The sequence below is a fragment of the Peromyscus maniculatus genome, chromosome 5 (genome assembly GCF_049852395.1).
Source record: "Peromyscus maniculatus bairdii isolate BWxNUB_F1_BW_parent chromosome 5, HU_Pman_BW_mat_3.1, whole genome shotgun sequence".
NCBI classification, from domain to species: Eukaryota; Metazoa; Chordata; class Mammalia; order Rodentia; family Cricetidae; genus Peromyscus; species Peromyscus maniculatus.
Window position 1 is genome coordinate 20737794 of NC_134856.1, and position 71856 is coordinate 20809649.

Genomic DNA, 71856 nt, shown 5'->3' on the forward strand with positions numbered 1-71856 from the left:
AATGTCCTACACTTCAAGTGCAGTGCATGAGCCTGGCATCCTGTGCTTAATTGTCCACACACCTTCCGGAGTGCAATGGACTAACCAGTCCTGGGGGTGCAAAGGCTGTGTGGATATTAGGTATCTGGGGGGAGGCGCCACACTCCAAAGCAGCCAATGCTTGAGTGATAATGCCCTTGTCCTTTTTGTACGTGCTCGCAAATGGCAGACCAACCACAGACAAAACACACATCCTCCAAGGCAGCATGCCAAAAATATACCCTACCCCCACCCATTCTAAACAGGGAAAAGGTAGAAGCAATCCAGGAGGACAGTCCCTCTGCCATGCTGAGGTCCCCTCGTGTGGAGTTGATGGTCACCACCGCCACTCTGTTTTTCCAAGGTCTCTTCAAATTCTCCGGACCAATTTCCTATAAGATAACTAGACAATTGTTTAGACAAATTTGCTGCTCGGGAACCATTCTGAAACTGCACACTAGTGACACACAAACCAGGCATTCTCCACTCGCAGCCCAATTGGACCAGCTGCCAAAGGATGTCAACTGGTTCTTGTACCAAGCCAATGCACTGGTTAAGCACCATAATGCCGCCTTTCAACTGTGCATTTAGGGAAGTAGAGGTATGAAGGATGGTTTGGAGCCATCAACTCCTTCCACCTGAAGAGGCTGAAATGGCCAAGCCTGCATCTCTGGAGACAGGGACCAGCTGCAGCAGTTTGAACCTCCACTGCAAAGGTGATGCCTAGCACCTGGCCCCCAGCCAGCACAAGGATTCCCCATAACCTCTCTGAGAATGATTAGAATTCTCCCTTGTGCAGCTTGTGTGGTTGCAAGGACTGCTGCCGCTAGGCCAGCATTACTTAGTGGTTCCCCAATTTCTCGGCAGGCTTTTAGCCAAGCTTCTAATCCCTTTCCTTTCCACGGGGTAATAGCTCTACGACATTCTTTAGTGCTTTGCTCATATACTAATTGTTGAACCAGAGGCATAGCTGTTTCTACATCACCAAATATCTTTCCTGCTGCCTCCATCATTCTAGCTACGAAATCTGAAAAAGGTTCATTAGGTCCCTGAATGATCTTAGTCAAATTCCCTGATACTTCTCCTTTATTTGGTAATGATTTCCAAGCTTTAGAATAAATCTCATTTATCTATTGATAAACTTCAATAGGATATGCCGTCTGATTTACGGTCCATTGTCCTTGACCCAGTAGCATGTCAGCCGTCCACTGTGGTCGGTTATTCTGAAGATTAATTCTAGCTTGTACCTGGGCTCTATCTGTAACTATAGATTTGAAGTCCTAATACTGTCCTGTAGTTAAACATGCTCTAGCTATTTCAAACCAATCTGTTGGAGTCACAGCCTGAGTAGTGAGCCTAGTCAATAATGTTAAGGTATAACTGGCCGTTACTCCGTAGGCTCGAGCAGCCTCTACCAGGTCTCTTAATTGTTTATAAGGCACAGGTTCATGATATCTGTTGTTTGTTTGCGGATCTTCAAAGACTGGAAACGCAGACGCTAGCCGCACCCAGGTGTCTCTCCTGATAAAATGACAACCTCCACCTGTTTGCAGATACGAAGGTGTTGCTGAGGGTGGATGTGGTCCCGAAGGCGCCGTTGGTTCCACATTCACCCCAGCAGAAACATTATAAGGAGGAGGCCGCTGCTGCCCATCTGGATCTAATTCATTATCAGATAAATCAACTTTTGCAAATCTCTCTAGTTCTAGATACAAAGGATCCCCTTTCTTTTCTGAATTTTCTTCCTTTTTAGGCCTACTTAAGTTCTCCCCTTTAAAGTCTGATTCTGATAGACTATCCTGGTGCTTAATTAATGCCTTGTGTCCCTTTCTAATGATTTCCACATTGCGTTCTTCCTTGAGACATGCATATACAAAACAGCAAAGAAGAACAACAATTGTCATAGAAATGAACACAAGAGCAAGCACAAACGGATTTATCCCAACAATCAGCATACCTGGAGAACTTACCGACGTCACCGCCGTTCCTGGCGAACTTACCGACGTCACCGTTCCTGGAGAACTCACCAACGTCACCGCCGTTCCTGGCGAACTCACCGACGTCACTGTTCCTGGAGAACTTACCGACGTCACCGCTCCGTGTGCTGAGTTCTGAATCCTCCTCGACCCCTCACCTGGTGTCCAAAGTTTCCTTCCCGTCCCGGGTTTCGGCACCAGTTGGTGTCCAAAGTTTCCGTCCCGGGTTTCGGCACCAGTTGCGGCGCGCTCCTCAGCCAGCGAGGAAGAACGACCACCATGCGAGGATCCTTCTCAGAACACACTTTATTGGAGCGCCTCTTGATCAAGGGAGAGCGGGAGGTGAGGGGCCCCGAGGACTAAACTGCCGCTGCTTATAAAGGGAATCAGGCAAACGTGCCGTACTGTGATTGGGTCCCGCCAGAATGCTAGCACGGGGAGCCACGGGATAGGCTGAGGACATAAGGCCAATTACCATACTCGTGCATCATAGCCAAATATGGAGTTGTTTACAGCTAGGCTACAAGGAAGCCAGCGCCATCTTAGAATGGCAGCTCCCTACACTTTTTAACACAAGTTCCAAATGTGAACATTTCATATTGGCAATTACTTCCAAATAAGCCATGTTTTAGAATGATTCTTCTACTCGGTTCAGAATTATGCAGTGAAACCCCTCCTGAGGGCTCTAAACTTTAACAACTGACTGAAATCTAAGCAAAGGTTTCCTATTCTGTGTTTTTCCAGCCAGTTTCTAATTCCATCCTTAAAGACAACCAGGGAGCCTTTTCAGAAAAAAAGCCTGTCTCAAGTTCTGCTCTGTCCCTCACTAAGGCTTTCCTTTAGATGGAACAAAGTCTCAAAAATGCAGCACGTGTTTCTGAACCGTCCCCAGTCCCTACAACTTCCGGAATCCTCCTCATGATCCACTAAGACCAGCCAAGTTAGGGAAGCCAACAAACCTCCACTATCCTCCTCTGCATTCCTCCCACCACGCCCTTCAGTTACCTTGGTTACAGTCACGCCCTCCTCCGTAGCTGCCCAATCATAAAGGTCTGAGGTCTGACTTCACAGAAAACAGCTAAAGAAGAGAAAGTGTCAAAATCTTGATTTGGTTCATTTTCTTGGCTGTTCAGTGATTTTTCACTGATGAAAATGGCCTGTGCGAGCAACAGGAAAAACTGGAGGTGATGGATCCAACCCCTGGTCATACTCATTTATATAATTAGCATCCTGATCTTGGTTACCTTGTGTATTTTGAAATATCACAATGTGAAGGTAAGAGGGTCCAGCACCTTTACCCTTTCTTAGTCTATTTGGCAGGATCCCTTTGTCAGCCTTTAATGCTTGGGGGGTCAGAAAAACATTTCATCTCTGAACATTAAACAGACCCGTCTGATTTCACTTTGCCGCTACAAGTGCAGGTGGAACCTGGTGGAGAAAAACAGTTAACGTTGCTGCTTAGAATGCTTCGCCGGTACCCATCAGTTCCCAGAAAACTATTCTTGCCGGGCGTTGGTGGCGCACGCCTTTAATCCCAGCACTTGGGAAGCAGAGCCAGGCGGATCTCTGTGAGTTCGAGGCCAGCCTGGGCTACCAAGTGAGCTCCAGGAAAGGCGCAAAGCTACACAGAGAAAAAAAAAAAAACTATTCTTGAAATCACATCTGCTGTGCAGATACTGGGCTTGACCAGATCAGATAAACTACCTTGAAAGCTACGTTCTGGATTTTATAAGCTTTTAGCCTGCTTCCTGGAACGAAAGGATTCCCGTTAGTTGGACTTTGCTAATTGTTTTTATGTTGGAAGTTCCATCTTTTGTTTCTTTCTTTAATGAGATAAAGTCTCATGTAGACCAGGCTGTTTTGGAACTTGCTTTGTAGCCTAGGATGGTTCTCCAACCTCCACATTCTCAGGGCTTCTGTTTATTCAACACTGAGGATGGAACCCAGGGCTTTGAGCACTTGAGGCAAGCAAGCATTCTACCAACTGAGCTACATTCGCCCCTTGAAGTTACTCCTCAGCCCCTTGAAGTTACTCCTCAGTCAAAACAAAAGTTTTACAAAAGTTCCTCGTGTATTTGTTTCTTTTTTTTTTTTTTTTTTTAATGTATTTGGTGTTGGTGTATTCATGGGATGGCCCACTTGTGGAGGTCAGAGCACGGGCCAGTTGGGGGAGTTGTTCTTTCCTTCCATCATGAGTGCTGAGTGAGGACTGAGCTCAAGAGATCAGTGCAGTGTCGGAGGCAAGCCCCTTACCTGAGTCATCTCTCCAGCTGCCTTTTGTTACTTGTTGATGTCACAACATGACGTCGTGTGACATTACTAAAGTATTACAAGCTGGATACCTAACATATCCGTAATATATGTATAAAATGAACTTAGAATTATTAATAATAATAACCGGAAAGCACTTTATTATTTTAGAAGAGTTATGACATACCATGTACATGACCCCCCCTTTTGAGTGTGGAAAATATTTTAGTTAAACAATATGTCCAAACGTGTCTGGAGGGTCATTTTGTTCACTAAACTTTTGTTGGCTTTTCTTATTATAGTCCACATAGTTATTTAAGACTCTTATAATATAACATTAAGTATTTCTCATTTGTTAAGTTTTTTGCCATTTAAAATATATCCACCCAAATTTAGGTATAGCAATCATAATATAAATATAATTTCCTCACTTAGTATATTCCTTGGAGTACTTAATTCACTTAGTATTCTCTTAGTTGTGACCTTCAAGCGTAGTTTGAAAGTGCCATGAACCTTTAAGACCAATTCTAATCTGCAGTGTAAACTGCTAACACCCCAAGTTGAGTCCCTCAAGTTCTGACAGGGATGTTTAATGGAGGATGTGCGGGTGAGCCTGTCAAAAAATGCACTTGGATATGCAAGTCTGGACCTCAGAACAGTTTCAATTGCAGGTACACGTCTTGTTTAATCTACTCTCTGCCATAATAAAGGGCCGTGGAGACAGCTCAGCAGGTGGAGCAATAACCAGGAAACCCGACCACTTGAGTTCCCTCTCTGTGACCCACCTGACTGGCATCTATGGCAAGATGGGAGGTGGACACGGAATTGCCTGGAAGCTCGCCAGCCAGCTGCCTCCACTCTGCAGCACAGCAGCAGAAACAAGAGACGCCCTGGTTCCTAAGCTGGAAGGAGAGCTGACTCCCCAGAGCTGACCTCTGACCTCCACACATGCACACACACACACACACACACACACACACACAGAAGCACATGTGTATACCATGAACTGAGTGCCTTCAACAGGAATTTGTGTTTTCAGTCTTGAAAACTATTTTGGAGTCAGATATCATGGGGACCAGAGGGTTGCTGTCTAGGGAAGGTACTCTCAGGTTGCAGATGGCCATGCCCTTGCTGAATCCTCAGGTGGTTGAATGATCTCATTTTGAGATCGCCAGCCCTATGAGACTATGACCTCATTTCACCTAAGTCACTTCCCATCAGCCTTATCTCCAAATATGGCCGTTTGCAATAGGGGTTAAGTTCCGACCTCTAAAGGGGAGCACACCTAGGTACTAATGGTCGGACTTTAGACAGCGTCCGCAGTTAAAGAATGCTTGAGATCAAGGACACAGAGAAGGAGCAGCAAGGGACCTGGCACCAGCATTTCCCAGGAATTCACAAGGAACCAATGAAGTGAATGCCCGGGTGGAGGGTCTCGAGGGGACATTCTGAATAGTGTGCACTGTTGCCAACCTGCCTATCACTCTTCACAAGGAGAAAGGTCAGTGGGAGCTTAGTGATTACTGGAGCTGGGAGGACCAAACCCAGAACAGAATTGTTGAAGTATGAATGTGTGGTGAAAACTTAGAATCCGGAGAATATATGAGTTTTGAAGATTTTGACTCCGAAGGAGCCGAGAAATGATAGCACAATAGGTAGAGGGGACTGAGAAGATCAAAGAAAGGTTTTGTTTTTGTGTTCAAGGTTAGAGGCTTAACTGGGGCATTTCCTCAAAATTTTAGCTCATAAACAGCAAACAAGAATCGGATACAGAAAGCAAATAACACACTAGGAATGGGCAGAGATACTATGCAAATGTTCTTTTTGTTTGTCTTTGAGGAGAAGGATGAGGAGGAGGGTTCTTTTGTCAGGCTGTCCTGGAGCTCACAGAGACCCTTCTGCCTCTCAAGTTACTGGGACTAAAGTTGTGTGCTACCACACTCTGTAACTCCAGCCCCAAGGAATCTAGCACCCTCTTCTGACCTCAGCAGGTACCCACACTCACACAAGCACATATTCACACACAGACACACACATACATAGAATTTTTTAAAAAGTAAATCTTTTTTTAATTGCTACTAATTATTTGGGAAATACCAAGCAGTATCAGTAATCTAATGAAAATTTAAGACAAAAATATTGATCTTTATAGTTTTAATATCAGAATCTAAACCAATGTGTTCTTTTGTTTTTCAAGGTTGGAATACATGCTAAAGCATGGCTTATTGCTGGTATCTTTATGCTGTTGACGGTACATGTGTCCTTCTGGGGGATTCTGCAACACATGATGCATTACACACAACCTGAACTTCAAAAACCTATTATGAGGTCAAATCTTAATGTATTTGCTATTACTACTATTGACTGACTTAAATCATAAAGATGATATTAAGTATTTTTTATGTTTTACTTTCTGTAGGATTCTTTGGATGGTCCCAATATACAGTTTAGATAGTGTAAGTATATTTTATTGTATTTCGTTAAGAATTCTTGGGCTGGAGAGATGGCTCAGTGGTAAGGAGTACTTTTCTCTTCTAGAGGACCCAGGTTCAATTTCCAGCACCCACATGGCAGCTCACAACTATAACTCCAGTCCCAGGGAATCCAATTTCTGATCTCTGTAGGCACCCGGCATGAACATAGCACATATGCATTAGAGTAGACAAAATACTCATGCACATAAAATAATAAAGTAAATAAATCTTTTTAAAAAATCTTTTATGACACCTTTTTTTTCTGGTTTTTTGAAACAGGGTTTTTCCATGTAGCCCTGGCTGTCCTGGAACTCATACTGTAGACCAGGCTGGCTTCATACTCAGAGACCCACCTACCTCTGTCTCCCCAGTGAGTGCTGGGATTAAAGGCGTGTGCCACCACCACCTTGCTTCTTTTCTGACACAACTATGCTTACTAAAGAATGCTTAATAGCCAGGCAGTGGTGGTGCATGCCTTTAATCCCAGCACTCGGGAGGCAGAGCCAGGTGGATCTCTGTGAGTTCGAGGCCAGCCTGGTCTACAGAGTGAGATGCAGAAAAGGCACCAAAACTACACCCTGTCTCCGGAAAAAAAAAAAAAAGCTTAATAAAGTAATAAACACATAACATTGACTTTTAAAAAGAGATTAATAGTGAAATTTTTCATAGTTTTTTGTGGGTTTTTTTGTTTTGGTTTTGGTTTTTTGGTTTTCGGTTTTTTTTGAGACAGGGTTTCTCTGTGTAGCCCTAGCTGTCCTGGAACTAACCCTGGAGACCAGGCTGGACTCAAACTCAGAGATCCACCTGCCTCTGCCACCTGAGTGCTGGGATCAAAGGTGTGCACCATCACAACCCAGCTTTTTCTTTCTTTCTGTTTTTACTTATTATTTGTCTTTATATTTTTGAGATAGGGTCTCACTACGTAGATCTGGCTATCCTGGAACTCACTATGTAGAGCAGGTTGGGCCCGAACTCACAGAGAGCCCCCTGCCTCTGTCTCCCGAGTGTTGGGATTAAAGACGTGCGCCACTGCAACTGGCCAAGTTCACATGTTGTTAGTGTTGGTGAGGAAGATAATATAATGAAAAATGCAGATGTTTCAGACATTTTTAAATATATATTATATATATTTATTTATTATATATTCAGTGTAATGTCTGCATGTATCCCTGCAGGCCAGAAGAGGGACCAGATCTCATTACAGATGGTTGTGAGCCACCATGTGGTTGCTGGGAATTGAACTCAGGACCTCTGGAAGAGCAGTGTTCTTAACCCCTGAGCCATCTCTCCGGCCCTGTTTCAGACATTTTAATGTGTAGCTGTTTTCTTTGCTCAGTTGCTTAAATTTAAGATTAGTGGCTCTTAGTCTTTTAAATAATGAAATATTGTAATTACCCTCCTCAATAAGTAGCCACAAGAGAATACTTTCCCACCCCAGGCATCAAAATGTGCTGATGCTCTGTTCTCTTATATAGAATGGTTAGCATCAGCATATGGACTAGTGTGTCTCCCCTGTCCTTACGGTCAGCTCTAGATGGCTTATGACACCTGATAGAATATCAGTGTCATACGCAGGTAAGGGGACCTCTGGGAGTTCGAGGCCAGCCTTGTCTGTATAATGAGTTCCAGAATGCAGACCTGGGGTTAGGGGCTGTTACAAATATTTCTGCTCCAGGGTTGGCTGAACCCATAGATGCAGATTCTCATAAGGATGCTGATAGTTCGCTATCATGCTTTTTAGTTATTGTCTTTTATTTGTACACCACCCCACCCCAAAAAAAGAAAATAAAAGGAAAAAACACTTTCCACAGTAGACACAACTAAAGAAAATGCTTTAGCCAGGTGTGGTGTTGCATCCCTTTAATCCCATCACTCAGGTGGAACTCTTAAGTTGGAGGTCAGCCTGGTGGACATAGTAAGTTCCAGGACATCCAGGTTACATAGACCCTATCTGGAAAGAAAAAAGGAAAAAATGCCTTCAGTAGCATTTTCTGAATCAGTAGCATTTCTCTTTAACATCTGTGCTTTTCCATAGTGGTTGGCCTTAAAATTCCCCCAAGTTGGAATCTATGCCGATACCTGGAGAGACTGTTATGAAGCTTACACCATTTATAACTTTATGATCTTCCTGACCAATTATTTAACAATTCGGATCCCAAATGTAATGTTATACCTGGAAGCAAAAGATCAGGAACAGCATCTCATTCCACTCTGCTGCTGTCCGCCGTGGGCGATGGGAGAGTAAGTGTGTTTGGTTTTAACGGGCCTCTGTGTGGGTCTGAAATATCAGTCAGCTCTCTGCAAGGGGCGGGGACAGTAGGCAGAGCTCTTACCCTACGTAGCACATAATACAGTTTGAAAGATAATAAAATACATTATTACAATGTACATGTTGAAAGATAATAAAATACATTATTACAATGTACATGTTGAGAGGGGTTTTGTTGTTTTTTTTTAATTTTTTTACATTGCTTACCACAATAGAAAAGTTCATCAATGTATTAGGAAATATTTAATCAGCATCTTTTTTTCAGTTGGGAACTGGAGCCTAAATGATTGTGCACGTGATCATACAGCTAATTGTCTTGTACTCGTCTCCCTGTTGAGACAAAGTCACTGACAAAAGCAACTTAGGAACACAGTTGAGGGTGCAGTCCCTTATGGTGGGAAAGGCACGTGGCAGGTGCATGATGTCATACTGCATCTGCTGTCAGGAAGCAGAGAGAAAAGCCAGAACTCAGCTCACTGCCTCGTGTTCAGTCCAGGGCCCCAGCCTGTGGATCGCTGCCCACCCTCAGGGTAGTTTGCCTGTCCCAGGAAATCTTTCTGTAAACACATTCACCAGGAAGCTGCATCCTAAATGTCAATGCTTTATACACGTGCGTGTGCACAAGCTCACAGTTCATTTGTGCCTCCGTTTTTCTCCTGTGTTAGTTAGAGCCATCACTATCAGTTCTATCAGCAAAGCTCCTGAGATAATCGGTTTTATTTGACTCACAGACTCAGTTCATTTGGTCCTGTTGATTTGCAGTGTATCATGGCAAGAGTGGGAAACAGGAAAAGACCAAGGTCCCAGAACCTTCTTCTGTTCCTTCTGTTCTGTGTTGCACTATAGTGGAGCTGAAGGGAGGCTTTAGGAGATAAAGTGATTAAATAATTTCAAAGTGGTCTTCAGATTTCCGTGTTGCCACCACATTCTTACCCTACTATCATTTAGGAGAACGAAATTGGCAGAATTCAATATAATTAGTGTCAGCTGTCAACGTGATTTTAATTTGGAGGCTTTGCGATGTTCTGATGCCACTGAATAGTTGAGATGTTATGTTCTCTTTCTTCTGCGGAATGCTGCTCTTTCGATGCAAACTGGGAGTGCTGCAGTACACTGTGATCAGACCAATTATCAGTTTTATAACATTGTAAGTATGGCATTCCTTTAGCTTTTTTTAAATCTTTATGATACATAACTGGAAATATAGCTCAGTTGATAAGAGTGTTTGCCTTGTATGCACAAAGCCCTGGGTTTAATTCTCAACATGACAGAAAACAAGTGTAGTGATTCATGGCAAATAATCCTAGCACTTGAAGGTAGAGGCAGGAGAATTGAGAGTTTAAGGCCAGACTGGGCCCTGTCTTAAAAAAACAGTTGATGTTCTTAAATGGAAAAAACAAGTAGAAGAACAATGTTGATTAATAGTGTAAATACATATATAAAAGCCGGACTCTATTATGATGAACAATGCAAAGGATTGCCATGATTTTCACATTCTTTGAGAGCAGAATGTACAACACATCAGAAAAACCAAAATTAGGCTTACTAAAGTAAACAGACTTACTGAAGTAAACAGACTTTACTAAAGTAAACAGACTCTAAATTTTAAGTGTTGCTACCACTACACCTTAAGAACGTGTTCAGGGCTGGAGAGCACTCAGTGGAGCACTCCGTGTTAAGAGCACTTGGTACTCTTGCAGAGGTTTAGTGAAATCTAGTTCCAGAGTATCCAGTGCCCTCTTCTGGTCACCAAGGGCATTGCATGCACATTGTGCACACGTATACATGCAGGTAAGACATTTGTATGCATAAAATAAGTCTCTAAAGGGTACATATTAAGATACTGGTTTACTTGGTCAGTCATAAAGTTTATTCTTGCCATTTTTAAGGATATGTGAAATGGTTGGTGTCTACGATGAAGGGAAATTTGGTTTCTCCAATGCAAGGACTTACTTGGTTATAATAAATAATTTGTCAGAACTGGTAAGTAAATCATCATTCTTCTCAATTGTACTAAATTTGTTTCTGTTGCTAAATATTATCAGACACTATTTCTTGAGGAAAAAATTACCTTTTAATTTGTACATGGAACTTGAAACAGCTTTAATATATACCTTTATACAATATAGAAGTACAGTAATATGTTCATGAATGATTTGGTGACTTACGTGCAGAGCTGTTTGCTCTTGTGACCACACAGCCTTGTGAGGATAAGCATGGTGTGCCTTCTAAATAAACAAAACAATGCAATAGACCTATTCATTAAGAGGGAAAAAGTCTAATTGGCATGAGAGGAGAGAGTTTAAATAAAAATGGAAGAGTTCACCAGGTGGTGGAGGCTCACACCTTAATTGGGAGGCAGGGGCAGGCAGATCTCTGAGTTTGAGGCCATCGGGTCTACAGATTGATTTCCAGGACAGCCATGGCTACACAGAGAAACCCTGTCTCAAAAGACCAAATAAATAAACAAACAAAACAGCAAGAATTTAAATCTCTGATCTATATTTAGAATTAAAGGAATATTAAAAATGACTTTTCTTTCCCCCCCAAAAATTGAGTGTTGTTCTAGGAACTGAAAGGCTCTCTTAAGCTGATGTGTATTTCATCTAAAGTCTTTGGATAGTGCTTTTTACATTATAGTAACAAACACTTCTAATACATAAATTATTAGAAGTTTATGATGGAGCCAAGCATGGCATTGCATGCCTTTAATCCCAGAATTTGGGGAGCAGAGGCAGGCAGATCTCTGAGTTTGAGCCCAGCCTGATCTACAAAGTGAGTTCCAGGACAGCCAGGGCTACACAGAGAAACCCTTTCTCAAAACACCAAAAAAAAGAAGGAAGGAAGGAAGGAAGGAAGGAAGGAAGGAAGGAAGGAAGGAAGGAAGGAAGGAAGGAAGGAAGGAAGGAAGTTTATAATGGAAATAAATGGGGTCTGTCTCCAGAGCTTTCTCTCATGTTCATCTCCATGACCAGCAGTCTTTTTCTGGGAATGTAGTCTAAAGAAATGGTAGAAGTGTTTTAGCCTTCTGGGATGTAATGCCCTTTATAAGAAAGGACTGGAAACACTCTAAACCTGGTGGGCACAGTTTGGTCCTCCCATTGGCATTTAGAGAGATACTAAAAGTAAACCTTATGAAACATACACAAAAGTTAGCTACTTTCAGTTGAAAAAGATATTGGTGGACAAAATTTCATTTTAGTTCATGACAGATGTTAGAAAATTGGGTTATGACTGTGGAATACACCTGGAGTGTTTGCCTATTACACAGCCCTGGGTCAGATCCCAGCATGAGGGTCACAGTTCCTATGTACAGAGAAACGGCTCAGTGCTAAGAGTCTGTTTGTTTTTAGTGGTACTAGAGCTAGAACCCAGGGCCTGGGAGTGTGTGACAAGCACCCTGGGTGGCCCTGCTCCAGTGCAAGGTCTGAACTCGGTTCTTCCTTTACTGCTCTCATATCCTGAAGTATTTTAAATGAGCATAAAGTATCTCCTGGTTTTAATGGGGAAAGTAAGCTTCCAGAAATACTTCTTGCTGTTGAAATGCTGGTTGGTTATTGTAACTGACTCTAAACTTGGGCATTTATTTTAAGAAGTAAGGCCAGCTGGACTTACACACTGCTCTCAAGGAAATGGTTTGTGTGATACAGATTTCATGATCACAGTTTTGCTGAAACTGTACTTATTTAACGTGTTGCCTTATAAACTCTGTGTGTGTGTGTGTGTGTGTGTGTGTGTGTGTGTGTGTGTGTGTGTGTGTGAATGTTACACAAGAGACTAGCTAATAATAAGAATCTGTTTTTATAAAAGTGGCGGTAATTTGTGTTGCCTTTTTCTTTGACTGAAGGAAACCTTCCGTTCATGTCATTTGTTTATTGCTTTGAGTTCCAGTACGTGAACACTTAGAAACATATTCAGGAAAAATGTTACGTACCTCTCTTGAGAAATCTCACATATATGCATCTTCAGCAACATATTAAAAGCACTAAAATGTCAGTAGACTCTGATTTCAGCTTTAAGGAAAGGTTCTGTCACTGTCTTCCTGCTGCAGAATGTTGAATGTTGCTTTTGTTTCTAGTTTGCTATGTACTGCCTCCTGCTGTTTTACACAGTGCTAAAGGAAGAGCTCAGCCCTATAAAACCTGTTGGCAAATTTCTTTGTGTCAAACTTGTGGCTTTTGTCTTGTTCTGGTAAGTATTGCTTGCTCTTAAATATCCTCATTTTATAAATGCCAATAAAACTGTTGGTTAAGGGAGTTTTTTAAATAATGTGAATACAATGCCAGGCTCAGTGGTGCCTGTCTGTAATCCCAGCTCTTGGGAGACTGAGGCAGGACTACCACTCAAGGCCAGCCTGAACTAGGAAGATGCCTTTGGGGCTGGAGAGAGGCTCAGCAGCTAAGAGAGTGTGCTGCATATCCAGAGGACCACAGTTTGGTCCCCAACATCCATGCCTGGCGGCCCACAACCTCATGGAACTCTAGCTCCAAGGGGTCTGAAGTCCTCCTCTGGCCTCTGTGAGCACATGCACAGACTTGCAGTCAGACACACATAAGAACATCTTTTTAAAAAGCCATCCCTTCAGGTCTTGTAAGATTTACAGAAACAGGGATGGAGAGATGGCTCAGTGGACAAGAGCACTTGCTACTCTTGCTGAGGACCTGGGTTTAGTTCCCAACACCAACAAGGTTAGTGGCTCCCAACCTTCTGTAACTTCAGATCCAGGTTATGCCCTCTTCTAGTATCTGCAGATACTGCACATGCATCATATACACACATGCAGGCAAAATGCATGCACATTAAAATAAATATTAAATAGTTTTAAAAAGATAAAAAACAAATAATCTTAGTCATGTGTGGTGGTACATACCTGTAACCCAGCATTCAGGGTGAGGCAAGAGAATCTCACATTGTGAGTTTGAGGACAGCCTGCTCTATAAAGCAAGTTGTGGACCAGCCTCTGCCCCCTTGTGTTATCTTGTATCTGAACAATCAAAGAAGTAGTCAGATGGCCACTGTGACATTTAAAAGATGAAGATAATTTGAGATAGCCTAAATATCTTGATGTTGGTGTGGTGGTGTATACCTTTAATCCCAGCACTCCCCGGGCAGGCAGAAGCAGGTGACTCTCTCTGAGTTCAAGGCTAGCAGGGTCTACATAGCAAGTTTGAGGCCAGTCAGCTACATAGTGAGACCCTGTCTCAAAATGAACAAATTACCTAAAATCTGTCATAACTAAAACAGCTATCAATTTGGGAGAAAACATGTAAGGACAGGGAAATGTTTATCAGTGAGTGTCCTTTAAAACACAGGGTAGGGCTGGAGATCCATCACAGTGTCTGCCTGGTGTATCCACTGCCCTACTGTCTGTCCTCACTGTCACAAAGCAAACAGCAAACTAGCCATGGTGTTAGGACAGGATAGATACTAAGAGTTATAGAAACAATCCGATCCAGTTTAGCAATTCAGCAGGGCAGAGGAGAAGGAATTCATGAAATTGCACTGCCAGAAGTAATCATTAGCAGTTGAAGGCACACATCATATGCTACAGAGACTTCTGGGACTCGATGGCATTATAATGCAGATACTCTGTGGGCTGGCAGGCTAGCTCCCTGGGGAAAGGCACTTGCTATGCATGCCTAATGAACTGAGTTTAATCCCCAGGACCTCTGTATAGGTGGAAGTAGAGAACCAACTCCACAAACCTGTCCTCTGGCACCCTACCACACTAATCATAAGAATTAAGGCTTAAAAAGGGAGAGAAATCAAAACTGAAATTAATAGGGCCAGTGAAATGGACCAGCAGGAAAAGATGCTTGCCGTCACCAACCTGACGATTGGAGTTCCATCAAGGAGCCCACGAGGTAGATGGAAAGAAATGACTCCTGCAGGCTGGCCTCTGACCTCCACACACACAACATGTTACATGTGTGCACACACACAGCCAGAAATAAATATTTTTTGTCCTAGTAATTATCCAGGCATGGTGGCACATACCTTTAATCTCAGCACTTGGGAGGCAGAGGCTGCCAGATCAAGGCCAGGTTGGTCAGCATAGCAAGTCCTAGAAAAACTAGGGTTCCATTGGTAGACCCTGTATCTAAATGAATGAATGAATAATACAATCAAATCCTAGTAATTACACATGTAAATACACTTGAGTATCAGGCCTTTACTTACAAGCTGTTAGAACTTAGAATCTAATTGTTTGTGCATAGTTTCAAAGCAAAAATGATATATGAGCCAAATGATGAAGGTCTGAGAATAGATAATGAAATTCATCTTATGAAGCTAGTAGAATAAATTCATGAGGCAAGATGAGTATATTTCATATAAGCAGACCTTGTTTGGGACTATGCCCTGAAGGCAGAGCAGTGGGGGGTCCTGGGGTACATTGAGGCCTTCACTGTTTTTAGGTGCACGTTTTAATCTCTTTGTGTATAGGATATGCATGTGTTTATTGTGTGAGTGGCACACGTCCATGCCATGTGTGCATGTGGAAATGAGGACAGCTTTGGGTATCGGTCCTCGCCTCTCATTTGAGATGGGGTCTCTTAACTGTCACTCTGCACACATCAGGCTCGCCGGCCTGCAGTCTTCCCAGGATTCTCTTACCCCACCTCTCGGCTCACTGCAGGAGCGCCGGGTTTACAGATGTGCACCACCATGCCAGCCTTCCCTGGCTTCTGTGACTCTAACTCAGGTCCTCACACTTGTGCAGCAAGTGTTTTACACACTGAGCCCCCTCCAGAGCCCCTAATTGCATAGACAGTTGGTCATTTCATGATCTAGATCTGACCTTTACCTTTTCTTGACATACAGGCAAGCAGTCCTTATAGCACTGTTGGTGAAGGTTGGCGTTATTTCTGAAAAGCATACGTGGGAATGGCAGAGCGCGGAAGCTGTGGCCATGGGCCTGCAGGTAAGTAGTGCTGCCAATGAATCAAGGGCTTTTACTGTTTAAGCTGTTTGACACAGTGTTGTCCTAAACCTGCATCGTGCAAACCATGGGCAAGACTGTTAGCTTACTCCATGGAGAGGAGCGGGAACCCTAGAGAAATGGCCCATAGGTACTGATTGGTAAATGTTTTATTCCTGGTCCACATATATCTGCACGTTTCCTTTCAGTCCTTGAGGAACAGATTAAGAAATATTTGACTGAGGGAGGGCAAAAGAAATGTAAACCTTGGCTTGTCATGTTTGAAGTGGAAAAAATGTTGAAAAATGAATATAATCTGGATTATATTTTAAAAGTTGACACCCTATGTAACTTTGAAAATGTTAGCATTTTGAAAAACTAGATTTAAAGCCAAAGATGATGGATATTTTTGTGGCTATTGTAGGATTTCATAATCTGCCTTGAAATGTTCCTTGTGGCCATTGCCCATTACCATTTCTTCTCCTACAAACCCTACATGCAAGAAGCAGATGAAGGCTCGTTCTTTGACTCTTTCCTGGCTATGTGGGATGTGTCAGATATCAGAGATGATATTTCTGAACAAATAAGGCACATGGGTAAGTAACAGCTATCTAACTTCTGTTGGTGTGAGTGTATATATAGGGGGTTGTCTGCGTGTGCAGGTACGGTCAGAGGTGAACCTCAGGTGTGGTCCCTCAGGAGCTGTTCAGCTTGGGGTTTGGAACAGGGCCTCTCACTGTCCTGGGGCTCACAGATTGATCTGGGATCGCTGTCCAGAGGCCCCAGGATCCAGCTCTGTCGCTAGCACAGCACTGCAAGCTGCCCAGCTTGGGACCTGTGCTGAGGACTGAACTCAGGTCCTCATTCTTGTGTGGCAAGCACTTTGCAGACTGAGGTATCACCCCAACCCAAATACATAAGATTTACTCTAGTAATTTAAGAAATAAGAACATACTTAAAGCAGTACCATGATACAGGCTCTTCAAATCTGGGGAGAATAAAGAGAGGAACTATTTTTAGAATGGTAAAAATAACTTTTGGCTAATAAATTTATCTTATCTTAAAGGAAGAACAATGCGAGGGTATCAGAAAAAAAAATGTTTTCCTGAAGACCCAAAGCAGACTGAACACACAGGTCTGCTTTCCTCATCATCAAAAGATGCAGTTTCTGCAGGTTCAAAGCCATCCTCACACCTGGGCCAATATCAGGCCTTTGAACACATGATTACTTCACAGAAAGTAGCCGCTGCATCAAAGTCATCTGAAGACATTGTCATTGATGTCCCAGAAGAGCAGGAACCTCCTGATACAGGCCAACATCAAGATTTAGAAGACACAGATACTTCACAGGATACATTTTCTGAGGCCAAGCTATGTGAAGATGTAATGGTTAATATCCCAGAAGAGCAGAAGGAGCCCCCTGGCTAATAAATTTATATTATCTTAAAGGGAGAACAATGTGAGGGTATCAGAAAAAAAAAAAGGTTTCCTGAAGACTCGGAACATTCTGAACACACAAGTCTGCTTTCCTCGTCGTCGTCGTCACAAGATGCAGTTTCTGCAGGTTCAAAGCCATCTTCACTTGCCCCAGGACCAATATCAGGGCTTTGGACACACGATTACATCACAGAATGCAGCTGCTGCATCCAAGTTATGTGAAGACATTGTCACCGATGTCCCAGAAGAGCAGGAAACTCCTGATACAAGCCAACATCAAGACTTGGAAGACACAGTTGCTTCACAGGATACACTTTCTGAGGCCAAGCTATGTGAAGATGTCATTATTGATATCCCAGAAAAGCAGAAGGAGCCCCCAACCCATCAATGGACTCTTAAAGCTACCACAATCTTCTTTGTGTGTAGGCTCAAGATCTGAACAGTTCAAAATGTTGGAAAAATTCAAAGACAGGCAAAAAACAGATATAACTACTATATATAATAAACACACATAAAATGCCAATACACACATGTTAATATATATATTTGTGTGTTTTGTATATCACAAATAACATTTAAATTTCCTAGGCTTTGGCTTTCTTAAACTGTTAGAGTATCATATATTCAAACAGTAAATAACAACTTCAGCTGAACTCTCTTGCATTTCTCAAGAGGATGGACAGTTGAAAAAAAAATCAGTGCTTCTTACCACTGCATGAATATAATGATCTGGACTGAAAATGTAAATACAAAATTAAGATTAATTTAATTTAATCATAATCATCATGTGCCATTTAAGTTTACATAATTATAGTTCAATTACATGTTTTTCAATAAATGCAATACCATTTTCTGAAACTCTTACATATCTTACTCTTTTACTCTTTTTTTTTTTTTTTTTTTTTTTTTTTTTTTGATAGGGTTTCTTTGTAAATCCCTGGCTGTCCTGGAACTCCCTCAGTAGACCAGGCTGGCCTTGACTCACAGAGCAGCCTGCTTGTGCCATCAGACTAAATGCATGCACCACCACCAACCTGGCTGTGTCTTACTCTTTAAACATAAATTCTTAACGCTTTAACAAAAATTGCTTGATTAAAAGTCCACATTTTTTTTTTTTTATTTTTGAGCTAGACTTAACGGTGTACACATTTAAACCCAGCACTCAGGAAGCAGAGGCAGGTGGGATTTGGGGAGTTCCCGGCCAGTCTGGTCTAGGCCAAAAACAAAAAACAAAACATTGGTCAAAGAAACAGAAGATGAAGCTAAATGGAAGGACACCCTGTGACTCAGAATAAATCTTATCAGGATGTCCATACTACGAACAGGAACATATAGATCAATGTAACTGCCGTCAGAATCCTAGTGGCATGATTCAGGCAAAGAACAGTCCTAAAATTCATATAGAAATATTTTTTTTAAAGGCCAGACCACTTCTGAGGAAAATTGGACACATGGCATTTCCTGATTTGAAATACAAGCTGGGTGCCATGGTTCGTGGCCTGTCATCCTAGCATAGGATGTTTGAGATTATCCTGAGCAACATAATACACACACATACCCCATGTCTTTTTTTTAAGAAACTTTTTTATTCATTTTACATACCAACCACAAATCGCCCTCTCTCCCCTCCTCCCACTCTGCCCCCTAGCTTTTCCCTCCTACTCCCATTCCCTCCTCCAAAAGGGTAAGGGCTCTCAAGGGGAGTCAGCAAAGCCTGGTACATTCAGTTAAGACAGGACCAAGCCCCTCCCCCCTGCAGCAAGGCTGAGCAAGGCGTCCCACCATAGGTAATGGACTCCAGAAAGCCAGCTCATGCACCAGGGATAGATCCTGATCCCACTGCCAGGGGCCCCTCAAACAGATCAAGCTACACAACTGTCTCACTTATGCAGAGGGCCTAGTCCAGTCCCATGCAGGTTCCACAGCTGGCCAGACATTTCTTACAGTGCTATTATTGTATAAAAGTATCTGATCGTCTAGACAGATCTCATGTAGTGAAAGCAAAGAATTAAATTTTAAAAATCTTTGCTAGTTTTAGGTATACAGTAGCACCTTGGGTTGATTTCATTTTTATTTCCTTAATAGATTGAAAGGTGGTATACCATGTGATTTAGCTTTCAATTCTATTGTTTAGTTCTAATATGCCAAATTATGAATTAGTTCCTGCTGATAGTTTCTTATTTTCAGTCTCAAATAGTTTCTCTAAACATAAGCCTTTGGTTTTCTCTCATACCATAGTAGTTACTTTCTTTTAGTCCAAGGGTAAAATATATACCTGTCTTTTGAAAATTAGCAAACATGTCTTCTCATGGAAATTCCAATCTTGACTTAATAACCTGTGAAATCTTAAGCAAATTATTTAATGTCTCCAAACCTTGATTTTCAAATCTATAAGATAAGAAACAAAATAATGTATACCTCTTAGGGATGGAGTGACAAATTAAAAATACATATAGGGTTTTTTTTTTTCATTTTTATTTTTTTCTATTATCAGCTTGATACAGTATAAATTCTTATCCTAATAGTGAAATGTTTCACTGAGGCTTGCCCAGTGATTGAGTGAAACCAAAACTTATTATAAGCCACAGTCATTCTAGGGTCCCCCCTGCTATATAGCCTCTCTGATTCTGTGGGTTGCAGTCTAATCGTTCTTTGCTTTATATCTAGTATCCACTTATGAGTGAGTACATACCATGTTTGTCCTTTTGGGTTTGGGTTACCTCACTCAGAATGATATTTTCTAGTTCCATCCATTTGCCTGCAAATTTCACGCTGTCATTGTTTTTCTCTGTAGTACTCCATTGTGTATATGTACCACATTTTCTTAATCCATTATTCAGTTGAAGGGCATCATCTCTAGGTTGTTTCCAGGTTCTCACTATTACAAATAGTGCTGCTATGAACATAGTTGAGCATGTATCTTTGTGGTATGATTGAGCATTCCTTGGGTATATGCCCAAGATTGGGATGGCTGGGTCTTGAGGTAGATCAATTCCCAATTTTCTGAGAAACCACCATACTGATTTCCACAGTGGTTATACAAGTTTGCATTCCCACCAACAGTGGAGGAGTGTTCCTTTTGCTCCGCATCCTCTCCAACATTGACTGTCATTAGTAGTTTTGATCTTAGCCATTCTGACAGGTGTAAGGTGATATCTCAGAGTCGTTTTGATATGCATTTCTCTGATGATTAAGGATGTTGAGCATTTCTTTAAATGCCTTTCAGCTATTTGTGATTCTTTTTTTTTTTTTTTTTTTTTTTTTTGGTTTTTCGAGACAGGGTTTCTCTGTATAGCTTTGCGCCTTTCCTGGAACTCACTTGGTAGCCCAGGCTGGCCTCGAACTCACAGAGATTCGCCTGCCTCTGCCTCCCGAGTGCGGGGATTAAAGGCGTGCGCCACCACCGCCCGGCCGTGATTCTTCTTTTGAGAATTCTCTGTTTAGCTCTTTAGCCCATTTTTTAATTGGACTGTTCAGTATTTTGATGTCTAGTTTCTTGAGTTCTTTCTATACTTTGGAGATCAGTCCTCTGTCAGATGTGAGGTTGGTGAAGGTCTTTTCCTGTTCTGTAGGCTGTCTTTTTGTCTTATTGACCATGTCCTTTGCCCTACAAAAGCTTCTCAGTTTGAAGAGGTCCCATTTATTAATTATTGTGCTCAGTGTCTGTGCTGCCGGTGTTATATTTAGGAAGTGATCTCCTGTGCCAATGCATTCAAGAGTACTTCCTACTTTCTCTTCTATCAAGTTCAGTGTAACTGGATTTATGTTGAGGTCTTTGATCCACCTGGACTTGAGTTTTGTGCATGGTGACAGATATAGATCTATTTGCAATCTTTTACATGTTGACATCCAGTTATGCCAGCACCATTTGTTGAAGATACTTTCTTTTTTCCATTGTATAGTTTTGGCTTCTTTGTCAAAAATCAATACCCCATGTCTTAAGAAAAAATTGTTACAAAGCTACAATGGTCAACAGGGTGGTGGGCTGGAGAGTTTGCTCAGTGGTCAAGTACACTGGCTGCTCTCCCAGAGGACCCAAGATTGACTTCCAGCACCAACATGGTAACTCTATCTGTAACTGTAGTTCGGGAAACGTAGTGCCCTCTTCTGACCAGCTCAGGCACCAGGCATGACACTGGTGCACAGGCTTGTATACAGGCCAAACACCCAAACACATAAATAAAAATGTTTAAAGGAAAAAAAGTGGGATGCTAACAAAAACCAGACAAGTAGAACAAAATGGAAAGTCAGAATAATTGCTGACAAGAGCACCAAGTGGGCGCACTAAGAAAAAATAGCTTCCACCCAGTGAATTGTCCCAAGAAGTCTGGATTCCAATACCAAAGAATGAAACCAGACCCTTATTTTACACCAGACCCCAAAATCAACTCACTGTGCAAGGCACACAAATGTGAGGCCTGTAAATAAACTAAGAGAAGCCCCTGAACCATTGGCTTTGCCAGCGACTTTCAGAACACCACACCAGAAGGTACCATGCAAGCTTCCAAAGTCCTACACATCTATGGCAGAACCACGTCAACAACGCGCATGCCGTGACGACCCTAAAGCGCAACAGCGGCATGCGCACCTTGGCCGTAACCAACAGCTCTAACGACTGAAGATCTGCTCAACAAGAGGAAACCTGCCTGGGACTGGAAGCCTGGCTAACTCCTTAGTGCTAGTGATTACTGGAGGAGAATCTACAACCACTAATTTACTAAACCAGCATAATCCCTAACAACAATCCATAAACATCTGTCCTTATACTCACAGATAAGTGTAGATTTTACCCCTCAAGGAAACATCTGCAACAGACCATTACAGAAAACCATTGCCAAATGCAGAGTTGTGGAGCCCAGTCCCAGTGGACACATCAACAAAACACTCCCACACCTAAGGCTCAGGGAACATTGCAGAAGATGGAACAGGAAGATTGTAAGACCCAGAGGATCAGGGACTTTGCTGTGAGATTGTGTCTTCTAGTAATGTCAGAAGCTACACCCCCTAAAGTCTCACAAACATGACTGCCCAAATGTGAGCTGAACAAGGACAACACCAAGGGAAAAGCCCACAGGCCTCAACCCTACACAAAGAACTATAGGCAACTGAGGAAAGCTGGACGTCAGAGAGATGGTCTTTTCCATGAAAAAGCATAATAATTAGTTGTCTAGTGCCAAATGCTCAGCTCCTAAAAACATAAATACAGGTAGCATTATACAGACTGGGCAGGCTATATCTAGGAATATATATGGTATACTTATAACCATGCAATAACAATGAGAAAAGAGGCCATGAATTTGAAGGAGAGCAGGGAGGGATATATGGGAGGCATTACAAGGAGAAAAGGAAATGGAGAAATGTTGTAAATATATTCTAAAAAGAAAATTAAATTAAGATCACACCATAAGTTTAGCCCACAAAAACAAAACATGAGTGAGCAGGACTTGATCTGCCACATTCTACAAGAGATGGCACCTGTGCACCCACAGATGCACACAGCCCTAGGTCACAAAGCCCTGGGGAGATGGCAGTTGTGCTGGACACGGACTTTTCTTGTTTATACTTTCCACACAAAACACCTACACTGTCTTAGCTGCCATATCTAGAGCTCCCGTAAGGATAGGACAACTATATCAATCTAAAGCTTCTGCAGAGCAAAGGAAAAATATCAGTGACCTCAAGCAGCAGCCTACCTACTGGGAAAAAGACTTGCAAACAATATCTAGCTTAAAAGGAGCTAATACCTATAAAGAACTCATACAGCTCAGTAATAACTTTGTAGCCCTGCTACAAATTAGAAAAGTCTTGAACAAACATTTCAATAAAGCAGACAAAAATGGCCAGCAGGTGCTGTCTGCTCCTTCCTGACTGTGGACATAATACGACAAGCCACTTCATGTTCCTGCCACCACACCACAGGACTGCATCCCTCCATAGACCTTCACTCTGTCTCCACTGGGAGCTGTGCACTTGGCTCCAGCCAGGTCCCACATCAAGGCTCGCTTCCTTGCCGATTTTAGTGCAGCCCCTGCCCAGGACAATGTGCAGATTGGACACAATCAGCAGCTGTGGGGTTATCTCAAATTAAGGCCCCTGCTGCCTCTGGGTCTCTGCAACCCAAGACATGCTGTGAACCATACTCTTGAGGAAATTCATCAACTGTCATACTAAAAACCTGGCCAGCAGAATACTTCTAGACTATGGAAGTCTTTGGAACAAAAACTCACTGGATTCAGTGACCTGGAGACCAGGATAGAGCCAGAGTCTGCTGGGCTCTAAACAGCATGCTGGACACTGGATATACAACAGCAGGGTCAACATTGGCCAACAGCCTCCTGGAGGCTTAACTAGACTTGAGACCTCAGTGTCTGTAACCCAGCCTGCAAAAGGGAAGCCCAGAAGCAGGAACAGCATTCCAAATGAGATCCTTGGGGGCGGTGGGAACGACACCCAGGGCACTGTGACCAATAGCTAAGACCTAGCCATGAAATACCTAAGAGCATGTCAGGCTTCTGGAAACCAGGAAAAACGTGCCAAGACTTGAGACCGAATCCAGTCAACAGGACAGACAACTCTTATGCTGTTACCTTTTTATCCACATTTATCCTGTCAGTTTTGTTGTTCTAGAGCTACTCTTTTTTTTTCTTTCTCAAAGCACCCAGGCTCCACTGGTTTGTGGGGTCTGTGTCAGCCTCCTAAGAGCTCGGGCTGTTATATTACCTGATACTTTGTATCTCCCCTTCTTGTGGCCACATTGGGAGACCCCCAAGCAAGGCCACCACAGAGCCAATATCTGATGCAAAACACACAGGGGTTTATTGATAACAAGCAAGCCCAGGCTTGGTCTGTGTCCAACACTCAACACAGAGAATAGAGGACAGCCCTGAGCTCTCAGAGTGAGGGGTTTTTTAAGGGAAAAACCGCAAGAAGGGTGGTACAAGCCTTGGATTCATATGATTGGGTGAGGGTATGTAATCTTTGAATTTACTGGTTAGGAGTTACAGTTATCATTTTGGGACAGGCTTGGACAAGTTCCAGGCTCTGTCCTTGAGCTGCCATGGAGGCAGGCTGGCCTGGCATGTTCACATTGACCCATGCATATAGCTCTAAGTTGGTGAAGAGTCTCAGACAGTAAACAATTGACTGAACCTTGAACAGTCAGAGTACGTGCAGAAAGGGAGCTACTGCAAGGACTATGTCATGGCCCTGAAACTGCTGCTCAAGTCTCAGGAAACTGAAATTGAGGCCTGACCTCTGAGAGAAGACTGACAGCCTGCTATGGCATCTGCTTGGTCCTTTCATTGCCCCCTTGAGTGGTATATAATCTCCAATCTTGGAGATGTTTCTTTTTGGTAAAAGACTTTATCACCACAGTAGTAGATCATTTTAGAGACTAATTGGATCAGGACTTAAGAGTTTTCCCATTATCAATGACAAAGTGAGTCTCCCCTTATTCAGTTGTTGCCATCTGCAAGTGTGTCGTGGGTTCAGGGGTTGATATTTGGATTCTAGTATCCTCAGTTTAGTGGTACCCAGACAGGAATCTTCACTTAGTTAAGACATCAGTAACATAAGAGCCAACAGTAATTAGCAGAAGCACAAGGGCCAAAAGCCCTGTGATGGCTGACAGTTCCTTATCCTGAAGGAATTTGGAAATGAGAATGGGGACCAGTTATTACTTTATCTCAGGCTCCCTATGACAAGAAATTCCCTTTTGATCTAACATTCCAGGTGGGGGACAAGGGCAACGTTTTCACTTCTGTAATTACTTCCTGCTGACATTGGGACATTGTCGTCAGGGCCCTGGAAAGCTGGAATGTTAGTCAAAGGCAAGGAGGGAATGTTTTATTGATCAGCTGAAGAGATGGCATGTATATTGGCTGAATTGGTTAATATCAGCTTTCAGCAAGTTCAGGGCTCACAATCATTTGGAGTAGGTTGTCACCAGGAAACAATGCTTGGATGTGTCTGTCAGCCAAGTGGAAACCTGTTGAGAGATATAAACTAGGATCAGGAGCTAAAATTCATGAACTTATTTGGAACATTCAGATTCATAGTCTCAGTACTTGTAGTATTATCAATCTGCATTGAAATCTATATTGTGTTTTCTATCTAGAGAGACAGGTATAGATTGGACTGAAATGTCTTTGGCCCAATAAAAAGCATCTATCTCTCTATATCTCTCTCTATGTCTCTCCCCGGCTCTCTCTCCCTGGTGCGCTCTCTCTCTCTCTCTCTCTCTCTCTCTCTCTCTGTCTCCTCTCTCCCCTTTCCCTCCTAATAAAGCTCTAAAAAAAATTTAAAGAAAAAAATGCATCTATAATTCTATATTCAGAACCTATTTCTCTCTCTCTTTTTTAAGAGACTTAGTAGCTTTAATTAATTAATGCATTGATCAATTAATTAATAAGGTGGCTGCAACCTTGTGGAAGACTCTGGCTGACTGATGTTGCTAAGCTGACAGAGCTACAGCTAGCCCCGTCAGTGCCATCAGAGACCTGAGAAGGATACATTGTACCTGAGTGCAGACTTCCAAATCTATTAAAAAATGACAGGCTATCCATTACCCAGACCGCCATCACCCTAGGCTCCTGTAGTCTTCATAGCATTGGCAGGACAGGTGTCAGGACAGCATCAGCCTTGGCTGCTGGGCCCATGACGTGAAATTTTCCCTGTGGAGGAGCAACTTGGGAAAGACTGACCTTATCTTGTCAGTGTCTCATTTGGGAATTCTGGGCCAGATCCCTGGCAGCAGGAGTTGAGCTGGGGCATCTTGCTCAGTGGTTGGTGTTATCACCAATTCACGTGACACCTTCCTGTCATTGTTCCATATCTTCTTTGGAGATCCTGGGATTGCTGGGAGCTGGGAGTCTCTGTATGTTATAGTAAGCTTTTTATCAAATAATTTAAATACCATATTCATCAGATCTTTGATGGGTTTGAGGATCATTATCTATTAAATATATCTGAGCCAAAAAAAAATCTAGGCCTAATCTTGAAAACATCTCTAAGTTTGGTAACAATAACCATGCTAATTTGTTATCTGTAGATATATTAGTCAAATGTACCTCTCAGGTTCTGTTTTTTTCTTATTTAAATAGCTTATAATTAAATAAGAATTAACAGTACATGCTTTAAACTAGTACCTGGATAGCCGGATGACTAGCATTAATTTGTATTCCTTAGCAAAGAGGACATGCAAACTCATACATTCAAAATCAAACATACAGGTGGCCACATTTTTATCCATACCTGTGGGGCATACATGGGCTGCAAAAAGGGTGCTGAGAGAAATTCAGATAAATAGAGCTTAAGCTTTAAGCTGTTTACGCAGAGAGTGGATACAAATGGTACCAGAGGAAGTTAGTTTAAGCTGTTTGTACAGAGAATAGATACAAAAGATGACTAAAAGGAAGTTAGCTTGGGTTGTTTGTATGGAGATTAAAGACCAATGGTGAGAAAAAGTTAGCTCAAGTTATTTATGCTAAGATAAGATACTAAAAACAGGAGATGATGTCAGGGCATAAACAACTTGTAAATAGGGTGCCCTTTAAAAGGATTGGTTGGTTCCTTCACCCCCTGGTAGGGTTCTGAGGTTTTCTGGTAGAAAAGAGGCTTACTGCCCATCAATAAACGAGTTCTTGCTTGACTTGACTCCCCGCTGTGTCTCCGGGTAAGAGGGAGGCTGGGAAATGGGCGAGCAGCCTGCACTTGCCTTTCCTTGGTTCCAGGCCACCTCTTCACAGGTGACCTAAGTTCCCGGTGGGGCAGGTCCCCACACATACCTATGGAGTAGACAGACATTTTTAAAATTATGAATCTTTGGAGACTCAATGTAACAGCAGAATAGCAAGAAAAAGAATCTGAAACATGCTTCATTCTTTTATACACCTTAAGTCACTTTTTTATCATTACTTAAGCCTCTTTACCCTCAGATCTTTATATCTTGCATTTTACATACTTTCCTTCTTCCCAAAACATTTCTTATATTCTTATAGCTAAAACATTTATATCTTAGACCCTACATAAACTTTATTTATACTCAAACCTCACAACTTACTTAAACTTTAAAATACTTAATGACAGGATGATAAACGGTGCTGGTGGCAGCGTGCGGCACTGGTGGCGGTGCTGGTTACCAACGGAAAAGTCACAAGCCATGGCCATGACTAGCAGTGTTACAGAGAGCTTTATTGGAAGGAAGTGGGGGAGAGGAGAGAGGAGAGAAAGATGGTGAGGTGGTGGGCGAGGGCAGCAGAGCAGAGAGAGCAGAGGGAGCGTGGAGTCTGCGTCTGGCTTTTAAGGCACAGAATGTGTGACCATGCTGTGCATACATAGTCACCAGCGCCCACTGATGACGTAAGACGCCAGACCCTGAACTGCACATGTGCAGTCGTGTAGCTGGAGTGAGGGCAGAATTCTAAGACTTAAAGTTCCACATTTGTACACCTCAAACTACTTTCTCAGACCCAAAACATCATATACTCAAACCTGCATGACATACTTAAGGCTTCAAATTTTTACACCTTAAACTGCTTCCTCAAATCAAAACATCATTTATTCAAACTTTAATCCTCATATCTCAAGCCCTTATATTCTTATAAAAACATTACAACCTAAAACAACTTTTTTTATTTAATTCATTGAGCTATCCTTTACTTGGAATTTGACACAGGTTTTTTTTTTTCTCCTTATCTTAACCAAAAATAATTTGTAACCAATTCTCTTAAGTGATTGCAAGTACTTGTAACCCATTGAACTCAAAATGACCAAAACCCATGTATCTTTGATTGTTAATTTAATATTTTTCTTTTCAAGCAATATCAGGACAGGGAGGAGTTAACAAGGATAGCTGCTGACTGGCAGAAGAGACCTTAAAGTTATCACAGTGAAGAACTTGGCTTAGGAAGGAAGGGGGGCGGGGTTGGCAGCCAGGCATAGAGTGTGTCCTTGGCTGCCAGTGTTCCTGAAAAAAGTTTTTGTTAACTCCTCTGACTAAAATCAGATTCTCTGTTCAGTGTTCACACAGTTTTTGTCAATTGCAGGCAGTCCCCATCCCCCTGCCCATAGCTCCCATCTCCGCCCACCTGTACCGAGAGCGCACACCCCCACCCTCTGTGAGAGCGGCTGCTGCAGTCCTGATAGCAAGAGAGCTAGGGAGGGAGGGAGGTGGCCCTCGCTGTGCCTCTCTCTCCTCTTTCAGGAGAAGAGGGAGCCTAGTAGACAGAAACAAATAACATTCACACAGACAATCCAGTGCCGGAACATCGACACTGAGATGACGGCCTCACTCGCAGCTAGTGAGCCCCTCTTACAGTACAGCAGCCCCACCTGGGAGGAGCTACCTGCTTATCTCAATTCAGTCAGGGGGACCCAGTTCCCTCTATTGTGGGCAGTGGCTCACGCACATCTGTCAGGCCTGCCGGCAGTCAGCTGGGTAGCTGGGTAGAGGCTTGCGGAATGAAGAGACAATGAAGAAGACAGAAAAGAGTCAAGAGGTGTGCTGGTCAATGCTAGACAGTCCCGAGTTTATTTCACAGCCAGCTTATATACAGTCTTGAAGGACAGAGGTAGAACAATGCACAGCACAGGCATTCAGCAACAATCTATCCTGCCTTGCATCAAGGAGCAGGCAGTTTCATTTTCTATCTCAATATACCTCTGGCTGGCATGGACAGCCTGCATCTAGCTAGATAATGTGTTCCTTCTTGTAGGATAATCAGGACTTTCTCACAGCCCTTCAAGGAGGCTCTGTGGGCTAATCAAAACTTTCTCACAGCCCTGGAGCACACAAGCTTGAACTCTACTGACTCAGAATAGACTTCAGATTCAAACTAGGAAACTGAGTCAGTTGTGGGCTCCCACTATTCCTTTTTATTTATTTTAAGACTCCGCTGAGTCTTTCAGATGACTGTGCCTGTCTTAGGTGTTTCCTTATCACACTCCAATCTTACCCATCATGTGAGCATGAATTCTATCATTCACATCCTGTCCTAGGTTGAAAGGAAGTAAAGAAAACTTACCCGTCTTTGGCTACCAGCATCTGGTGTTAAGTCAGAGGAATGTGCATAGTTTTATTCCATGGAATTCTGAGCCCAGTCTCCATAACAAGTTCAAAATCAGCTTGAGAATCTGTCAGGGGCAAGGACAGAATCTCTGGTTAGTGGAAAAATACAGACCCCCGATAAGACAGGGAACTAAATCAGCTTACAGTCAGGTTGTCTAGCAACAGGACATTGAGTCAGAGCCCTTGACCCTTTCACCCTGTAAACATCCTATAAAAACATCCTGTTAGCTTGCCCCACCTTATGCAGATGACAGCTTCTTGCTCCCCCGACCCTGCAGGAACTATATACACCTTTCTGGAGAAAATAAAGTGGCACCTTGATCAGAATCCAGACTTGATGTATTTTCCTTTGTATCTCCTGTCCCTACATTCCCTCCTTAGGGTGGTCGAGAACCCGTTGTAGCCCTGCAGGCAGGGCAAGAATCATTGGCAAACAGATTATGCCTACTACATGCTCCAATAGCTACAACACTACTTAAAGGTGAAGTAAATGATGACCGTGAAGGGATAGCCCTTTTGAATTGTTCTAGAATATCTTCAGCTGTTTTAACTGCATCAAAATTCAATTTAGCCTTTTTCATTTGTGTAAATCTCTTGATGTAATTTAGCCAAATCTAAGGATTCATTAGAATCATGCTAAATTCCTTTTAAGATGTGCCTTAACTCTTTCCCATCCAATAGCACTTTCATTATACACAGAAGATATAACACAAATCCATTCATAATTAGCATGACATTTCAAATGTACTCTAGTTTTCAGGCTTTGGAGCTCATCTCCCAGAAACTGTACCACATCATAAAAAGCATTCAATTTATGTTCTATTTTCACATCTATATCTCTTTAAATCTCTAATATCATAAAGACGTTCATAAACAATTTGTGAACAAACCCTGCTATTTGTGAACAAAACCTGCTGTCTGAGTGGATTGAGACAAAGCCACTGAAACCACTGTAGTAGTAACAAAAGCTGAAATTCCTGCTATAACTAATCCAGCAATATGCTTCTGTCTGCTTAAAGCTTTCTTGATTTCTTCAATCACTTGTAACCTTTTATCCTCAAACCATGGATCACTCGTATATACTGACAATATTACAAAAGAAAGTTATTTTTATACCATTACATGAATACAGTTATCCATTTGAGACATACAATTGGTTAAAATACAATTAAGACATGATACATTGAACATAGAACCATTTATAGAAATATTTGCTTCACCAACTAAAAGAACATAGGGCATTTTGACATAAGCTAAAATAGTTCCTTTTAAAGAACAAACAGGTTTAAAGTGACTGAAGTGTCCTGCAACTGTTCCCATGGCAGCAGCAAGTTTCCAAACAGATGTTTGTGGAGATCTAGTACTGGAATACCAAATTCCAGCTGACAATCCTTGGTCCCAAGATTCTTCTGTAGACACTGTATAAGAGTCACTATAATGTCCTGATTTCCAGACCAATCAAGAATATACTTCTGTCCATGTGATATTATACTTTAAAGGAATAATGCCAGTACATCATCTCCATAACAAAGTTCTGCTAGGTTCTCGCAGTTCTTTTGTACATGTAGGAAATTGTTGAGGGGGTGAAATATTACTTATCCATTTACCTTGAGGAGGCAATCCAAGACATCCCTCCAAAGTAATAGTTTTTGTAAAATATACAGGAATCCCTTTACCAATATCCAAAACAAGAAAATTGTGAGCAATCTGGAACTCTTGGGTGGCAGGTGGATCTAAAAGCCTGGTATCATTAATTGCAACCACAATTTCTTTTCCTTCCCAAGTTGCAGGATGTAAAATTGATGGATCAGGAACATAGGCCCAATAGGTTTCACTCTGGCATCTCTGGATGGTCATCAGCAACACCAGGATCAGTATTTCTCTGCTCCATACACCACACCAATCTTTCAGGCAACCAACAAGTTTCATTTTCATCCTGTGAGAAAACATAAACATGCCCTTGTCCCCATATTAAACAGGGTTGGGGTCCTTCCACAAGCCAGTATAAGGATCTTTACATTTAACTTGAGCAAATTTTGTGGTGGTGCCTTCATGCCAAAATTTTCTACAGATTTTCTAGCAGCATCCACATTTTAAAAAATTAAAAAACAAATAAGGCATGATTTAAATCATTATGTGGTGACTGGGGTTATAACTCCCCCTTCTTTAATTTTTGAAGATGTATATGTTGAGGCTGCTGTGAGCTCTCTCAACAATACCTTGTCCTTGAGGATTATAAGGAATGCCTGTTTTATATTCGATTTGTCATAAATGATTAGGAAGAAGACCTTGAGGATTTACTCCAAAGTGAGGTACAGTCAAATATTGAGGACATGTACCACATTTCTTTAACAATTTGGTGAACAGTTCCTCTTGTTAAACCAAATTGTTTTCTTAAGCTTTACTATTCTGATGATGCAAGCCATGTGATCACTGAGCAAGCTCAACTTCAGATAAAGCGATCAACTGATAAAGCGATGAACTGAATAAATTTATCAGCTAAAGCATTTTTTTTAACCAATGGACCAGGAAGATTTGAATGTGTTCTTATATGTTCCACAAAATATGGCAATTTTCTTAAATAAATGGTATCCTGAATTTGTTGAAATAACATTCTTAATTGCTCATTAATAGTTTTAATATAAGAATGTTTCTATAGCTTGAAAAGCTCTATAAATATATTGACTATCTCTATATAAATTACCTGTTTTAAGAACTTGAAAAACCAACAGCTCAACTCAACAACTTGAGCTGAATCAGGAATAGTTTTAACTACATGTCCTTCACCTTTAATCACCATTAATAAGCTGCTTTCCCAATAGAAGAACTATCAGTAAAAACCAAAGCAGCATCTTTCACTGGAGTATATACTAATACTTTAGGAAAAGTAAAAGAATGCATCTGAGCAAACTGTAATAGTTGATCAGCAGGATAATGATTATCAATTGGACGCAAAAGGAATTGCCCAAGAACCATTATTTTGAAATAGCCCACCAGTTCGTTGTTTAGTAAATGGAACATTTATTACATTTGGTTCCTTTCCAAAATATCTTCTAGAATCAAGCCCATTCCATTTTCCTGTGACTCATGCTCCTCATGGCCAACACCTGGCAAAACTGTTAAGATCCATAACCCTCAGCTGTTTCTCATGATCACTTCATGTCTTTAAGACCATTATCATTTGGGAGACTCTTAAATTGCAAAGTTTACCTGTCAGAGCAAGGTGCATTCTTGTGTATAAAAGCATTGAGGTGCAGCTTTAATATTTTATTAAACATTGCTTTAAGCCTATCTTATTAAACCTTTTTTTTTTTTTTTTTTTTTTTTGGTTTTTCGAGATAGGGTTTCTCTGTGTAGTTTTGTACCTTTCCTGGAACTCACTTTCTAGACCAGGCTGGCCTCAAACTCACAGAGATCCTCCTGCCTCTGCCTCCCGAGTGCTGGGATTAAAGGCGTGTGCCACCACCGCCCAGCTTAAAGCTTATTTTTTATGACATGAAATATCATATAGAAATCTATCCCAATCCAAAATATTGGAGGATTGTTGCCTCCTTAGTCTAAAAGGAGATACAATGAACAGATTCTTTAATTTTATTTAAAGATTGTTGCCAGCCATGTGGCTGCCCACTTCATGATGAGGTCACCAGCCAAGATGGAGGAAAGCCATGTGGTTGCTGTTTAAAATTAAACAATAATTACATGCACACATACACACAGTTGAATCCAACTTTCATTCATACCCATAAATCACATACAAGTCCACATATATACACACATGTATATATTTCCATTTTTAACATAAACATTTTTCAATGAAGAATCATCAGCTATTTTTAATATAAAGAAAACCAGAATTAACATTATGTTTAAATCCCACATATATCTTACAGTTTCCCTTCACATTCAGCACAGTTCACGTCCCCTCTGACCTTGTACAACTTAGCATGTACCTTCAGGTCAGGCCCTTCCCTATGTTTGCTCTTCTGGTTCAGCCTGACATAGACAAACTCCTTTTTCCCTTTCCTACCACTATTCCAATCTTTCACCTTCTCTTGCTTTTCAAACAACATGCAAATTTCTACCAAAGTTCTTTTTCTTGTGGTTTCTTTTCAGCAGTTTAGAACATTGCATAGGTATAACATTTCAAACAAGAATAGAAACATGTAGATATATGCATATATCATAACAAAAAACTTATTTTTGCATTAATATATTAAAAACCTGTATCAATGTGAAACATTTCAGATTAGCAGAAGTTTTTCTTATCTTAATCAATACTAATTTGTAATCAATTCTCTTAAATGATGACAAGTATTTGTAACCCATTGAACTCAAATGACCAGAATCCATGGATTTTTTCTTTTCCTGTGGAGGCAAAAGCATAATTTTTTCCAAAACATCAGAGTATGCAGGCTGGTAATTGAACATTTTTTTTTTCTCAAGCAGTATCAGGACAGAGAAGGGTTAAGGTGGGTTAAAGTTGGAAGTTGCTGGCCAGCAGAAGAGACCTTGATGTTATCACAGTGAAGAACTTGGCTTAGAAAGGAAAGGAGGTACAGAGTGTATCCTTGGCTGCCAGTGTTACTGAAAAAAAAAATTGTTAACTTTTCTTACTATAGTAATTACCAATTAACATCAGATTCTCTTTTCAACCTTTGATCAGCTTGCCAATAGTAGGAACGAACTCCCTGCCACTTCATCTGCAGCTTCTGTCTCTGCCCTTTCTGCTCCAAGAATGCACACCCTCACCCTCTGAGAGCTGCTGGCTGGCTGCAGGCTTCTCCTGCTGGCCAAGACCAGCTCTATTCATGTTGCAGGCCTCATAGCAAGACGGAGGGAGGCGGCCCTTGACATGCCTTCCCTCCTTCTCTTCCAGGAGAACGAAGAAGATTAGTAGGCAGAAATGAGTAACACTGACAGAGACATAAGTCCTGTACATCAGCACTGAGACAATGGCCTCACGAGTCCCGTCTAACAGATGACTTCTCTTGCTATACATAAGCCACACCTGGCAGGAGCTACCTGCTTATCTCAGTTCATTGGGGGGACCCAGTCCCCTTAAACACGTGGAACAGAACAGTAACATAGTGACAGTCAGAACATTTACCAGCCACAGTGAACAGAGCTGAAAGTGAGACATTGGGCTAATGGTTTGTGGTCATGACTGGCTTAATCTCTCCAATTCAGTAGCACAAGCAATACCTGGTTGCAGGACCACAGGGCCAGCCTCAGGTGAGCAAATCTCACTGCCACCTCCCTCTAGGTTTGGGACCTGGACAGCCAGGAGATTCCCTGGACCTCTGGCTCTGTTGAAGTCAGATGGCTGGCTTATGGCCACAGTATTTGTTAGTCGGTCCAAAGGTAGTCCTTGGCCGTACCTGGGACTTCTCAGGCCCAGGTGATTTTTTGTGTGTGTGTAATGGACTCTGAACTCTCAAAAGGATCTAAACCTTTTGAATTTTGCACAGCCCTAGATATAATCCCTTTATATGAAAGGGTCTTTGCTTCTGATGAAAGGAGCACTGTGGAACGTCTGTAAATATGTTTTTATAATTCCATTCAAAGCTGCTGTGCACTCAGATGAAAGCTGTCAACCTCTGCTGTCTGTCCAGGGCTGTGACGGAGTCAGACCTTGGGAGTGAAGGTGTCTGTTCTTTGAAGCTAGCCCGGTGCTCTGACATTCGATTCATTGTAAGTTGCCACTGCCAACACGAGACCAAAGTGTGTGACTTGTCATTATGCAGTGTGACAGCATTAAAGACTGATGGTGAACCTCAGGGGAGCAGTCCTTGGACTCTGTTTGAGGGCTTTGCTGGGGCGGGGAGGCATGGTGAGAGTCCTCATCTAGAGAAAACTTTCCCTTGTGGAAAAATGGAGGTTTCCCCATTCTGAAGCCCAGCATCACTGGTGAAGGTTGGGGTGAGGGCCTGCCCTGAGCGCCTTTTCTGCCTTGCAAGGCTCTTGGCCACATCTGGGGACCACCAGGGCTAAAGATTAAAATACTCTGTGCCCGAATCCCCACTGCCAACTAGGTAGGCCTGACTAGACCAGAGCTAGGATGTTAGGCTAGCTGCTTGGAGGTAACCCAGGGTCTGTTCTGCCCTGTGAGAAGTGGGGGGAAAAACCTACTTCCTGTCCCAACTTCCTAGGAACTTCAGTCTCCTTAAAGAACTGCATAAAGTATAAAGCAGATGGGACATAGACTTACAGGAGTGTGTTGGTTTTGTTTCTGTGCTGTTGAATGGTTTCTCTTGTTTCTTTTCAGGTACACAGACATACTCTGATATATTTCCGGTCTTGCGAACATTCTCGGGCCTCTTGAAATAATAAATAATTAATCAGATTTGAGTGCTTTCACGCAGCTTACCTTTGGTTGCAGAAGTAAATGCTCCCATGCATGAATTAAACTCTCCACAATTCCTTCTCCAAACACACCTGCATTGACAGTTTCTGTTACAACTAGGGACACTCTATAGAATGATGTTTTAAAGATACATGTAAGTAAAATGACATGCTATTTATATAAAGCTGTCAAGATAAGAGAAAAAAGGCAAACATGTTACAGAAAATCTCTATGTAAACTTTCCTGATACATTTTATTTTAGTATCTTCCCCTGAATCCTGAAGTGTCCCTTGGGCTCCTCTCTTCTTCATCAGCTCCCTTTCCTTAATCTAGGCATAAAAGGGTTGCCTTCTCAGACTCTCATTCCCTGCCTAAGTTCTTAAGAGTAATTGGTACCCACATCTTTACTAGTCCCTTAACATCAACTATTGAGCTTCTAACACCCCAGACAAATGTTTTTCTCCCAACCAGAACTTGGGATGTGGAGACAAGAGGATCAGGCAGAAGTTAAAGGTAATCTTTGACTACATCGTGGGTTTGAAGCTAGCCTGGGCTACATGGAACCCTGTACTAAAAAAGCAAAAGCAAATCAAGGAGGGAATACATTCAGATTCTCTACCATCAATGACCCTTCTCAAAATGAATTTTTGTTTTGTTTTTGTTTTTTGGAGACAGGGTTTCTCTGTGTATTCCTGGCTGTCCTGGAACTCACACTGTAGACCAAGCTGGCCTCAAACTCAGAGATCCTCCTGCCTCTGCCTCCCAAGTACTGGGATTAAAGGCGTGTACCACCCCACCAGGAATAAATTTTTTCAGCTGTCTTTCTTTTAAAAAAAAAAAAAAAACATGTTTGTTTTGTGTGTGAATACATGTACACACTATTTCTGTGGGTACAGGTGTACCATAATGCACGTGTGGATGTCTGAGATGGTTCTCTCCTTCTACCTTGTGGGTTTGAGGGACTGAACTCAGGTCATGAGGCTTGGCAACAAATGTCTTTACCCAGTGAGCCACCTTGCCAGTCCAGTTATGATTTGATATGCAAATAACATTTAATGCTGACAAGAACCTTCCCTCCCAAAATTCCATCTTGACCGTCTACATTACACGTATCTGACTACGCCTCTCCTACCCCTTCTCCAGTCTCCACAAACCTACCCCAGAGGTCCGCTCCTTTCCTCATTCATTCCTTCTCAGAAAGAAGGTTTCCCCTTCTCTGAACTTCTCTAGCTTTCACTGCCGGCACCGTTCACTTCTGTATCTAAAGATGTACAAAACTGTCATAATAGCCCTTATGCTCCTCTCCAGATGTGGAGGCATCTGAGAGGTAGGGATGACTTGGGTATCCTCCACGGTACCTAGACCCAACTATCTACAGACAGAAAACATTCATTATTTATAACCGCATACACTTAGAATATGAAAAGTACCTCAATCGTCTAGTCCTACAACTCAGTCCAGAAATTTGCTTATGGTCAAAGTGAACAAGTAGGAGTCTGAACTGAAATATCTATTTCACCTGCTTCAAAAGCACTCCGTGAGGAAAATACACATTACAGTAACCTTAGCTTCATGCCAGTCCAAATCTTATGTGGAAGCCCTAATCGTATACTTGGAGACAGAGCCCTTAGGAGGCAATTAAGGTTAATGAAGTCACCAATGTGAGGTCCTAATCCAGCAGGACTGGTGTCCTACTGAAAGAACCAACACTAGCATTAAGTCACACACAGGAAAGGTCCCATGAGGACACAAAGAACAGGTAGCCAACTGCACCCAGGAGGAACCCTACCTGAAAAATTATGTGCCTGGTGTTTAAATTCTGTGATCTTAGGCTCCTAAGACAACTCAGGACAACGTTTCTGTTTTGTATAAAGTGAGTATGCACCTGCATTAACATGATAAACTTCTTCTCTAACAAACACCACTGACAAGTGTAAGTACCATGCACACATTATTAAAACTAGAAGAAGACTTAAAAATCAGAGTTCAAATAACAATAGAGTACCAAAAACTTCTTTACATGTAGACTACATTTAAGTAAGCCACAAGACAGACAGCACAGGCAGTTACAACACAAGTGTTACATTATGAAAGGGAAAGTTCAGCCGGGGGGCGGTGGATCTCTGTGACTGTGAGTTCAAGGCCAGCCTGGTCTACAGAGTGAGTTCTAGGACAGCCAGGACTGTTTCACAGAGAAACCCTGTCTTGAAAAATTTTTTTAAAAAGGAAAGCTCTTTAAAAATGATGGGCCAGAGGACGTTCAAATCCCTTCTAGTTCTAATCTTCCACTGCTCTCCTGCCCACAGTGAGATGCAGATGAAAACATAAGGCTTCTCAGACTGCACATACAGTATCTGAAGGCCACAGGAAGACACTCTTGTCAACTGGCACTTCTAAACTTTCATTTTAATCAAGGATAGTGATGAAAATGTGATGTCTGCTCAGTGTGAACTGTTTACACTTTAAACAGTTACTTAACACTGCTGACCTACAGGAAGTCTATTCACTTTTATGGACAAAAAAGCATGAGTTTATGTGAGGTATTAAAGAAGGGTTTTTGTTAACTTTCTCAGTATCAATTTTTCTTGAGTTCTTTAGATACTTTTTAAAAAGTACATTATTATAAAATCCTATATCTTATTAAACTGGCTGATAACTGTACCACAAAATGAGGATATTAATACTTTTTTTAACATAAGAAGCTGGAAATGCATCTTAATGTTTCTGGTGAGTTATAAACACACCTTTCAGGAATGTGTTTTGGAATCTCTATATCAAGTGACTTCATATGGAGGAGCTGAATCCCAGTGTCCATCTTGTTTGCAGCCACAACATCACAGGCGAGCTCGTACATGGTCCTGGACACTTCGCAGGCGTACACGGAGTGCGCACCAGCTTTTTTTAGCAAACATGCTGCAAGAGAAAAGAACCCACTGTGAACACTTCCAATGTTAACAAAACTATGACTCTTCAAACACGAGATCTTCCTTCCATTCCTCAATATAACGATCATTTCTTCTGCATTTAAAGATCAGGGCGAGCAAGACGACTCAAAGGGTAAAGCATCTGCCACTCAAGTCTGACAACTCAAGTTCAATCCCTGAACCCACAGTGGAAGGAGAAAACTGACTCCTGAGAGTTAACTTCTGGCTTGCACATGCACACGTGTATACACACACACACACACACACACACACACACACACACACACACAGATTAATAATAATCTAATTAAGCCAGGCAGTGATGGAGCACATCTTTTCTTTAAAAGATTTATTTATTTATCATGTATACAGTGTTCTGCCTGTGCATTTGCCTCTAGGCCAGAAAAGGGCACCAGATCTCATTATAGATGGTTCTGAGCCACCATGTGGTTGTTGGGAATTGAACACAGGACCTTTGGAAGAGCAGCCAGTGCTCTTAACCTCTGAGCCATCTCCAGCCCCCTGTGGAGCATATCTTTAATCCCAGCACCCAGGAGGCAGAAGCAGGTGAATCTCTGTGAGTTCAAGGCCAGCTACATAGCAAGTTCTAGGACAGCCAAAGATACATAGTGAGTCACTATCTCAAAAAAGGTCTAAGAAAAAAAAATCAAGATAAAAAAATAATAATAAATGAAGCTGGGTATGGCGGTGCACATCTTTAATTTCAGCACTCAGGAGGTAGAGGCAGGCAGATATGTGTAAGTTCAAGGCCAGCCTGGTCTACAGAGGGAGTTCAAGGACAGCCAGGAATACAAAGAGAAACCCTGTCTCAAAAAAAGAAAAACAGTAATAAGCATCATCATAATAATAAATAAAAAGAAAGAATGAACTAACATACTTGTTTAAAAACAAATCATTCAATAAAAAATGACATCCACACATTTTGTTTTGCTTTTGGCTTTTGGCTTTTTGAGACGGGGTCTCTCTACATAGCATTGGCTGTCCTGCAACTCACTGTGTAAACCAAGCTGGCCTCAAAGTCACAGAAGTCCTCCTGCCTCTACCTCCCAAGTTCTGGGATTAAAGGCAGTACTACCACACCCGGCTCAGCATCCACACAATTAAGACACAACTAGCAAGAAGTTTGCTCAATAGGCTTTCTAGATTCCACAAAAATGTTGATATAAAAAAATACTCTAAAATTCATTATTCGGAATTTCAATAACCCCAAGTTTTTCTTAGTTTTCTTGAACTTTTGATAAGTAAAATCATAGTAAAAAGTACAATACTAATAGTTGCATCAAGCTGGGTGGTGGTGGCATGTGCCTTTAATCCCAGCACTCAGGAGACAGAGACAGGGAGATTTCTGTGAGTTGGAGGCCAGCCTGGTCTATAGAGTGAGTTCCAGGACAGCCAGGACTGTTACACAGAGAAACCCTGTCTCAAAAAATAAAAAAGAATAGTTACATGAATAACTCTAACAATTATGAAAAAACAATTGCCATTTTTATATACCAATGTTGCAATTTTGCTCTCTAACAAAACTGTTCAGTCATGTAAATATAATAAAGAAAGAATGATTACAACAAACCTCAGTATTCCAGTTCCTGTGCCAATATCCAAAACACTTTTGGAGCCCAAGCACACGGCCTTCTGGATGGCTGCATTATAAACCCTATTCCTCTTGGCGTCATTGAGCATGAGGAAGTGCCAGCGCTCCACCAACCAGTTGGCAGCACGGTAAAAGTTCTCCTTTGCATCACTGAAGTCGGGGTTGAGCTTCACCGCTTTATGAAAATACCCAGCTGCCTCATCGCGAAAGCCCATTCTAGGGGACGATATGAAAGAATACATTCACCTCTGCGTGGTCAATTACAGTGCCTCTGTTCACTCACGACCCCAGATCCCAGAGCAGTCAACCTCCAGGCAAAACTTTCTCCTTCTGTGAGTAAGGCACTCTCCTGACTTCTTTTCTGAATCTCTACCTAGGCATCTCAGAGGGCCTGTGTGTGAGAATGGGGCAGCAAAGGCATTAACTTGTATTGAATTGAATATGAGCAGATAAAAAATAAAAGACAAAGGGGAAATACGATTAAGTCTTCTGAATGCTGCTTCTCAAACTGTGGTGAAAACCTCCCTGTCACTGTTTAAAATAGCTAATCATAGGCTGACTGCACTGCCCACAACTAGACACTTCTCACATCCCATCGGACTTCAGCAGCATCCAAACTGGTCTATACTTTGTTCACTCCACAAGCCTTCACTTGAGCAGAGACATGGATTTCTACTACTATCAAATTCTCTACACAGCTGTCACGGATCAGGAGTTTACAGAGCACACATTCAACAGAGCAGAACAAGAGGAATCCTCACTCCTTTCTTCCCAAGCACCGTTAGTCACCATCCATTCTAGAGAAGCTTCATCATGACTATCATTCTAGGCATGGCTAAGACAAATGGGACAAGCAACAAAAGGGAGATGCTGGTTAGATCTTAGGCACTCAAGTTTTAATATTGAAATACTTAAGGTCAGTGTACTTTACTTCTTTGTTACCCCGAAGGGAGAGGTATCTTGTTTATATTCTGAGACTGCACAGAACAACACATCACAGAAGAAAACACATGGTATTGATTTGAACAAGCCTCACCATGCTGAACCAAAATGTGTAACAAGGGAGACTACTGCTGACTTCATTTATTTTATCAGAACCGCAGAGACTGTACACACTCCCTTCTCCAGAGCCCTGGCCCTGCACAGCCCTTGAGAGTAGGAGACAAAACTACTAGGTTGATTATTGTGCTGTTTTCAATCTAACTGGCCCTGTAAGTTCACAGAGAGTAGCACTATTAGGAGGTGTGGCTTTGTTGGAGGAAGAGTGTCACTGTGGCAGTGGACTTAAGGTCTCATATATGCTTAAGCCATGCCTAGTGTCTCAGTTCACTTCCTCTTGCCTGCTGATCAAGATATAGGACTCTCAGTTCCAGCACTGCCATGTCTGCCTGTACACTGCCATGTCCCACCAGGATGACAGTGGACTGAACCTGTTGTAAGCCAGCCCCAACTAAATGTTTTCTTTATAAGAGCTGACTTTGTCATGGTGTCTCTTCACAGCAATACAAAATCTAACTAAAATAATTATCAACGGCTAATAGACTCTAGATATAGTTAAGAGAAATTCTGTGGGCACTAAGGCACTTTTCAGCTCATTACTAAAACATCAACGATCTGAGAGAAGACAATGGTGCAGAAATGCATGAGAACATCTAGAAGGAATATAAAATGAGGTTCATTTATTAAATTCTTAAATCTGAAATTACAACTTGCCAATTTGGCAGAACCATGCTCTTTCCCCCATTACTTTACAACTTCCAAATTCACAAGCAATGCTAACTTTTCATTGTAGTCCTGTAATTTCTCAGGAATGTGTATGGTGTGCTGGTGTGCACAGAGTTCACATGGCAGGCCTGATGGGTGCCCTGTGAGAAACTACTTCCAAGGCTGACCTCTGACTGTCATGTGGATACTGAGACTTATGAGGGTTTTCATTGTTTTAACTGATAATGAGGGAGCCAATGTGCCTTCATGTTTATATAAGCAATGTAACTTATGCTGCATATGGCTTTTATTCTGGGAGTCTAGAGTCTGGGTATGCACCACAGGGAGGTGGAGGCTAAGTATGCAACCTCCAATAAAAACCCTGTGTACCAGACTGCAAGCCCAGCGCCACTTTGAGATCTTTGGCAGCAGTTAACTCTGCAGCTCACACACGATTGAGCCTGTATGATAATGAGTATTCAGAGATGGGTAATATCTGGGGGGGGGGTGCTCACCAACCTAAGACAGAGTGCCCAAGTGGCCTGGGCAGGCATCTCCATGATGGGTAAGATGACCTGCTGACGTCCCACATAACCTAAGTCAGAAGCTCATTTTTTTAGTAAAAGAGGGACCTGTAGGGCCCTGGCCCCCATTTTGGGTAACTGTTGCCTTGCTTGCTGACCTTGACCTTGATATCCTCCCTATGCTAATTCCCTCCCGGGTTTCACCCTCCTGAATGCTTAAGGGAAGTTCCTTGTCTGTGTATCCTGCATAATGGGCTTTAACAGCTTAGATGCAAGGTTGTAAAACATCAGTAGCGAACTTCTGCCCTCCGGGGTTCTCCCATTGTGCTATAATCCTGTATTTAAGACCTCCTCCCTCCTTCAATATACAGCATTCAGCTTGTTATCTCCCATAAAAAAAATAAAATAAAAAATAAAAATAAAAAAAAAAAAAAAAAAAACAACCCTGGGTACTAGAGCTCCCCAGCCTGCAAGCACGTGACTCACTACGGAGGTGGGAATGTGCACTGTGACTTCAGAAAGGACCTGAAGAAGACTGCTCTTGGATTCTTTCCGACTTGCCCCGTATTCCCTTTCCTTCTGCTAGTGTTGCTTTCCAATCAAACTAACTAAAGACAACCAGTTCCTGACTTACGACCAAACGCACCCACTTTGCCTGCAATGTGGAAGCATATCTGGCCTGTAACAGCCACCGGTCAGTACAAGGTGCAGGAGACACCGCAGAAGGGAAGTGTTCTGGTCCCCTGTGCGCAGGCTCCCTGGGTGCATGGGAGGCAAGAGCATCCCAGGGCATGGCGCCAGCAGCAGTGGTGGCAGCTTACCTAGGACTCCGCCCAGCGGAGTTTCATTAACAGTATGCTCCAAATATATACTTCCCCACTAGGCCTTCTCTGTTGCCCCAAAAGGAAAAATTCTAGCAAGTTCTAAAGAACAGATGCACCAGTTTTCTGCCAAGGCATCCTGTGAACCACAGCTGTGCCTTTTCAAACAAGGACTGGATCTGAGTCCAGTAAAGAAACCTCTCCCTTTGACAGACAGTTCCTCAGTCCCAGGGGTATGACTCTTAAATAATATACTGTAAAACTGCCATGGCCCTGCAGGTAAGGGTTCCTGCCACTAAGCCTGAAAACCTTAGCTCAGTCCCTAAGGTCGACATGGCAGAAGGAGAGAACCAACTCCCAAAAGTTGTCCTCTGACATCCACATGCAAATCATGGCACATTACCCACACACATGTACAAATGCACACATACCCACATGTGCACACACAAAATAAACCTAATTTTAAATTACCAGATTACATGCCATCTTTACTATTCCTATATTCTTTTGAGTTCTCCTTATTACCAACTAATCACTCATTCCTCCATCCTGTTATAGTTAATTATAAACTTTCCCTATTTAAATCACTCTATCTACAGGCATACTGGTGAATACATATAGTACCTGGCTGAGACATCACGTAAGCCCACAAATTCCAGCCCAGACTGAGCTGGTGGTAAGACTCCATTGTAGCTAGAGTTTTCCTGCCTTGCCCACAGTCAGGACAAATCTCTGTCACCCGCCAGTGCCACAGCCGCTCAGACCCAACCAAGTAAACACAGAGACTTATATTGCTTACAAACTGTATGGCCATGACAGGCTTCTTGCTAACTGTTCTTATAGCTTAAATTAATCCATTTCCATAAATCTATACCTTGCCACGTGGCTCATGGCTTACCAGCATCTTCACATGCTGTTTGTCATGGCGGTGGCTGGCAGTGTCTCTCTCTGTCTTCCTGTTCCCTCAATTCTCCTCTCTGTTAGTCCCGCCTATACTTCCTGCCTGGCCACTGGACAGTCAGTGTTTTATTTATTGACCAACCAGAGCAATTTAACATACAGACCATCCCACAGCACTCCATCTCAAACCAAACAAAGTAAGTTAATGCATAACATATACTTGCTTTGGACTAATAAAGAATAATCTTCAACAAGTAATAGTTAAGTCACTACAAACCTGAAGAGATGCTCTCCCATACTATTGCAAATCACTTCATCATCAGGAAATAGTTCCAAGGCCTGCTCATAGCAACCAAGTAAGTCTTGTATTCGACTGAGTGCATCAAGCTCTTCAGCCCACTTGAAAAGTGTATACTGAAAAGTTTCCTTTACAAACAAGAAAAAAAAGTACAAATTAGTAAACAAGAATGAAGAACACACAACTCTAGCTGAAGAGTCCAGCAAATGGAACTATAGCAGAAATGAATGATGACCTGAAATTACTAATTTTTAGAAAGACTGTTTACCAAATGTGGTGGTTTGAATAAGAACGGCCCCCATAGTCTCATATATTTTAATGCTTAGTCCCCAACGAGTGGCACTTGTTTGAGGATTAAGAGGTGTGGCCTTGTTGGAGAAGCATGTCACTGTGGGTGGGCTTTGAGGTCTCAAAAGCCAAGTCAAGACCAGTCTGTCTGTCTGTCTGTCTGTCTCTCCCACACCCCTTCCTTCCCTCCCTTCTTGCAGATCAGGATGTAGCTCTAAGTTACTGCTCCAGTGCCATGCATGCTGCCATGCTCCCCACCATGATGACCTCTGAACTGTAGGCAAGACCCCAATTAAATGCTTTCTCTTATAAGAGTTGCCCTGGTCATGGTGACTCTTCACAGCAATAGAACAGTGACTGAGATACCAAATAAGCACATGCAGAAAATAAGAATAATGACATGTAGAACTAGGCAGTATGATCTTTCTGTAAACATCTGCTCTTAGCGGCCTCTCTCCTATCTGCCTTTTGTAGGAGCTACGCACCAGGAGTGTCCTTGGCCTCTTATTCAGCCCTAGTGTACAGTGCACTGTCGCATATGTGTTAATGATGCAACATGTATATGTCTACTTAAGACCTTGTTTTCTGGCCCTCAGACTCTGGCTGTCTCTACCAGTCAGGCACTGGGTCTCCAGTCATCTCTTCAATCAATAAGCAAAGAACTAGAACTAAAACTCAATGAGGAATGTGAATTTTGCTGCTATCCTCACAGAATCCTGTAGGCAGAAATTTAACAATCTTTAAAAAGTTCAAAATGTTCTCAACTGCCCCACCACATTCCCTTCACAGGCTATAAAGATATCATTCAGTCTCAAACCACAAAGTCACTATTTACTGCTACCCTGTTGTGTAAGTTTCCTCTGAGACTAAAACATTCCATCCTGCAGAAAAGCTCCTTAAAACAGAAGATAAACAACTCAAGATAGCTTCAGGAAGTCCCTGAAACAGACCAGGTTCACTATGCCCTAATATAAAAATATTACATAATATTGTTATGATTATAAACAATAATAGTGCTGAGCGTCACTCAGACAAGCTGAGCTGCAAGGAGACTCTTGAGATCACACCAACTGCCTGGAACAAGCAGAAACCAGCCAGGCTGCCTGGCAGAGGTTTAGAGCAGAGTCACTTGGAAAGGATGTTCTCCCGTCTGGTGGGCTCCCAGCAGGCTGTGCAGTGTTCAGTGTCCAGCTTTGTGACTGTCATCCACGGTGGGGTGGGCTTGGATGACACAGCTGTCTGTAAGTTATTTCTGTCCCTGTAAGTAATCCCAATAAACTCAATGGTTCACTAAGCTGGACTTCGATGGTATCCATATTTTGGTCTGTCATGAGATCTGGGGCGAGTAGACATACGTTGTGTCCCCCAAGTTTTATCATAAAACATCCTAACTCCACTATCTTTAAATCTGCCACTTCCTGACAATCTCTATGGCTACAGCTAGCCTGACCTTTGGTCAGTTGATGGAGTGCAGCAATTGCCTCTCACTGCCAACCGAGCTCAGTCTCCTCTTCCTGCATCTGTTTTCCATGATATTGCACTATGCAAAGAAGGCAGGCCCAGACATTCTCTTCTCAAGACAATAAACTTTACACATAAGAGTTAATATCCAAAACTGAACTACAACAGTTTACTGTGGGAGCCCGTTCCGGGGTTCCTTGTGGCTTTACCCAGCAGGTCCGAATAGAGGATGATCAGGACCACGGGCCTGAGTGCAGGTGTCTGAGATGGTCTGCACTTGGCTGTGCTGGGGGAGGAGGTCTTTTGCTCCACCCCTTGGCGTCTCTATAAAAACCCTGGACCAGAGACAGTCGGGGCCCGTTGGAATAGGTTCCAGGCCCTCTCGAGGCTATCCTTTATTTTCTATCTGTTTATCTCCACAAGATTCTCCACTATAAATCCTTCTATCTAATATTTCCTGCTGCTCGCACTCAAGAAAACTCTGGGAAGCTGTGGGGGTGGTGGGTAAACGCCCCACAGAATGGCGCCGTGAACAGGGACTAAAGAAAAAAAGGGACTAAAGAAAAAAAGGGACTAAAGAAAAAAAGGGACTAAAGAAAGGGGAAAAAAGGGACTAAAGAAAGGGGAAAAAAGGGACTAAAGAAAAAAAGGGACAAAAAAAAGGGGGGGGACTAAAGACAAATGAACAGGGACTTAAGACAAAGTAATAGGGACTAAAGATAAAGGAAAATAGTTTTATTACAGAGTTTTTGGTGAAAGTGCTGAGTCAGCCCTGCCAGTGGAAAGGCATGCCGGTGTTATGGAATATATATATTTTTATATATATATATTTTTGGTGAGGCAGGGGTTTTATCCTCGAGAGAAAAGGAAAGCGGACTGGAAGGATGTCCGATGCTGCAGCGAAATTCTCTTCTGTCAATTTTCTATCTTCTATCCCTTTCTCAATTTCTATCTGTGATAAGTATAAGATATAGGGTAGTAATATAGTTTAGGAAAAACTTAGAAGTATAAGATTGTGTAGGAAAAAATAAGTAAGGCAACTAGACAGAAAAACTCAATTTTCTAACTTTGGGGGCTTTGAAAGCAAACTGGGGAAAAAATCTTTCTTTGGGCTTTTTGGGTAGTAAAAAAGCTCTTCTTTGAGCTTATGGGGAAGGAAAAGTTTCCTATGGAAGCTTTTGACCTGGGGACAGCTGAAAAGCCAAATCCAAGCAGCAGGAGAAAGTAATTTCTCCCTGAAGCAAAAATGGGGGTGTAAGAAGTCAAAGTTTAAAGTTGGGAAGTTTTGGGAAAAGTTGGTCTTTCTCCTGGGGGGAAAAAATCTTTCTCTTAAACTCTAAAGCTTTTCTTGGAAAATTTGGGGGGAAAATCTCTCTAAAAAGCCTTAATCTTTCTCTCTTAAACTTAAAAACTAAAGCCTCTAACCTTCTCTCTCAGAAGGACAAAAATTAGAATCACCTGAAGATATTAGTATGGGGACCACCTGTGATTAGCTCTAAGGGAAAACAACAAACCTCTTAAGACAGCAAAACCTCTCTAAGTTTTCAAGCTTTAAAAATCCTCCCTGCAATGCAGGAGGCAGAAACAAGATTCTAAAAACCTCTTCTAAGCTCTGTCTCTTCAAGCTAGTAAAAGACAGTGGGTCAGAGTACCCTGAGGGAAACGCTTGGGGAGAGCAAGGGTGAACAGCTACAGAGAGCCCCAAAGGGCAGGAAACTTTACCTGAGAAAAGCAAAAAAGCCAAGCTTCACAGTTACAGCCGAGCTGAGGCATGGAGGGTTTTGTCTGAGTGAGCATTTCAGAATGAAAAGGTGCTCCTAATCATCCGAATGCAAAGGATCCCCAGAAGCAATACAAACTGTTAGCATTGTATCCTCGCTTCTGACCAAAAACCCAGAGGTGACTGGCCAGCGTCTCTGAGTTGGAGTGCATTTCGGGGATACTAGGGTTCCTGCAGTGGTAAACTTCCTGGAGTGCACAGCTGAGGCAGGAAAGTACAGGACCCGAGGGGAAGATTGCTAATGAACAAACAAAGCTAAAGCCGGTGGGAACGGCACAGTTGTCCACTTTCCTACAAGTACCAGGTTGATAGGTCCACAGCTACAAAAAGAAATCTGAGAAAAAGCTTTCCTATCAGAGAAAGGACTTTTCTGGGAAAACAGTAAAGCTGAACTGTGTCTGAAGCAGTTGTGCTGCTGAGTCAGAACGCTGTCTGGGGAAAGAGCCCAGCCAGGGCAGAACAGAACTCTCCAGGAGTAAAAGCTTTTCTTTTCTGTCAGAGAAAGCACCTCTTTGAGAAAAGCTTTGTTTCAACTGACTCCCTATGAGAATGAGGGAGTGTAGCCCTGAGGGGTGATTGCCTCTGGCATAAGCTCTGTCCTGAGCACCCAGACAAGCAAACACAACCCACTGGGGGACTGGGCCAGGTGAAGGCCTGATGCGGCAAAGCACCTGTCCTAATGGGAGTTTAGAGATGGCAAAAACTTCCCTTGTTAGATTTTCAGTCTGTACGCAAACCACACAGACCCCAAAAACAGAAACGGACAAAAAGCCCTACCTTCAGTACCAGGGAAAACCGCCGCTCTAGTGTCAGAAACCGTTTCTGGGGTAGAGGGGATAAACTGAGACCAAACTGGGAACTGTCTGGGAGAAAGACTCTGAAGAAACAGAAGGGACAGATTACCTCCCCAGAAAATGTATGACCTGAAAAAGCTGCTAGAATTGGAGGCAGATTCGGGGGAGAAAAAAAGCCCCTTCTTCCAAAGGCAGCTAGCAGAGGAACAGAGCCGCAGACAGATAGCTGAAGCTCTGCATCTGGGGAAGGAAGGAACAAGCAAAATGAGATAGATCAGCGGGAGAAAATCTCTGAAGGAGCTATGAAAAAGCTGTTGTAAATGATCTTGTTTTTCACTGACTGGCTAAGGCAAGCACAAGCCCCGAGGAAAGTTGCTATCAGAAATGCCAGCCTCAATGCGCGCTAAGGAGGCAGGTGTGGTTCTGATCCGGGGCCAGTGTCAAATGAAGGAGAGACACCTGTTAAAGCCAGCTGAGGAGAATAGAAACCTCCCAATGTCCCATAGCTGAAAATGTAAAATGCTCGTTCAAATCTCCCATTGCAAAAGCAAAAAACTTTGTTCAAACCTCCCGGGCAAGAATTTGTAAGCAAGTCTGGTAAAAGAGAACCAGTTGACTCTCAGACCCAAAAAGAACTATGGGAAATGATATAAGGGACTGATATAAGGGACTGATATGGGACTGATATTATGGACTGATATAAGGGAAATGCATTCTGGGAAAGGTAGTTTTTCCGCTAAAGATGGCGACATTGCTCTGAAATCCTTTTGTCAGCTCAAAAATACGTTCATGGTAAACTTAAAATACAGCTTTTAAAAGAATAAGGAGGAAAATCGTCTAAGAGTTTAAGTGTCAGTTCCGAAGAAAAATTGAAAGGATACGGAACTAGGTGCTTCGTGGTTTGGGGCGCCGTTGGTAAAATGCCTTATTTACCCTAATAGCTGTGAAAAGTTTTTACTGTAGTTGGATGACAAAAAAGCTACCTTTAAGAGCAAACAAGTCACTTTAAAATCCTTAAAACAAGGGAAAACAGTTTATACACTGAACGTTGTCTTAGATATGAAGAAACTTATGTTGAAATTAAAAAAGTTTTTGCCTTTTGAACAAACTACCTACAATGAGTAATTCCTTTACAAATCTAATAAGGAGACAAGGAAACAGGCATTCAAAAAAGAAATGACTGCTTTATAGATGGGAAACTTCAGAAAATCTAGCTGTCTTACAAAAGAGTTGCTTCACCTGAAAGTTCCTTATAAGAAATCAATGCTAAATATCACCACTGCTAATAACATCAGGAGTTAAAGCTAATGAAGTGAAAACACTAAATCCCAGTGCTTTATAACAAAGCTGACTATAAACTCTAAACTTTAGAAATGATGTACGTACTTCCTGTCTAGTTAAGAGAATCTTTCTAATATAGATGGTGATAATTAAGAGGAAGAAGTAGAAAGATGAAAATAAGATAAGTGAATTTGTAAAAATTCTGTCTTGTTAGATCTGTGTTAAGAAATCTTTAGGTGTTTGCTAAGTTAGATATATGCTAATGGTAGCCTATATAAGTTTGTAAAATAGATCGATAGAGTTCCTTTAAGAATATAAGCTTGTAAGAAGTATCTAAAGTATTCTTAAGACATCTTGTAAGATGCTAGTTGTAAATGTAAGTTTAAATAAGAAATAAGATGGAATGAATATAAGTATATGAGAATTAATAAGAAATATATTTGCTAAAGTAGTTCTATAGTTTCCTTAAAGTATAAATAAGTAGATGTTAATATGTGAGTTTGTAAAAATGTGTAAATGTTGAGTGAGTTTATGCTTAAGCACATGTTATGTGGGTTTGTAAAGTGTAAATGTTAAGTGTGAGTCTATTAATGTATATGGTGAAAACACCTGAGACACACAGGAGATAGTGTCCTAGTAGACTGCAAGGTAGGCAGTCTGAATGGTTTCAAAAGCTCCAGAAGCCGCTAAGAAGCTAAGAATGGCGGACGCCAGAACCAGCACAAGGCATCCGCACTGAGATCCGTGGAATATCAACGCAGCACAGAAAAACCTGAGCTAACAGCAAAAACGGTGCGGTTTAAAATATTACTATAACTAAAAAGGTCTGTCTGTGAGAACAAAAGTTGCAGAGACGCTTGTTTGAACAAAAATTAACTGCAAAAAGTTTTGGTTGAAAAACGTCTCTTCATATTTGGAAGTGAAAGCCTGATACCAGAATTTATTTTTTGTTTGAACTTTTTGAACTTAAAATGAGATAAAATTACAAAAACATTTTGGTTATGGATTTCTTCAAATTTGGAAGGCTAGTACCAATATTTATCATTTGAATTTTAAGACTTAAATGAAACAAACCATAGAGATTTCATTGCAATGGGACAATTTTGAGCTTACTTATAGTAATGACCTAGGAACAGTTTTCTGGAATTGGGTTAAAAATGGAACTGTTTAAATGAAGAAATGTATTTCTACTTAGAATCGAGATGCAATTTTGTGTATGCATATATGCTTTATTAACTGGTGATTTATGAATTGTTTTGTGGAACTGTTTATGTAAAAATGGAATTACTTATGGAACTGGTTTTGTGTTACAAATGGAACTGTTTAAACAGAAAAGTTTGGGTTTTCTAACTAGGCTTGAGATTTTGCTTAAAAATTATAAAGAAAAGGAGGAGCTATGAGATTGAATTATGTTCGCAGAAACCTATTGATATTAATGCACCCTGGCTTTGTGGAATTGAGGAAATGTTTGTTTGAGAATACATCGAAGTTTTTCCTATGTTCTGTTAACAAGAAAATTCAAATGACTGAGTTCAAGTTGTAAGACAGAGAAAATTGTTAACTATATATAGCACCATATATGCTAATTCTAATGGTTCTGTTAAGAGTTTGCTTTGAGTTGTAAGATTGAAAGAATTGTAACTATGTATAGCAATATTTATGTTAACCTGTTAATGGTGATGATGAAGCTAAGGGATTCTTTAAGTTTGTAGTTGCCTTAAGAGTTTTTGGTTTAGAAAGGGCTTGAGGCAGCTAAGACTGCTGTGGTCACCTTGGACCTAATTCAAAAGAGAAATGCCATCTATATCATCCTCTACTCCCATACTGGGAGGTGTAACAGCTATGGAGATTGCTGTAAGCCATTAATAGTTATTTTTTTATATATTAAGAAGGGGGGACCTGTGGGAGCCCGTTCCGGGGTTCCTCGTGGCTTTACCCAGCAGGTCCGAATAGAGGATGATCAGGACCACGGGCCTGAGTGCAGGTGTCTGAGATGGTCTGCACTTGGCTGTGCTGGGGGAGGAGGTCTTTTGCTCCACCCCTTGGCGTCTCTATAAAAACCCTGGACCAGAGACAGTCGGGGCCCGTTGGAATAGGTTCCAGGCCCTCTCGAGGCTATCCTTGATTTTCTATCTGTTTATCTCCACAAGATTCTCCACTATAAATCCTTCTATCTAATATTTCCTGCTGCTCGCACTCAAGAAAACTCTGGGAAGCTGTGGGGGTGGTGGGTAAACGCCCCACAGTTTACTAGGAAGACAAGGATAATAAAGGAGATTCTATTATATATATGATATATATATATATGATATATATATATATTATATTCTATATATATATATATTCTAGATATCCAGAAATATGAATGGACCAAGAGTTCTCTAGGTTAACAGATTGCTCAGTGGTTGAATACTCTTTCCTAGGATGCTTAAGGCCCTGGATTTGGTCCCTGGTAACAACAAAAATAAGTAAATAAAACAGCTACGGAGCTGCAGAGATGGTTCAGTAGTTAAGAGTACCTGCTGTGCCGGGTGGTGGTGGTGGCGCACACCTTTAATCCCAGCACTCACTGGGGAGGCAGAGGCAGGCAGATCTCTCAGTTCAAGGCCAGCCCAGTCTACAAAGCAAGTTTGAGGACAGCCAAAGCTACATAGAGAAACCTTGTTTCACAAAGGGAAAGAAAAAAAAAAAAAGAAGAAGAGTACTTGCTACTCTTGCAGAAGACCCAGGATCAGCTCCCCAGCACCCAGATAGCAGCTCCAACTGGCTATAACTCCAATTCCAAGGAATCCAATGTGCTCTTCTGGTCTCCTCAGATACACCTGCATGAAGAGACTCTGGCCAGCCTGAGCATAGCAGGCATGGCTCTGGCAGGCCTTGCCCTTCTCCCCATTCCCTCTGCCTTGCTAAGAACCGTTAGAGTACATTCCTGAAACTAGTCACCAAGGTCTGTTCCCTTATTTGGCCACTTCCTCCCCCTGAGGCTGATTACCAAGATCCAACTGTCAAAGTATTGAAGTCCAGCAATTAAAAGCCCCCTTTGGCTCACCTAATGAACATGCCCAATTAAAACTAAACACCTCATCCTAACATGGGGTTTCCCCCTTTACCTTTATAAACCACCATTTGCCTCTGGACACATCTGTCTCCTCTCTATCCAGGGGCGGTCCTATGTTCCCCTTGGGATAAATGCCCCTCCCCTCTCCCTGCTTCCCTTCCTCTTCTCCCTGTCCTCTCTCTCCTGGCTTTGTCTCTTATTCCCCACCCTTTATCCCTCTTGGGCAAATAAGTCCCCTTTGTGTTGAGAACTTGGTCTTGGGGTACCCTGAGCCGATATTGGTCCTCCCTTTTACTGCACACAGGTGGCACGTATACATATATACAGGCAAACATTCATATATATTAAGTTTAAAATTTTTAAAACATAAGTGGTTTAATGTTATTTGTTTTCTTACTCTTTGTCCATTTGGGGACCTGCCACCCAGCTTCCAAATAAATCACACATGGAGGTTTATTCTTAATTATGAATGCCCAGCTTTAGCTTGGCTTGTTTCTTTCCAGCTTTTCTTAACTTTTAATTAACTTGTCTGCCTTTTGCCTCTCGGCTTTCACCTTTCTCTATTTTTGTAATCTTACTTTCACTCTTACACCATTGATGGCTGTGTAGCTGGGTGGTGGGCCCTTGATGTCCTCCTCCTCCTCCTCTCGCTCCTAGATCTCTCTTCTCCCAGATTTCTCCTTCTATATATTCTCTCTGGCTGCCAGCCCCGCCTATCCTTTCTCCTCACTATTGGCCGTTCAGCTCTTTATTAGAACATCAGGTGTTTTAGACAGGCACAGTAACACAGCTTCACAGAGTTAAACAAATGCAACATAAACAGAAGTAACACACCTTAACATAACATTCCCCAACAGTTTAATGTGACTGAAGTGAGCGTATAGGTAGAAACAAACTTCTGCGAATGTGGCATTTGCAGAGAAATACGAACTTTGTTTCATATAAAACAAGCCAGTTACTAAATCCTATTGAGTGTTGGCCATGACCAGTTTGTTTTTAATTGAAAATGAGGATGGGTCGCACACAACCCTACCTCAAACTCATTTACGTAGTTGAAGCTACCCTGGAACTTCTGATTCTCCTGCCTCTACCTCCCAAGTGCTGGGATCACAGATGTGTGCTGCTACACTAGGTTTAGACCTCACACATGCTGAGCACAAATCCACCAACTGAGCTAGGTCTCCAGCCATACAGTCAAATTTTACACTTATTTTTTTCTGTGCTGGGAGTGCAACCAGGAGCATCACACTCAGGGCCATTTTGTGGCAAGTTGTTGTACAGGCCTATCCTCCAAGCCAAACAACTGCCATCTTGAAAGGGAGTTGAGCTGTGTCCACTTGCAAAGATCATACCAGATGGACTTGTTGACTGTTTACATCTCTCCTAGAAAGGCAGGCTGGGTCATGAGACCCTCACTGAGTATCCTGCGGCTCGTACCACCTGTTGCATGCGACACTGCTCTAACTGCATGGCTTCAAGTAGAGTCTAGAGCTACAGTTCTCAACTTTCCTAGTGCTGCACCCCTTTCATACAGGTCCTCATGTGGTGACCCCAACCATACAATTATTGTTGTTGCTACTTCATAACTACTTTTGCTATTGCTATGAATCATAATGTAAATTATCTGACATACAGATATCTGACCTGTGACCCCTGTGAAAGGGTCATTTGAATCCCAAAGGGGCCACAACCCACAGGTTGAGAACCTCTGGTACAGAGTGTATAAGCCAGGGAAGACAGTTGAAGGTGGCAGGGAGTCAGGCTATGAGCTAGGAGAAGGCTATCATCCCTGCTGGGTAAAGGCTTTCCAGTGTAGCCTTTTGTGAGGGGAGCACCCACATTCAATAAGTAACCCCTCATCTATGCTCTGTAAGTAAGCCCAGTGAACTCACAGGTTCCTCCAGAGACCTCAGTTTGTTGTTGGGATCTTAGGGAAAAGGGCAGATATGGCTTATGTCTTCCCTGGATAAGAATTTTACCAACACAAGCACTCCTCCACTGATCTACACTCACAGCCAAATTTTATGTGTACTTTCAACACCCACTATTTATCTTGTCCACTCACGGAAGCAGCAGCTAGAACTGCACAAAGAAAAATTGTGTGGATTCTACTGCTGTCTACACAGAGGAGCAAACTACCCAGAACGCTATCATATTCTGCGGTAAACCACCAGGTCCTAAATTTCTGTGAATTTCAAAAGCCTAATGCTACTGACATCCAGAGGCCAGACCATGCTGCCAAACATGAAGGAAGACACAGGACTGGCTTGTGCAAAATGTCAACAGTGTCAGGTTGAGAAACTCTGGCCCAAACAAAGCAAGATCGTCCAAAGCTTAAACTGAATGTGCAATTACATTGTTTTATGACATTGAGATTCTAATACATGAAAACGTACAGTAGTTCAACAGGGTAACTTGCACATAAGGTGGATCCTCAAATAAAAGTCCCTTATCCAACTCCAGGACGTACAGTATTCCTTCTACACAGGATAATGCAAGCCTCCAAGGCAGGGCTAATTAGATACTGGAAGAGAGAAAGGACTACCCAGTCTTATTAGCATTGAAAGGGCCTTTGGAACCTTAAGTGAGGCAGAAATTCTGAAACAGATGTGAGAAGACTTTTGACTTGTTACAAAAACCTGGCTGTATTGAGATGGGCTGCAGGAGAGCCCTGCAGGGAATCGACTCCCATAGTAGTCAGATGCTTGAAGTTTCTCAATCTCTGTCTCTGTCACACACACACACACCCTACCCCGTCGTCACTGTTAAGATTGCAGGGTTTGACAGGCACTCGGGGAAGGAAGGCCTCACCTTCATGTCGTCTTTGAGCTCCGGCGCCAGGCTGAGCACCAGGAGGTAATGGGCATAGGCAGTGCCGACGTCCTGGGCGCCCAGACAGTGCTCAGCGCTCTGCAAGGACCGCGCCACCAGCCGGTCCCGGCCGGCTGCCCCTGAGCCACCCGCGGCGCCGCGGCGGGGTCTGGGCCTCGAGTTCGGCATGGCTGAGTCTCCGCTCGGAAGCCCTCGAGGAAGACGCCCTCCTCCGGGAAAAGAGACTCTGGACCTCTCACTTCCCTGGGATCCACAGCGGCCACAGAAGGCGCAGGAGGAAAGCGCGCTTGGCCCTAACCAGAAGGAAGCTCCGCCGTCTCAGGCTCGGGCGGAGCTGTGCAGGCAAGGCGAGGCGGCGCGCAGTGATGACGCCACGCCGGGACGCTCTCTCGGGGAGACCGCACCCCCAGTGCCTGCGAGACCTAAACTGTGAGAGTCTCCGCCTTGCGGTCAGGTTGATTGGGCGGGTTGAAACCCAAGGGTTCGTCCTCTCTCCCACCTCCTAGAGTGTGCTCCTGCTCCTGCTGCTGCTGCTGCTGCTGCTGCTGCTGCTGCTGCTGCTGCTGCTGCTGCCCCTGCCGCTGCTGCTCCTGCTGCTCCTGCTGCCGCTGCTCCTTCTGCTCCTTCTGCTGCCGCTGCTCCTGCTGCTGCCGCTCCTGCTCCTACTGCCGCTGCCGCTGCTGCTGCTGCCGCTCCTTCTGCTCCTTCTGCTGCTGCTGCTCCTTCTGCTCCTTCTGCTGCTGCCGCTGCTGCTGCTCCTGCTGCTCCTTCTGCTACTGCTACTCCTGCAGCTGCTGCTGCTGCTCCCGCTGCTGCTGCTCCTTCTGCTACTGCTGCGCCAGACTCTGCTTGCGTCTGGCGTGTGCGATGCTCAGAGCTCAGGACGCCCGTCTCAACATTGCAAAACGAAATAAAAGAAACTTAAAGTTGGTCATGGTGTACCCTCTTAGCGTTAAGTATTCTCTCTCACAAAACCCCGTGAGACGAAACTTTGGATTACACTGGATAAAGAAGAAAAAGGCAATCTCTGAGAACTGCTTCAAGGTCGCACAAGTTGGTGGGATGGGTATAGCCGAATCAGAGTTTCCTGATGACCTGTTACATTAATATAGAAGACTTAGGTCACATGTGGCCTCTAAGATATTAATCCGAAAGCTTTAAACTATATATAGGAATTGATAGCATACGCTGTTTTTGTCCCCATTGTCAAGAGACTGTGTGTCAAGTGGCTGACAGGAAATGGAAGATAGAGCATTTTGGACATCAAACTAAAATTCTCTGGGTCTCCTAAAGTGAACCTTTGTGTGACTTTTTGCTTTCTCTTGTGACATTCTCTGCCCCACTCTTATAAGCACCTACCTATGTGCACCCTAAGTATATAGGACTTAACTATAGAATATTTCTCTAAGAAGATGGAAACACAAAGGAAGGCCTCTACACCTAATAGAACTGTGTAGAACATAAAGATCGATAGACTTGGGGGAATGATCTTGTTCCAGTCCATGCTTTTCCCCTTCTTATTCATCTAGTAACCTTCCTTAAGACATTCAGAAAGACCCAACAAAGCTCTCTTCCTGGCTTAAGTCATAAGGTTGCTCTAACTATACAGTGAAATAATCTATAAAAGCATTTTACTTAGACATACATAGTTAATGTAAGTCATTGTTACCATTATCTAGAAACATTTAGAAATCATCTAAACTTTTAAAAAAGCTATTATACCTGTAATAACTGTAAACATCTAACCAAATATGTATATGTCATTTGCATGGTATAAAAGTCAGAGGTGAAAGGCTGTGGCTGAGTAGAGGGAGAGATCTCATTCCTTCTTTCCAGAGAGTTGCACTGGAGATATGCTAGTTAGTGTTAATTTTCAACCTAACAGAATCTAGAATCACCTGGCAAACTGGCCTCTGGTCATATCTGTGGGTGATTATCTTGACTGCTTTAATTGAGGTAGGGAGACTTACCCACTGTGGGTAACAACTGACTGGCTGAGAATCTGGGTGAAGAAAGGAATCCGAGCCACACCGTGCATTCAACACTTCCTGCTTCCTGAATGTGACAATGATATGACCAGCTACTGCATGCTGCTGGTGCCCTGGCTTCCTTGCAATCTCTTTGTCTCTTAAATTCCTTTGTCAGAGCCTTTTATCATCTGAGAGCCAAAGTTACATTTTAATTACTGGAAGAATGATAAACGGCGATGGTGGTGGCACTGGATACCAGTGGAAGTCACAAGCCACGAGCCACGGCCACGACTATTTAGTAGCAGAGTTTTTTAGAAGGAAGCCTGGGAAAGGAGCACATGCAGAGAGAGGGAAAGATGGTGGGAGAAGAGACAGAACAGAGAGAGAGTGGGGTCTAAGTCGCGGCTCTTTAAGGCACAAGTGGGCCCACAGAGCTACACCATGCATGCACTGACTGCATGACCACGTCGCGAGCACGTAGTCACCAACACACACTGATGATGTAAAACGCAAGACCCTGCTTAACTCCTGAACTGTGCGTGTGCAGTCATGCAGCTGGAGTGAGGGCAGAATTTTAACAATTACCATGCCTAAGAGATCCATGAAACAAAAATGCCTCTGATCTGCAAGCCCCTTGCCCAAGGACAGATAGTTCCTGAAAGGCTGGAGGCTATTGTTTATGGGCGATAACAAGCCACATGTTTTCACTCCCCTAAACAAGTTTATCTGATCCATCTGCATTGGATGTGCTTGATCACATGTGGGCAGGAGGTTCACAGGCTGGAAGTATGTCAGGATGTATGCTTGTCCCTGAGTGGATTTGATGGGAAGTGCAATGAATTATGGATTTTCCTTCTTAAACCATTACAAACTGTGATTCTGGGTCATTTCCCGGGACAGGGGGTATGAACCTGGCCACTTGACCAGTATTTAATTAAAGCTTGCTTCAAATTTGGCTTTAAACTGTGGTAGGAGGCTTATTCTCAATCCATAGGATTAACAATCACAGCAACGGGAAAAGAAACTGGTGTTTGTTTGACACTTAGTCCCTGGCTGGTAGCACTCTCCAGGAAGATGGGTCACTGAAGTCCACACTTAGGCTTTAATAGGCTAGCCCAACTCTCCCTTCTTGACAATTCAGTGAGATCAGATGCCTCTGGTTCTTGCCACCAGGCCTTCCTGGCTATGGAGGGTTGTGTTCCCTAAAATTGTGAGCAGAAATAAAACCTTCTTCCCATAAGATACTTGTCAGGTATCTCCATAGCAACAAGAAAAGTAACTAATACAGGAAAGATCATTCGGATCACCACATGAGTTTCTGCTTCACCTGAATTATTTCATTTTGTAAGTTATCTTCTACTATGGGCATGTTTTCCCTTCCACAGGGCAAGTTTTCTTTTGGACTTTTTTTTAAAATATGCTCCATGCCTTTGCCTGACCCAAGTACCTGAAACAATTAGACTACATTGTTCTAGAATATTAGTTGAAGATGTGTTACATATGTTTATGTTGTGGAATATTTGTTTAATAATGCAAACATGTGTTGCATTCTTTTATGTTGCATTTGTCTAATTCTGTGAAACTGTGTTACTTTGCCTGTCTAAAACACCTGATTGGTCTATTAAAGCGTTGAATGGCCAAGAGCTAGGCAGGAGAAAGGATAGGTGGGGCTGACAGGCAGAGAGAATAAATAGGAGGAGAAATCTGGGAAGTGAAAAGATCAAGGAGTGGGAAAAGAAGAGCCAGCCACACAGCCACACAGCCAGACATGGAATCAGAAGGAAAGAAAAGATATATAGAAACAGAGAAAGGTAAAGCCCAGAGGCAAAGGGTAGATGGGTTAATTCAAGAAAAACTGCCTAGAAATAAGCCAAGCTAAGGCCTGGCATTCATAAGAAAGATATTTGGGAGCTAGGTGGTGGGCCCCCCAAAGAGAAAAAAAAGAGTAAAAACAACCAACAACAGTACATGAATGAAACTGAGAAGGGACATGATTCCTTGAAAGGAACAGGAGGGAAAGGACAAACCATAGAGAACTAAAATTTCTGCGGGAAATGAATGGCCCAGTGCCTGTTCTCTACTGTAGAATTCCTAATATGCCCAGCAAAGTGTGCCAGTTACATCTTCACCAAGTCAGTGTTGGTAAGAGTTTGAGGATGGGGCTGGAGCTATGGTTCAGTGGTTTAGAGAATGTACTGCTCTTCCAGCAGACAAGTTCAGTTTCCAGCATCCACATCTGGCGGTTTACAAACTTCTGTAACTCTGGTTCTGAGGGAACTGCCTCCAAGAACATAATTCATAATACATATAATTAAAGATAATAAAAAAACTTCTGGGCTAGAGATGGCTCAGTGGTTAAGAGCACTGGCTGCTCTTCCTGAGGACCTGAGTTTGATTCCTAGCAACCACATGATGGCTGACAACTATCTATAACAGGATCTGATGGCCTCGGCTGTCATGCAGGCATACGTGCTAATAGAGTACTCCGATACATAAAATACACAAATAAATAAATCTTAAAAAAATGAAAAAACCCTTTAAAAGAGAGAGATGGATAAGACACTAGGCAAGAAGTGTAGAAAGAACAAGGAAATAATTAAAGAAGCTGGGTGTGGTTATTTTTCTCATCACCTCTAAGATTAACCTATGGACAGTGACTACTATAGCATGAATCTTAACAGGTCTTATTAATAAAATCAAACCTGGTGCCAGTTATTGTGGTGAATGCTGGAAGATCAGAGAAGCAGAACAAGCCACAGCTACCTCACCTCGCCAGTTCCTCAGCTGATCCTGTTTCCTCAGACTGGAAGCCTCCGAGTCCTCATCCAGAATGAGTCTCTGCTGAATTGCTGCTCCAAAGCCTGAAAGCTTAACCAGCTAAAAAGCTTCTATTTTCTGGTCCTCACACCTTATATACCTTTCTGCTTTCTACCATCAGTCCCTGTGATTAAAGGCTCACTTTCTGGGATTAAAGGCGTGAGTCACCATGCTTGGCTGTATCCTTGAACACATGGATTTCTGCCTCTGAAATGCTAGGATTACAGGCGTGAGCTACCACTGCCTATCCTCTATGTTTAATATTGTGGCTGTTCTGTCTCTGACCCCAGATAAGTTTATTAGGGTGCACAATATTTCAGGGAACACAAGACCATCACAGACTACTGTAAAAAGGAGAATGATGCATGAGATAGCTGTTTGAAGCCTGGGACTTATACAGGGACACTTGGCTCAATCTGGGAGGAGGGGACTGGACCTGCCCGGACTGAGTCTATCAGGTCAATCTCAGTCCTCGGGGGTGGCCTTGATCTGGAGGTGGTGGAAATGGGGGGTGGGCTGGGGGGAAGGGGAGGGGGGCAGGAAGTGGCAGAACAAGGGAATCTGTGGCTGTTATGTAGAACTGAATAGTATTGTAAAATAAAAGAAAAAATAAACAGGATAAAAAAAATGATAGTCTTCCTGCCTCTTCTAAAATACCTCAGATAACAATGAGCTACCAGATCTCACAAAGGTAAGATGTAAGTAAACTAGGTTTGGCACAGATCATTTGGGCTTCCTTATGTGGTAGAGTTTGCAGACACTTAGGAGGTCTTTTGTAAAAATACAACTGACAAAGTGTAAGGCCTGGTTGTCATAAGAAGCCACAATAGAGCTGAGGGTGACAGTGCACTCAGGAGACTTGGCTCTCTGAGACAGAACCCACTAACACCAATTGGACTAAACTGCTCCCAGAGAAACAGAGCCCAAGAGCACTGATTTGACCAAGAACTCCCAGTGGACCAAGACTATCAATTGGAGCAAGAGAGGCACTCTCAGACACAGACACCACCTGTGCTGACCGAAGGAGAGATGAGTAGATGCCAGTGCAAAAATACAGGCAACATCAAGACCTATATGACACCATCAGAACCTAGTGATTCTACACCTGCAAGACCTGAACATACCAACACAGAAGCAGAAGAAATCAATCTTAAAAATGACTTTAAGAAGATGATAGAGGCCCTTAAAGAGGAAATAAAAAACTTCCTTTAACAGGAAATAAAAAACTGCCTTAAAGAGGAAATGAAAAATTCCCTTAAAGAAATGGAAGGAAAAACAAACAAAAAATTGGAAGAAATCAAAGAAAGACAAGAAAAAGCAATTAAACAGATGGAGGAAACAGTTCAAGATTTGAAAATTGAAATCGAAACAATAAAGAAGATACAAACTGAGGGAATGCTGGAAATAGAAAATCTGATAAAACCAACAGGAACTATAGATGCAAGTATAACCAACCAAATGCAAGAAATCGAACAGAGAATCTCTGACACTGACGACACAATAGAGAAAATAGATTCGTCAGTCAAAGAAAACACTAAAACCAAAAAGTCATTAACACAAAATATTCAGAAAATTTGGGACACCATGAAAAGATCAAACTTAGAAATAATAGGGATAGAAGAAGGGGAAGAATACCAACTCAAAGACACAGAAAATATATTCAACAAAATCATAGAAGAAAACTTTCCTAACCTAAAGAAAGAAATACCTATGAAGATACAAGAAGCTTACAGAACACCAAAATAAGCTGGATCCAAAAACAAAGTCCCCTCGCCACATAATAGTCAAAACACTAAACATACAGAACAAAGAAAAATATTAAGAGCAACAAAGAAAAATGACCAAGTAACATATAAAGGCAAACCCATCAGAATAACACCAGACTTCTCAAAGAGACTATGAAAGCTAGAAGATCATGGACAAATCTTATGCAGACACTAAGAGGTCACAGATGCCAACCCAGACTATTATACCCTGCAAAACTCTCAATCACCATAGGCGGAGTAAACAAAATATTCCATGATAAAACCAGATTTAATCAATACCTGTCCACAAATCCAGCCCTACAGAAAGCACTAGAAGGAAAAACCCAACCTAAGGAAATTAAACACACCCATGAAAACTCCAGCAATACATGATCCCACACCAACAAATACCAAAGAAGAGAAACTCAACACGACCACACACACACAAAAAAATAATAACAGGAATTAACAATCATTGGTCATTAATATCCATCAATATCAATTTTTGTCTCAACTCACCTATAAAGAGACACAGGCTGGCAAAATGGATACAAAAATAGGATCCATCCATCTGCTGCATACAAGAAGCACACCTAAACTTCAAAGACAGACACTACCTCAGAGTAAAAGGCTGGGCAAAGACTTTCCAATCAAATGGACTTAAGAAGCAAGCTGGTGTAGCTATCCTAATATCTAATAAAACAGACTTCAACTAAAATCAATTGAAAGAGATCAGGAAGGACATTACATATTTATCACAGGAAAAATCTACCAAGATAAAATCTCAATTCTGAACATTTATGCCCCAAATACAAAGGCACCCATATTTGTAAAAGAAACATTACTAAAGCTTAAATTGCACATCAAACCCTACACCCTAGTAGTAAGAGATTTCAACACACCACTCTCACCAATGGACAGATCTACCAGACTGAAACTTAACAGATGTTATGACTTAATGGACTTAATAGCTATATACAGAACATTCCACCCTAACACAAAGAAATATACCTTCTTCTCAGCACCCCATGGAACCTTCTGGAAAATCAACCACATGCTTGGTCACAAAGCAAATCTCAACAGATACAAAAAATTGGAATAACATCCTGTATCTTATTAGACCACCATGCCTTAAAGTTAATTTTCAACAACAACAAAAATTATTGAAAGCCTACAATCTCATGGAAATTGAATAATGCTCCACTAAAACACCAATGGGTCAAGGAAGAAATAAAGAAAGAAATGAAAGATTTCCTAAAATTCAATGAAAATGAAAGTACAACATACCCAAACTTATGGGACATTATGAAGCAGTGCTAAGAGGAAAATTCATGGCACTAAATGTACACATAAAGAAGTTGGAGAAATCTCACACTAGTGACTTTACAGCACACCTGAAAGCTCTAGAACAAAAAGAAACAAACTCACGAAGGAGGAATAGACACAAGGAAATAATAAAATTGAGGGCTGAAATCAATAAAATAGAAACAAAGACAATACAAAGAATCAATGAAACAGAATTGGTCTTTGAAAAAATCAACAAGAAAGACAAACCCCTATCCAAATTAACCAAAAGGCAGAGAGAGAGAGAGCACTCAAATTAACAAAATCAGAAAAGAAAAGGGAGACACAACAAAAGAAAATTAGAAAATCCAGAGAATCATCAGGTCATACTTCAAAAACCTGTACTCCACAAAATTGGAAAATCTGAAAGAAATGGACAATTTTCTGGATAGATCCCACATACCAAAATTAAATCAAGAACAGATAAATATTTAAAAAGACCAATAACCCCTAAGGAAATAGAAACAGTCATTAAAAGTCTCCCAACCAAAAAAAAAAAAAAAGCCCAGAACCAGATGGTTTCAGTGCAGAATTCTACCAGATTTTCTTTTTTTTTTTTTTTCCAGAGCTGAGGACCGAACCAAGGGCCTTGCACTTGCTAGGCAAGCACTCTACCACTGAGCTAAATCCCCAACCCCCAGATTTTCAAAGAAGAGCTACTTCCAATACTCTTCAAATTGTTCCACACAATAGAAAGAGAAGGAACACTACCAAACTCTTTTTATGAGGCTACAGTTACCCTGATACTCAAACCACACAAAGAAGCAACAAAGAAAGAAAATTATAGACCAGTCTCCCTCCTTAACATGGATGCAAAAATACTCAACAAAATATTGACAAACTGAATTGGAGGGCTCCTATTGCAAATCACCCTCTGGAGCGATGGAAGGATCTTTCTACTGGCACTTGGAGGGGACCCAATCTGGTGTTGGTGTGGCCCGGGGTTCTGTTTATGTCTTTCCTCAGGACAATGAAGTTCCTCTTTGGATTCCTGTGCACTGAGTGTGCCCTGTGGCTGCTGCTGAAGCCCAACATGGCAGAGACCTATTGGGGCTTCATGAAAAACTCTCCCCTTCTGATGTCAATGGGGATTGAGAGCCCAATATGGCCAGCTTTGGCAAGCATTAATGTAAGCCTAGGAACTGTAGCCATGTGGTTGGATTCTCCAGAAGGTAATGTATGGTAACTGCCTTTTCAAGTATGTTTGAGAATGTGTCACCCAGATACCTTGGAGATTAAGGATAACCCTGAAGTTCACTGACCTCCATTTGTTAACTGTAGCATGCCAGCTAAGCCTTTTCATTTTCAAAATCCTCTTCAAGCTGGTGTAGTACCTACTTTTCAGGAGTGGCTCTGGGCAACATTTATTGGCCTCCTGAAATTCATTTAGCCCCCTTTGAAGATACCTTAAAATTTATAAGCCTAAATGTAGCCATTATAAGACCATTAGTTAAGCAACTTGAGGAAAAGAGGGTTTATTATGTCTTAGAGTTTGAGGGTACAGTCCATCCTGACAAGGAAGACAGTGCAACAGGAGTGTGAGGTAACCCATTCCATTGAGTTCACTGTCAGGAATAAGTGAGAAATGAAGGCTTGTGCTTAGTTCCTTTTCTAAAGAAATTCTTTTTTTTATTTTATTTATTTTATTTTACAATACTATTCAGTTCTAGATAACAGCCACAGATTTCCTTGTTCTCTCCCTTCCTGCCCCCTCCCCTTCCCCCCAGCCCACCCTGCTTTCCCACCACCTCCAGATCAAGGCCACCCCCGAGGACTGAGATCGACCTGATAGACTCAGTCCGGGCAGGTCCAGTCCCCTCCTCCCAGACTGAGCCAAGTGTCCCTGTATAAGTCCCAGGTTTCAAACAGCTATCTCATGCAGTGAGCCCAGGACCTGGTACCACTGCCTAGATGCCTCCCAAATAGATCAAGCCAATCACCTGTCTAACCTATTCAGAAGGCCTGATGCAGTTGAGGGCCCCTCAGCCTTTGGTTCATAGTTCGTGTGTTTCCATTCTTTTGGCTATTTGTCCCTGTGCTTTATCCAACCTTGGTTTCAACACAGAAGAGTAACAAGCATAGGTGTGAGATCCAAGATTTGTCTTCACACCAATCTGATTCTAAAGCCTGATTTTTCTCAACATAAAACTCTGGTAGGTCTCACCCATATTTTTTTCAAGAATAAAATAAAAATTATTGATGTGTAGTTTTTTGATGTCCATTTCCTTTTTTGTCCCCTGAAGGATTACAATTTGAAAAACTGATAAGCAGTAATTCAATTTTGAGTGTGAATAAGGACATGTTTGTTGGCATATGTGTATATACACAGGAACTTCTCTAAGATTCTCAAAACTTAAAAGCAATCTTTCAAATACATTCATGATGTCTCCACTCAAATCTACCTAGATTAACAATATAATATTACCACTAATTACCACTATTGCCACTAATACAAACAGGTTGTTGGAACACTGTTATCATGCTTTATATTTGTTAGTAGAATCTTAGTCCTAGTAGAGAATATATAGAGAATGTATCTAAGTTGTATTGTATTTTTGTTCATTTCTTCTTTTTACGATGTAAATTTCATGAGAGTATAACAGTTTCTTTCACACTCCTAAACCTAGTGCATAGCCTTGTGTACAAACATTGCTTTTTAAATTACTAGTTAAACAAATGAATATATAAGCAGTAAATCAATGTCATTTCATTACATTCCTCTTCTTTTATGCTTAATCAGAACATTTATTAATATTTAATGATGAGAATCAGATCAAGGAGTATTATAGTTATTTGTGAAGCCTTCAATAAATTGCTCAGTTAATTGAAAAAATAAAAAGACCATTAGTTATGTTCCTTGTGAGCTGCCTGTTTTTTCTTTATGGTTCTTAGTTGTTCTTTTGCAGAGCTGCCAGCTTAAGTCGTGCTGGGATCAAGAAAAATGGGCCTTGGTGGTTTGTGTTCTGAGAGTTGTGTCCGTGCCAGTGGATGCCCACACATTCCAGAAGAGAATTTGACATTGCTGATGCCGTTATTGCTGTTATAACAGTGGCGGCCACCGCTGCTACTGTTTCTGGGATTACCATTTCATAATTGCTTACTATGGTGATATTTTACTTGCACTGAAATGTGATTTTAATTGTATGTTAATAAATAAAGTTGCCCGGGGGTCAGAGCTATTAGAGCCATAGCAAAAGCTGGGCGTTGGTGGTGCATGCCTTTAATCCCAGCACTTGGTAGGCAGAGCTAGGTAGATCTCTGTGTGTTCAAGGATACAGCCAGCATTGGAGACACACACCTTTAATCTCAATACCATAGAAGACCTGGAGGGCTGTACAACAGGCAGTGACGAGGAGGTCATGTGGTTGGTTTTACAACCAATGAGAAGGCAGAACAGAAAGACTATATAAAGACAAACAGACAGGAAGCAGCTCTTTTTCAGAGAGGTCTCTTGGCTTAAAAGGCTAGCTGCAGCAGGTGGGTAAGGCTCTTAGCTCTGATCTCTTGGCTTTCTTCTTTGCATTGGTTCTGTGTTTCTTATTTAATAAGACGGTTGCTTATATCTACAGCTTACTACAGCCAGCACAGTGGAGACCCTGGCAGCAAAAGTAGCTACCACAGTTAGTTAATCTTTCATTCTATTGGGCATGATAAATTTAATTCAATAGTTATGTACATTTCAATTGTTTTGAAAATTATAAATTCATAAACTCAAGTTCCATTTACTTTTGGGATACCATGTTCCAAGGACTCCAATTTGCAGTAAGGCTCGTTAAGGAAGGGAATGGCTCAGTTGCCTTTAGCCTACTGGCTATGGGTGGGTTAGGACTTCTGTTGGTCTTTTCTGTGTTGAAAACACAGATTGCAAGCCCAGCACCACTTTGATATCTTTGGTAGCAGTTAACTCTGCAGCTCACACACGATTGAGCCTGTATGATAATGAGTATTCAGAGACGGGTAATCCATTGGGGGTGCTCACCAACCTAAGACAGAGTTCCTGTGTGGCCTGGTCAGGCATCTCCATTACAGGTAAGGTGACCTGCTGACATCCCACATAACCTAAGTCAGAAGCTAGTTTATTAGTAAAAGGGGGCACCTGTAGAGCCCTGGCCCCCGTTTTGGGTAACTGTTGCCTTGCTTGCTGACCTTGACCTTGATATCCCCCCTATGCTAATTCCCTGCTGGGTTCCACCCTCCTGAATGCTTAAGGGGAAGTTCCTTGTCTGTCTATTCTGCATATTGGGCGTTGACAGCTTAGATGCAAGATTGTAAAACATCAATAAATGGCATTCAGCATTAAGATAGATAGATAGATAGATAGATAGATAGATTAAATAATTAAATAAATAAATAATAAATAAATAAATAAATAAATATAAATAAATAAATAAATAAATAAATATGGCTGAAATAGTTGGGTCAAGTCTGCATCGGGTTGGTTCAGTAGTCAATGCAAATGAGGGCATATTTAAAAAATTGTAGCAGAACATATTCTCTCTGGATAAAACGGGAATAAGGATGGTAGTGCATCAACAAATTTCAGAAGACACTAGCAAGTAAAATTTAAAACATTAATATTTATACAGGTGTGGAATAAAAGTAAACAATACTGTATAGTATAAATGTAGGCAGAATTCTGTCCCAAACACCTGACTTCTAGTTCATTCCTCCCCATAATAGTAGATTTAAAGAAGTTAGCCAGTAATGGAAGCGGTGGGGAGTCAGAATATTGGAGGTTAAGGATTCCTTCTAATACTCCTGGCTTTGCTGTGCTGGGCTGAGTTCCTACCGTTTGACATGCCAAACCCACTCTTCTCTCCCATGCTCCAGGCCCATCAGCAGGTTCCCTTGTCCTCTGGATTCTACTAGATCTCACGAGCAGAGAGCTAGAATGGGTGGAAAAGACCAGAGAATGACCTGTTTCCACTCCACTGGTGGGTGTGTCTGGGAACAGGTCAATACTCTCTGTTCAGATGGCCTTGCACACAGCCTGTCTCCAGTTGGCCTTGCACACAGCCTGTCTCCAGATGGCCTTGCACACAATCTGCCCTCAGATGGCCTTGCACACTGCCTGACTTCAGATGGCCTTGCACACAGCCTGTCTTCAGATCACCTTGCACACAGCCTCTCTTCAGATGGCCTTGCACACTGCCTGTCTCCAGATGGCCTTGCACACAGCCTAACTTCAGATGGCCTTGCACACAGCCTTCTTCAGATGGCCTTGCACACTGCCTGTCTCCAGATGGCCTTGCACACTGCCCGTCTCCAGATGGCCTTGCACACAGCCTGTCTAACTCCATATTCTAGTGACACATTGCACAACTGTCCCAAATGGCTTCTGTGTTCCTTGCTGAGGCCTTTTGTAAATACTCCCTCCACGGAACTCTCCTCTATTCAGTTGATCTAATTTATCATGTGTTTTTAGCTGGAATCCTAAATGAAATAGTCAGAAATCATGTTTCTGATTGTGGGGCAATTAGTGTCCATTCAAAAACAGTTGTTGGACAGTAACAAGAAGTGTGACTATTTCTCTTTACACTGTTAATGGTTTCCTTGACAAACCTGAGGGGTACAGACTTTGATACTATCCCTCAACTCTTCTTTAAAGTTATACGGCCTCACTTTTATTAAAATTACTCTTGGTTTATGCGCTGTCTTAGGGAGTAGAGAGCAAGCAAGCAGCTTTGCCAGATTGACTTGAGTTGGTCTTCTATCCACCCACTGTACTGTGTATGTGTGTTTGTGTGTGTGTGTGTGTGTGTGTGTGTGTGTCAGAGAGAGAGAGAGAGAGAGAGAGAGAGAGAGAGAGAGAGAGAGAGAGAGAGAGAGAGAGAGACAGGGACAGAGACAGAGACAGAGACAGAGAAAGAGACGGGGTGGGGGAGAGAAGAAGCAAGAAAGGATTTTAGTTATGGTGAGTTTTAGACTTAGAGTAAACTTAGAGCTGGTGTTAGAAATAGGGTTAGATACAAACTTAAAATGGAGCCACGTGAACATTAAATTTAAAGTTCATATGGTTAGGGTTAGGGACAGATATTGGTGTAAGACTGGGATGGGGGTATAATTACTGTTGAAAATGATTTACAGTTAGTTTAGTCCTAGTTTTACTACTTGGGTTATATGTCCAGTTAGGCTAGTTTAATTCTTATTGGGAGGCAATTCCCAGGACAATGTTACCTGGGTTCTATCAGCTTTTATTCTAGAGTATTTTTTCAGGGGTTTATAGACAGCCTCGGGCAGGGAGCACAGATTTTCCTAACCTGTAAGAGAAGACAATGTCTCCCTCCAGGACATGCTTGGTCAGGTTAGCTCGTGGTTCACCAGAGAAGACTGAAGTTCTAAGCTTGGAGTTTCTCAGCTATGCCCACTGTACCTGAAGCATACAAGTGGCCTCTTCACATGACCTTTGGGACTTGAAAGACAAGGGGTGCTAATGCAAGCCCGTTCCTGTTCATTCTGACTGCTGTCTTATGAGTAAACTCGGCCTGTGTTTCATGTCTTCTGCTAACACCTATGGATTGTAGGAGGCTAAACTGCTAAGTTAAGTGTCGGTCAGCCTCCTGTCACTATAACAAATCCCCAGATAACTAACTAATAAGGAGAAAGGGCATATCTTAGCTCACAAATGACAAGGCTGATGGAGTGGACCCGTAGATTCCACTACATAACAGAGGCCTCTGACACTGCTGATAAAACCACAGCAGGATGCACACGGCACAGAAAACAGCTGATCCCATGGCCAAGGAGCAAACAATAACAGGAAGGGGCCCATTTGAGAGCAGGCCCCCCGGGTCCTCAGGACCTACCACCACTGCCCTGTAGCACCATCCTAGAGACCAAGCCTTTCAACATAGGGGCCTTTGGGAGACATTCATCACTCAAACTACAGCACCTTGCACACCGAGTCTTATCTCATGCCCTTCACAGCCCTTGCCAGCCAATAGCATCCATTGATTAGTTTCCATCCTGAAGTTGGGTCATTTTGTATCTATCAGGCCTGCTGCCCTATACAACTGTAACCACTTTCCCTCGAGATACTCTGGGCCATGAAGTGTCCCTCTTGGTTTTTTCTGTGTCTGTCCTCCTGATTAGAGAGCCTATACTCATTACACTGCTCTCCATGATAAGAGAGCCTATAGTCATTACACTGCTCTCTAGTAGCAGCCACATCACAGGAAATGACCTCTAAAGCAGTGTGAAGACCACAGCACTTCTTTTACCAATGCTTTTCTCGGGCCCCATCTGGAGAAATAAAGTCAGAACTTGACGCCTAGGTTAGCAACACATGAAAAATCCACTCCCGTGCCCCTCTCCTCCTAGTCTTTAAGTTATTTCCTCCAGGGCTGGGGAGATGGAGTTAACACTGACTGCTCTTCCAGAGGACCTGGGTTTGCTCCCAGTAACGACATGGCAGCTCACATCCATTCCTAACTCCAGATTCATGGAATCCAGTGCCCTCTTCTGTCCTCCATGGGCAGCGGGCACAGACATTCCTGCAGACAATGCACACACACACATAAAAAATGAAATAAATTCTTTCCTCTATATTATGTGGAGATGTCAGGGCTTGGCTGCTTTCAGTGCGGAACCAGCTGTTCAGTCAGCATGGCTTGCTGGAGTATGGGAAGAGAGTGCTGGGAGGACCCGTCAGGTTGCTGGAGTGCGGGAACAGAGTGCCGGGAGGATCCGTCAGGGTTTTGTTTATTGTTTGTTTTATTTATTTATTTTTGTCTTGCTCCTATGGCTTGCTCAGCCTGCTTTTTTTTTTTTAATGCCAAATGCCATTTATTGAAGGAGGGAAGAGGTCTTAAATACAGGCTTACAGCACAATGGGAAAACCCGGGAGGGCAGAAGTTCTCTACCAATGTTTACAATCTTGCATCTAAGCTGTTAACGCCCATTATGCAGAATAGACTGATGAGGAACTTCCCTTAAGCATTCAGGAGGGTG

The 71856-nt window shown here is 42.2% G+C and overlaps 2 protein-coding genes across 17 annotated transcripts; one reads left to right on the top strand and one right to left on the bottom strand.

Moving 5' to 3' along the window:
• Window positions 1–3094: 3094 nt before the first annotated feature.
• Window positions 3095–18916, top strand: LOC143273262 (transmembrane protein 184C-like). Its single transcript, XM_076571809.1, has 10 exons — window positions 3095–3269; window positions 6442–6572; window positions 6664–6700; window positions 8754–8959; window positions 9936–10134; window positions 10877–10970; window positions 13066–13178; window positions 15810–15909; window positions 16331–16502; window positions 16973–18916. Exons 5-10 carry the CDS (start codon window positions 10040–10042, stop codon window positions 17332–17334), a joined length of 936 nt encoding a protein of 311 aa, XP_076427924.1. The 5' UTR covers window positions 3095–3269; window positions 6442–6572; window positions 6664–6700; window positions 8754–8959; window positions 9936–10039; the 3' UTR covers window positions 17335–18916.
• A 6250-nt stretch (window positions 18917–25166) lies between these two features.
• Window positions 25167–56774, bottom strand: LOC143273263 (protein arginine N-methyltransferase 9-like). 16 transcript variants are annotated; one of them, XM_076571823.1, is made up of 9 exons: window positions 56010–56408; window positions 44516–44664; window positions 40269–40505; window positions 38498–38666; window positions 35619–35727; window positions 29367–29475; window positions 28689–28795; window positions 26046–27128; window positions 25167–25330 (listed from the first exon to the last, which is right to left on the bottom strand). In XM_076571823.1, exons 1-4 carry the CDS (start codon window positions 56196–56198, stop codon window positions 38588–38590), a joined length of 654 nt encoding a protein of 217 aa, XP_076427938.1. In that variant the 5' UTR covers window positions 56199–56408; the 3' UTR covers window positions 25167–25330; window positions 26046–27128; window positions 28689–28795; window positions 29367–29475; window positions 35619–35727; window positions 38498–38587. The 16 variants fall into 16 exon arrangements, with proteins under 16 accessions (XP_076427938.1, XP_076427927.1, XP_076427937.1 ...); XM_076571812.1 differs by lacking the exon at window positions 38498–38666 and adding an exon at window positions 31018–31346 and having other exon boundaries at window positions 56010–56401; XM_076571822.1 differs by lacking the exon at window positions 28689–28795 and having other exon boundaries at window positions 26046–26216; window positions 27059–27128; window positions 56010–56396.
• Window positions 56775–71856: the final 15082 nt, after the last annotated feature.

Bases quoted from the DNA above. Each gene is read 5' to 3' on its own strand.
- LOC143273262 (XM_076571809.1), top strand. From the start codon at position 10,040: ATGTTCTCTTTCTTCTGCGGAATGCTGCTCTTTCGATGCAAACTGGGA. The intron at 10,135-10,876 runs GTAAGTATGGCA...GCCATTTTTAAG, and splicing joins ATTATCAGTTTTATAACATT to GATATGTGAAATGGTTGGTG. The intron at 16,503-16,972 runs GTAAGTAACAGC...CTTATCTTAAAG, and splicing joins TGAACAAATAAGGCACATGG to GAAGAACAATGCGAGGGTAT.
- LOC143273263 (XM_076571810.1), bottom strand. From the start codon at position 56,198: ATGCCGAACTCGAGGCCCAGACCCCGCCGCGGCGCCGCGGGTGGCTCA. The intron at 44,665-56,009 runs GTGAGGCCTTCC...TTGTTTGTAAAG, and splicing joins AGCTCAAAGACGACATGAAG to GAAACTTTTCAGTATACACT. The intron at 35,113-35,618 runs GTAAGTCTATGT...TCGTGTTGGCAG, and splicing joins AACAAAACCAACACACTCCT to TGGCAACTTACAATGAATCG.